This window comes from Leopardus geoffroyi, chromosome D3 (assembly GCF_018350155.1).
Source record: "Leopardus geoffroyi isolate Oge1 chromosome D3, O.geoffroyi_Oge1_pat1.0, whole genome shotgun sequence".
NCBI classification, from domain to species: Eukaryota; Metazoa; Chordata; class Mammalia; order Carnivora; family Felidae; genus Leopardus; species Leopardus geoffroyi.
The window spans coordinates 94,631,634-94,702,851 of NC_059339.1; the positions used below are offsets into that span (position 1 = coordinate 94,631,634).

General features: G+C 43.9%; 2 protein-coding genes and 1 long non-coding RNA gene across 9 annotated transcripts in view; 2 read left to right on the top strand and 1 right to left on the bottom strand.

Annotated features, from left to right (window-relative positions):
* Positions 1–2,613: 2,613 nt before the first annotated feature.
* On the top strand, positions 2,614–34,269 carry ADNP2 (ADNP homeobox 2). Of its 7 annotated transcripts, none has more exons than XM_045458083.1 (4): positions 2,614–2,744; positions 10,661–10,781; positions 24,808–24,897; positions 29,511–34,269. In XM_045458083.1, exons 2-4 carry the CDS (start codon positions 10,674–10,676, stop codon positions 32,784–32,786), a joined length of 3,474 nt encoding a protein of 1,157 aa, XP_045314039.1. In that variant the 5' UTR covers positions 2,614–2,744; positions 10,661–10,673; the 3' UTR covers positions 32,787–34,269. The 7 variants fall into 7 exon arrangements, with proteins under 7 accessions (XP_045314039.1, XP_045314042.1, XP_045314041.1 ...); XM_045458086.1 differs by lacking the exon at positions 10,661–10,781 and adding an exon at positions 28,683–28,833 and having other exon boundaries at positions 2,630–2,744; XM_045458085.1 differs by having other exon boundaries at positions 2,644–2,748.
* A 14,347-nt stretch (positions 34,270–48,616) lies between these two features.
* Positions 48,617–71,218, top strand: part of LOC123587958 — a 43,700-nt gene continuing 21,098 nt past the window's right edge. Inside the window, exon 1 of the long non-coding RNA XR_006707627.1 lies at positions 48,617–49,786. This is a non-coding gene — a long non-coding RNA (uncharacterized LOC123587958). The remainder of the gene's footprint in view (positions 49,787–71,218) is intronic.
* The window catches only part of PARD6G (par-6 family cell polarity regulator gamma), a 92,301-nt gene continuing 88,061 nt past the window's right edge, over positions 66,979–71,218 (bottom strand). Inside the window, exon 3 of the mRNA XM_045458087.1 lies at positions 66,979–69,616. Within this exon, the coding sequence (XP_045314043.1) occupies positions 68,820–69,616 (797 nt within the window). The 3' untranslated portion in view covers positions 66,979–68,819. The remainder of the gene's footprint in view (positions 69,617–71,218) is intronic.

Below are 71,218 nucleotides of genomic sequence, written 5' to 3' on the forward strand. Positions count from 1 at the left end.
AACGGAATGAAAATTAGCTCAGGCAGTGGGGAGTAAAGGAATTCTGTGAACAAACACTGTGTGGTGTTTTCAGGAGCAGATGGGCTGGGACTGGTCAAGCGTGGGGAGCTGTGTGCCCTGTTCCCCACTGGGCTTGATGCTGGGGGGGATGTGGAAGGATGAAGACAGGAAGAGGATGACAGGGCCCAGCTTTCCTCAGCTAGGTTGGTAGAATGGCTGACTAGAGAATATACCTGAGGACCCAAAGCTGGAGATAAGGTAGGTGCTTGTATTGGTGTTCGTCAGGAATGACGTGAGTTCCAAGGCTGCCAGCGAAAGAACCGGTTGGAGGAATGTTTAGGATGTAAAACGGGAGAACTGGAGATGGGAAAGTGAAGGACAGTTAAGCACACTGCTCACTGTCATTACGAGGAGGGCTGATGGGCTGTTTGGAACATTTTAAATCTGAGGTGCCTGTGGGAGACCCAAGTGGGGCTGCCAATTGGCAGCCAGAAAAATAAAAGTGAAGCTTAGGAAAGAGGTAGATATACTGATTGGGATTTGAAGTGGTGACATTTGAGTCTGCAATGGAGATGAAGAAGGGAGAGTATACAGAGAAATAAAATGAGAGGGGTGGGACTTCTGATACCTACTACAGTGCCTGGCACATAGGACCTGGGTAATGAACATGGGTTGAAAATGAATGAAAGTGGGCATAGTCCTGGAGAGCCACATTTAAGGATCAGCTGAGGAAGGGAAGCTGATGAAGACGTAAGAACAGCCCGTGAGCTTGGAGATGATAAAAGGGCACGTTTGGGAGTTGTCAGGGAGAGGAGAGTTTCAGGAAGGGAGAGTGATTACCAATGGAAGGTGAGGACTCACATCTGGTCTTGGGTCTGACAATTGCGAGGTCACGGGTGACCCAGGCGTTTCTGCAGTGGTAAGGGTTGCAGCGGGAGAACACGAAGACGTAGAGTCAAGGGAGCCCAGGCAATGTTGGGAGAAATGTGACCAAATGCTCTCTTTAGAGCACCTTTATCTGGATCAAGGGGGACTGGAAAGCTTTAACTTTGCTGTTCATTACACTCATGATTTCTCAATGGAATATATATAGGTATATCATACCCATTTACCACTGTGATTCATTATCATATTAAATCATAATTCATTAATACATGTAAGGAACAAACACTTCTTCAATTATGACTTGTATCCCTGCAGGGAATTCCTGTAAAGAAGCAAACTGTGGTTATGTAATATCAGCCCTGAATTTAACACAATTTTTAAATGAATTCAGACATTTATTTAGTGCCTGCTGTTTTTGGTCTCTGGGCTCTACTGAGTAGGAGGTACTGGTAAAGGGGAAAAAGCTGAAATTATGGGAGAGAATGGCCGAACATGAGGTGCTGGGCAGGGCAAACAAGGTCCCAGGAGTGACGGACTGGTTGTGAACAGGGGCAGACACATCCTGTGAAACTGACTCCCGGGTCGGGGTAGTTGTTGAGGAAATAGGTGTGCACGTAGCAGCTGGGAGATTGAGGCAGACAAAGTCTGATGGTCTTGGTGTTCTGGAAGGAGACATGGTCTTCTGCTGAAAATGAAGTCGAGGAAGGGCAGGTGTTGCCCAGAGAGGGTCAATGAGATGGGAAAGGGGTGGAATGGTCATTAAGGAGCAAGAATAGGACAAGGACCGGATAAGTAAAAGGAGGTGTTTGCATACACACCTGGCCTCTCATTAAAGTGCAAGATCCCTGAAGGCGGTGTGGTCCTTCTCTTCCCCCATGCAAGTCTGACTCAACGGATGAATACCCAAAGCTATTTTGAAAGCTCCTACTTCACGTGTTACCTCGTTTTGAGAAATATAATAGTATTGCTTCACAATTAAAATCTGGGCAAAAGTGAACTTTTAGGGCAGTTAAGAGTTTTTACAAATGTATGCAATTAACCTCTTCCCTACACAACATATAGTGTGACTCTAACTTAAAAATCAGAATTCTCAAGAAAAAGTGTGACAGTTTTCTCAGAAAAGAATGATGAGTTCAAGAGACCCCATCCAGCCAGTTCACCAAGATGTGTCAATTTCAAGGGCACACTTGTCGAAGTTCTGATAGCCCAAGTTCTGTTCTCCAATGGCAGGGCAAGATTGTCCTCACGCCCGGTTTCCTATTGGCTCTGAGATGTGGGCGGGGTCACCCATTCCTGCTACTGCCACTAGCTCCACCCCCATTCCATGCAAATGAAGTCAAAGCTCTGGTGAGCCCACGTGACCGGTCACGTGGTCGACGCCACCCTCGCTCCACCCCTCCTTTAATGACGTCATCACCTCCTCAAACTCTCTCGAGAGTTTGCAGAGATGCTAGTGAGGGGCTGGCAGGCCAGCCCACTGTGGCAGGAAGGGGGGGAGGGGCGGGGGCTCCAACAGGGGACCCCCACTCTCACTCCTGAGCCTCCAGTCCAGCTTTAGGCAGGGGCCCCAAGGGTCCTGTGGGGCAGTGTCCAGGGGTCCCAGGCACACTCTCCTCCCATTGGCTGGCTGTATTGGCATGCAAATGAGGGCACGCGTCACTTCCGGAGGCAAATCGAGCGCCATTTTCTCTTTCTGGCCGTGCTGGGAGGAGGGGACGGGGTCGCGCGGGGGTGGGCGCGCGCCGAGGCGGGGGTCCCGCCGCTCGGGGCGGAGGCGGGCGCGGGCGCGGGGCCCCGGCGGGCCGCGGCGGCGCGGCGAGAGGCGGCGGGGGACGCGGCGGCGCTCCTGGCGCCCAGCGGTAGGTACGACCCCGGCCCAGCCCCGCGGCGACGCCCCCGGCCCTGCCCGGCCCAGGCCCGCGAAGTCCCGACGGCGGCCGAGACCGCGGCCCCGCCCCGCCCCGCCCACAGCCCGCGGCCCGCGGCCCGCGGCCGCCTCACGAATCCCGCGACGTCCTCTGGGCGCGGGGTTCGCGGCCCGGACGGCGCCCGTCATCCCTCCGCGTCACGTGGGGGTCGGGGGTGGTCGGCGGGGGGCGGGCGGCGGGGGCGGGGGCGTGAGGGCCGGGCCGGGCGGAGCGGAGCCGAGGGACGCGCGGGCCGGGGCGAGGTGAGGGCGGTCTCCGCGGGGCGCGCCTCCCGCCGCGCCGAGCCCCCCGAGCTTCGCCCTGGAGCCTGTTCTCGGAGCAGCCGGGGGCGGCCGCTAACGTCGACCGGGCGGGCACGGCCGCCCCGAGGTTTGCCCGGGGGCGCTTGTCCTCCGGCGGAGAGGGACCGTTGGAGCAGCTCCGGACCGCGACAGCCACTCCGGAGCTGTTGACGTGAATGGCGACGATGGATATGCAGATGTTGACATTAAAATTGTAACTTTCCGTGTGCCTCCGCGGCCTGCGCGGGCAGAGATGGTGTTTGCGAGTTCCCTGCGAACATTGGGCTTTGGGACGTCAAAAACGCTACCTGCCAGTTCAAGTAGTGCGCAGTTGCCTGATGATAGTTAACTATTTGAAGTGTTTTCTCTGCGTTTGACTGGAAGGCTTGCTAGAATGCGGTTAACGCTGGTTCTGATGGAATCGAACGAGCGGCCCCGGGCCCTGGCGCCACGAGGCGCCCGCGGCGGGAGCTGGGCCGGTGGGCCACACAGGTCTGATGGGGGCTGCGCACGGCTGGGGGTGGGGGGGACCGCGAGTAAAAGTGGAGGTGACGAGAGCAGGCTCCCCTCTGGTCCGAGGTAAGTGATGGAGGCGTGACTGGCGGTTTTGTGAACGAACTTTGATAATTCGGTTGGAGCTGGGACCGCTGAGCCGCCGGTCTTTACGCGTGGCACCACGGATCTGTACGGGGAAGGGGAAGGGGTGCCGCTTGCGAGACGGCCAGGAGTGGGGGACCCGTTGACTTGTGTGACCGAGGGGGGGGGTGGCTGGATGTTGATTGGTTACGGGAGACGGAGGCCGACTTGTGGCCAGGCTGTCACCTGGAGCGGCCCCGGGGCACCTGTGAGCTTTGTGCGCGTGTGCTCTCGATGCGCGTGTGCGCGGCCGCATTTCTGCCCTGCCCTCCGCTGGCTGCCGCCCTGAGCCAGGCAGTGTGTCCCGGTGAGGAGGCGGCCGGGGGCCTGAGAATTGTGCTCTCACGTAGGGCACGGGCATTACGTGTTTCTTAAGTTGCTTGAAAAGCAAGTCCTGTATCGTTCCAGTGGCCGGGACGTTTCATTAGGATTTTGAAGTTAGATGATAGCAAGCACAGGGCTTGTGCCTTTCTTGTATTCACTCACTCATCCTCACCAACTGCTTCCGAGGTTGTGCGCTCCTGTTTTACGGTCACCTGAGGCCCTGGGATTAAGTAATTTGCCAGATTTTTACAGTTTATAAATTGTGGAGTTGATTTGAACCCAGGAAGTACGGTTAAAGAATATACGTGTGTTTTTAAATGTTTGTTTGTTTATTTTGGGAGAACAAGTGAGCAGGGGAGGGGCAGAGGGAGGGAGAGCAAGCGAATCCCACGCGGGCTGTACACCGTCAGCGCAGAGCCCGAGCGGGGCTCGGACCCATGGACGGTGAGATCGTGACCTGAGCTGAAATCCAGCCGGAGGCTTCCCTGACTCAGCCACCGGGTGCCCCCCAGTTCCAGAGTCTTTGCCGGCGAGACTAGTGTGTAGTGTTGCCTCTCATGTGAAACCCTTTTGGAACTTAGATTTCACAAGAACAAGGGTTCTCTGGCTTGAAAAGTTTCGTCTATTACCTGAACGGCTATTTTTTGAAGTGTTATTTTTTCCAGAATGGAATGTTTTTAAATGATCAAGATGCTAAAAAACAACAAAGGAAACCCTACAAATGCCCCTTTGGGAAATACTATTGTGCACATCAGTGGGATTTTTGGTGATCAGTGAACTGAGACTGATAGAGGAGTGCAGCTGCATCAGTCTCCTGTTTCGTGGTGGAGAAGGATGTAATGTACTTGTTTTGGGGGGGGGGACCGCCTTAGCAATGGTGTGGGAATGGGGGCACCTCTGTCTGAAAATAAAAAGTGCCTATTCTCCAGATTCAAGGAAGAAGACTGACAGTTCCTGGCCCTACTCCCAAGCCTTGAACAAGTAGCTATAGGGCCAGCTAACAGTCCGCAGCAGCCTCCAGGAAGCAGCCTGTGACAGTAGTCCAGCCCCTAAGCTAGTGCTGCTGAAAGGCCACCAATACCTGTACGCGGTGCTTGTGAAAGCCCTGTGAGACCAGTGCTTACTATGTAAAGCCATACTTCTTTGCAAGTGACAAAGTTAGCTTCCTTGTTTCAGGTACATGTGGGTGGTGGCTTTAATTCTTGGACACTTCTAACCAGCAGCTGGCTCTGGGCAAGAAGAGCCCCAAAGGCAGAGAGGGTGATGGAACTCTAGGGGGGAAACGAAAGCAAGTCTGGTGGAGTTGAGTGGAAAGCATCCAATGACTGTTGTTGAGCCTTGCTCTGGCCACAGGAGCCAGTGTGGGCTTGACAGTGACCTTGGGTTTAGTTTTTAGGGGCACCGTCATGAGGCTCCTGACAGCTCCTCTGTGAGGTGAGGCTTCTGAAAGCTAGAACCCAGTTCGGTGCATTTCATTTCCAATAATTTAATATTTTACTTTACTTCCTGTGACTTAATATCCTTCAGTTATAAAGTACTGCATGATCCTTCAGTGTCTCCTTTGGAGCCTGAGATACACTTCTGACCTAGATAATGGGGTTTGGAAAACTCATTTCAGGATAGCTTCTGAGGAACTTTGCGTTTCCTTTGTACCCACCCTGAGACTCTCCCTCTTACATGTTAACCCCTCTTCCCCCCAAACCCGCTCATTTGATTCTAGGCTGCCTTTTTGGTTTCACTTACCTTTTGCCAAATACATTGACTTTTCCTTTACCTCGATCGGTTTTTGATGCTGGTCTGTTCACTTAGACTGTCTTGGGCTCCAGCTCTAATCCTCCATAACCTTTTTGAACCTTTGTCTGCATGTCTTATGATTCTTAGCCTGTTTTATTTAATTTCTTGTTCATTTACTGTGAACACTTGCTGTATGTTACACTCAGTGATAGGCCCCAGACATGCCAATAAAACACGATTCCTACTCTGAAGAAGTTCAGTCTAGTAGGAGAAATGGGTATATAAATAGATAATTGCAACCTGGTGTGTGCAAGAAATGTGAACTTGGAGGGGCACCAGGTTTATGCTGGGGGAGGAGGGGTTACAAGAGGGGTGTGAAAGTGGAATTGCTGACTCATAGAAATTGTCATTTAAAATCTTTGGCTATATGGGCGCCTGGGTGGCTCAGTTGGTTGAGCGTCTGACTTCAGCTTGGGTCCCCGTTGGTGGGTTCGAGCCCCACATCGGGCTCTGTGCTGACACCTCAGAGCCTGGAACCTGCTTTGGATTCTGTGTCTCCCTCTCTGCCCCTCCCCTGCTCGCGCTCTCTCTCTCTCTCAAATAAATCAGTATAATAGCTGAATAAAACGTTAAAAAAATTTTTTTTTAATCTTGAGATATGGCCAAATTACCCTCTAAACATGTAGAAATTATGATTTGTGTACATACTTTCACTATCAATAGATATTATCAATCTTTAAAAGTTATTTTGATAAAAAATTGGCATTCATTATTTTACCTGGTGTTCTTTAACTTGAATTTGACTTTTTTAGCTTTGATAGCTTATACATTAAAAAAAAACCAACCTTTTTTTTAATTATTTTTTTTTAGGTTTGTTTATTTATTTATTTTTGAGCGACAGAGAGGGAGAGAGAATCCCAAGCAGTCTCTGCACTGTGAGTGCAGAGCTGGATGCAGGGCTTGATCTATAAACTGTGTGAGATCATGACCTGAACCAAAATCAAGAGTCTGATGCTTAACTGACTGAGCTACCCAGGCGCCACCAAAAAGCTTTTTGAAATAGTTGCAGATTTATACAAAGTTGCAAGTATAATACAAAGAACTTTTCCCCCTGAAATATTTGAAAGTAAGTTGCCAAACAAGATGCCACATTACCCCCAATGCTGTTTAGCACAAGAGAAGCATCCTGCATATCCAGAGTACAGCCATCAGAGTCAGGAAATAAATACATGATTACCATGGAACCTTCAGATCCCACGGAAGTCTTGCCAGCTCAATAACATTTCTAGTAAAAGAATCCAGTTAGACTGGCCCATTGTATTTACTTATTTTTAGTATCTTTCAGTGGGAACTGTTTTCAGTGGGAAATGGTCTTTAGTTTTTCTTCATGATTTTTTAAATTTTTATTTTTTATATAATTTATTGTCAAGTTGGTTTCTATACAACACCCAGTGCTCATCCCAACAGGTGCCCTCCTCGATGCCCATCACCCCCCACCCCCCCCCCCCCATCCTCTCATTTCTCAGTATTTAAGAGTCTCTTACATTTGCCTCCTTCCCTCTCTGTAACTTTTTTTTTTCTTCATGATCTTTTTTTTTTTTTAATTTTTTTTTTCAACGTTTATTTATTTCTGGGACAGAGAGAGACAGAGCATGAACGGGGAAGGGGCAGAGAGAGAGGGAGACACAGAATCGGAAACAGGCTCCAGGCTCCGAGCCATCAGCCCAGAGCCTGATGCGGGGCTCGAACTCACGGGCCGCGAGATCGTGACCTGGATGAAGTCGGACGCTTAACCGACTGCGCCACCCAGGCGCCCCCATGATCTTTTTTTATAAGTGTATAATTCATATAGAGTTGTATGACTATCACCACAGTCTAATGATACAACATTTCTGGCACACTCCAATAACCTGTTCCCACTCCCAGCTGACAGCTACCTACCTTCTATCTCTAGAGTTGTCTTGTAAATATTTCACGTAAATGGAGTCAGACAGTGAGGACTTTTGCGTCTGCCTTCTTTCATTTAGCATGTTTTTGAGATTCATTCCTGTTGTGACAAGCATCAGTGCCTAGTTTTTAATGCCAAGTAGCATTGTGTTGTATGGGTGTACCACGTTTTGTTTATCCATTTACCATTCCGTGGACACTTAAATTGTTTCCATCTTTTGGCTGTTATGAGTAGTGCTACCTTGTATGGTCTGGGCACTTGATAAATATAGGCTATTTTGTACAGGGTATCTTAATTTGGGCTAAGAAGTCTACCAGACTTCTGTGAGTTACTCTTGGTTATTATTAAGTAATGTTTAGGGAGCCGCTTGGAAATCATGTACATATCCCATTCCTGAGCAGAGTTTCAGTGTATTTGTTTAAATCACCATGGACTTAAATTTATGTTCTGGTGGATTATATTTTAGTCACTGTTGCTATATACCAAAGCACCTCAAAACTTCATAGAATAAAACATTTTCTGAAACTTAATTCTTTGAATCCAGAGTTCAGGCAGGAGCAGGGGAGATGACTTGTTTGATTCCTCCTCCGGGAAGACTCTAAGGCCGAGGTGACATGATAGGCAGGTGTCTAGAAGTGTCTTCGTTCACGTGTCTGGTGGTTGATGTCGGAGCATTTCCATGTAGGTCTCTCCACGTGGGCCAGTTAGGTTTCCTCACGATGTGGTGTCTGGATTTCAAGAGTGAAGGTTCCTAGACAGGCAGAAGTGTGTGGCATTTTGGTGCTCTAGTCTGGTAAGTCACGTGGCATTGCTTCTGCCATACTTCGTTGGTTGAGGCAGCCACAAAAGTTCTGCCCCAGGTCCAAGGGCATCTGTGCCCCACCTTTGAGGAGGCCTGTCGAGATCATGTTTTAAAACGGCACGTGGGATGGGAGATATTGTCGCGTTGTCTTTGGAAAATTCCTTGGCACAGGTTGTAATCTATTGGATGCCCAAATTGTCCCATGTTTGGGTTGTGGGAACTTCTTTAACCTGGCTTCTTTTGAGTCCTTTTGACATGTCTCTTCATTCTTTGAGCAACTTCCTTATTTTCTGGTACAGGACAATCTCAGCTCATCTTGTCTTTTCCATGATCCAGCCCTAGAATCAGCCATTTCTCTAAGGAGTCCTGGTTCTTTTTTTAATGGAAAGTTCTATTTAGAAAGTAAGATTTGGGCCTTAGGAGTGCTCACTGCTACTGGAGTGTGCAGCTGCTTCTAGGCCATCTTAGTGACAAAGCTATGGAATATATACACGCACATTTACGGTTGTACTTATTTTTTATTTAAGTATATATTAAAAACAATAAGGTCACACCTGTACCTCCTATTCTGGTCAAGTACCACAGGGTTTAGTTTAATTTTATGCCTTTTCAGATATTTTAAAAATAGCTTTATGGAGGGGTGCCTGGGTGGCTCAGTTGGTTAAGCGTCAACTTGTGAGTTCAAGCCCCGTGTTTTGGTCTCTGCTGTTAGCACAGAGCCTGCTTCAGATCCTCTTGTCCCCCCCCCCCTCCCCCGCCCCTCCCCTCTCATTCTCTCTCTCAAAAATAAAAAAATAAACATGAAAAAAACAGCTTTATGGAAATGTAATTTACATACCGTACAATTCACCTGTTTAAAGTGAATAATTCACCGTCCTCCAGTATATTCACAGAGTTGTGCATACATCGTCACATTTGATTTTTAGAACATTGGTGTTGCTCCTTAGCCATCACCGTAGAGTTCCTCTTCAGCCCTAGACAACTAATATGCTACTTTCTGTCTCTCTAAATTTGTTCTGGATGCTTGATAAGAATGGAATCTTAGAATATGTGGTCCTGCATATCTGGCTTCTTTTACTTAGCACAGTGTTCCTCAGGGCTAATCCACATCATAGCACGTGTCAGTACTTTATTTCTTTTTATGACCAAATATTTCAGTGTATGGATATACCACATTTTATTGATCCATTCATCAGTTGATGGACATGTGGGTTGTTTCCACTTTTTGGCTATTATGAATAATGCTGCTGTGAACATTTGTGAACAGGTTTTTGTTTGGATGCACGTTTTTAATTTCTCTTGAGTGGAATCAGTGGTTCATGTGATACTTATATATTCAATCTTTTGAGGAACTGCCAGACTATTTTCCAAACTGGTTGCACCATTTTACACGATTCCCTCCAGGTATGAGAGGTCCGGTCCAGTAGCTCCACATCCTTTCCAGCGCTGTTGTCTTTGTTTTCCTTTTTCTTTTTTTTTAAATTATAGCCATTTTAGTAGGTGTCAAGTTACATATTTCATTGTGGTTTTGAGTTTCATTTCCACAGCTGATGTTGTTTAGCGTCTTTTCCTGTGTTAATGGCTATTTGCATATTATCTTTGGAGAAATATTCAGATCTTTTGTCCATTTTTAAGTTGGGTTCTTTGTCTTTTAGTTATGAATTATGAGGTATTTTCTTAATATGTTCTGGATAGAAGTTCCTTCTCAGAAATACGATTTGCACATGTTTCCTCCCATTTTTGTGGATTCTCTTTTTACTTTTTTGATGGTTTTCTTTGAGGTGTAAAAGTATTTTATTTTGATGAAGTCCAACTCTTTCTTTAGTTGTTAGTGGTTTTTGGTGTCATATCTAAGGATCCGATGCCAAATCCAAGGTCACGAAGATTTATGCCTGTTTTCTTTTGAGATTTAAGGTTTAAGCTCTTAACACAGAGGTGTATGATACATTTTTGAGTTGATTTTTGTGTATGGTGGTAAGAAAGAGTCGAACTTCATTTTTTGGCATATGGATATGTAGTTGTCCTAGCATAATTTGTTGAAAATTACTCTGTTCTTAGTGTTTTACGAACTCTGTTAAAGATATAGATACAGGTACTCAGTTTTGTTTTCTTTCTTTTTAAGGAAAGATTCAAAAATGTTTCAAATTCCTGTGGAAAATCTTGACAACATCAGGAAGGTACGAAGAAAGGTGAAAGGCATTCTTGTGGATATTGGGCTTGACAGCTGCAAGGAGTTGCTGAAGGTAAGAGTGCATGAGGCAGATGGAGAGAGGACAGTGATGCTAGAGGCGCGAGGTTGGCTTATGGAGGCAAGATTTGAACGGGGAGTTTTTGAAGAATGGATAAGGTTCTTCAAGATGGAAATTGCTAATAATTCAAATGACTGCGTGAGAGCATCATTAGTTCTTTATGTCTTTCTGACTTAAAGTGAGCTACTTTAAGCTGTTCAAGTTTTTAAGGTTACTTTCAGGTGGGCCTTTTTATCATCATTAGTTATCAAATATATTGGTTTTTGATCCTTGAAGGGAGTGTATTGAATTATTTGTTATTTTAGCAAAAGAAGACCCTAACTTGATTTCCCGCTATTGTTGGAGTAATCACCAGATGGGAATTTGTACATGATGTGATAGGGGTTTTCTGATTTGTGAATTTGATATGTGCAGTCTTAACAAAAGTTTAAAAATTAAAGTCACAATCACATACTCTGATAAGTTGCGTTCTCGTATAATTTTTTCCTTTCTTATAACTTGAGAATATATGGCTGGCATATGTAGTAAAGAAATAAATATCGTTAAGGTCTGGTGTGTATCCTTGAAGCCATTGGTAATTGTATGCATGTTTTATTCATAACTAACAAAATAAGACCGTGTCCTCTTTGTTTTTTTTGGTGTTTAAACTCGTGAACAGTTTGAGTCACAGTATTGGCCTGAGAAGGGTTAAATCTCAGACTTTCAGCCAGATTGATTTTATTTATTAAAAGTTGGTGTAAAACTAATTACCAGGATCCTCGTTATGGCCAGAACTGGTTGTTGCTCTCAAGTAGACAAACACTAATTTCTGAAGGATTCCAGGTAATTCTCTGTTCAGACATTACTGTTGCAGAGAGATCTTTGTTCTCAAATGCTGCCTTCCCCTGCAAATATAAGGGTGGGGGAGATACTGAAGTCGAAGCTCTTGGGGAGATGCTACTGCTCAGCGGCAGTCTTAAAGTAAGAGGATTCTCAAGAGTTCTTTGCATCTGTGTTTATAAGTCATGTTTTATGCATGAGGAAGAAAGCAAGGTGATTATTTGGAGACAAGATTGAGAAGGCTGATAGTAGACATAGGCCGTTAGTAATAGAGAAGTCTTTTAAAGTTCCTAGACCCAATTCCAGGGTGCCTGGGTGGCTCATTGGTTGAATGTCCAACTGTTCATTTCATCTCAGGTCATGATCCCAGGGTCGTGGGATTGAGCCCTGCATCAGGCTCTGCACTGAGCATGGAGCCTGTTTAAAATTCTCCCTCTGCCTCTCCCCCATTCTCTCCCTCTCTCTTTCTCTGAAATTAAAAAAAAACAATAATAAAGTTCGCATACCCAGTTACAATGTGTGTGTGTAAGGGGGGTTCCCCCACCCTCATATAACAGAAGTGTTCTGGTTTCCCACGTGTGGAAGCTCCCCGAAGAGAGAAATAAAATTTTTATAGTCATGATTGATTAAGTCTTTGGTCTGTCCAACTTGCAGCCCCTCTCACCTGCCCAGAAGCTGGGGTGGTCATCCTGGAAACCAGCTGCACTTTTTGGCGGGGGTGGGGAGGGTGGGGGATGGGGGATGGTTCTGCCAGTCACCGTCATTAATAACAAAATACCATTGCACCCTTACAGCTTGCAAGCGTTTTCAGGAACTGTGAATGAAGACCAAATTTATCTGAGAAATACATGTTAGGTCATCTGAATAATCTTATCAATCATTTCTTATAACTTTCTTGTAAATCACTTTATCGCACTAAGTATGTGTATTTAATATTTGTGGAGAATATATCAGCTAAGAACACAAGTGTGTACATAATAGACACAGGATATTTCAAATGATAACATGCGGGAACCTCCTACAGTGGTGCCTGGCATGTGGCTGATGCTCAAAAAATGGCCCTGAAGGGTAGTAGCATCTTTCAGTAAATAGACTAAGAATGTTTTTGGATCATTGGGGAGATATAAAGAGATGCTTTTTATTTTAATCTTGGCTCTTAGCTAGTTATGTGACTTTGGGCAAATCAGTTAATCTTTGGACCTCAGCGTCCTTATTACAGTGAAGGAATATAGAGAATTAAGATACCAGGATCCTCACCCTTGTTAGAGAGGTGACAGTTTAGTAAGAGTCAAAAGACATAGTTAACAGTAATAGTGAGAAATAGGCAGAAAGATCACTTCTAGCTGGGGAGGCTAGTGTGGCCTTTATGGAGATGAGATTTGAAATGTTTTCTTTATTTTTAAAGAATGGGTAGGATTCCTCAGTGGGAAGAATTAGAAAGGGTATTCCAGGAACATGGAATTTAGAACCACAACCCAGTTGATTAACCCCCATCCAACCAGCAGAGTGAATTCAAGAACACATGACACTTGGGGCGCCTGGGTGGCGCAGTCGGTGAAGCGTCCGACTTCAGCCAGGTCACGATCTCGCGGTCCATGAGTTCGAGCCCCGCGTCAGGCTCTGGGCTGATGGGCTGATGGCTCAGAGCCTGGAACCGGTTTCCGATTCTGTGTCTCCCTCTCTCTCTGCCCCTCCCCCGTTCATGCTCTGTCTCTCTCTGTCCCAAAAATAAATAAACGTTGAAAAAAAAAAAAAATTAAAAAAAAAAAAAAAAAGAACACATGACACTTAAACCAACTTAACCAGTCATTCACAGTTTGCTTTAACATTTGCTCGTGTGTGTGTGTGTAGTACTTCAAATGTGTGTTTTCTAAGAATAAGGATAGTCTGACATTACCACAGGATGGTTATCAACTGAAGCAAACTGGTATTTTTATATCCTCTGATCCTTTATAGCACGTCCTCCTTGTCCATGATGGACCTAGTCTAGGGTCAGGCCTTTGGCTGTCATGTCTCTTTCGTGACCTTGAATGTGAATTCAGTTTATAAATGGAATTCTGTTCCAAAATTGGTTTTGTTTTATTCTTAGATAAAACACCAGTAACAACTAAAATTTTCATCCTGGTGTCCTTTGTTTTTGACATTGTGTAGAACAGCACACTAGCTTTTGCTTCCTTCGTCAGCCTAAGAATGTGTTTAGTCATCTGAATTTGTTCAAGACTTGTTTACTTTCTTGATTATGTGCATACAGATATGTACATACTTTATAAGGTGAAATTGAGAGATCTGAATGGTTTACAAGTATTCATTTAGATTAACTGTTGGGTTAAATGTTACTAATTCTTTTGAGGGAGAAGTTTTTTTGTTTTTTTTTTTTTAATTTGTAGCTGGTCCTATATTTTATAAAATTGTTTAAAATTCAGGGAATATAAAGTTCAGTTTAGAAAAATTAGAAAACATATGCAGAAACATAGATAAGAAAAGAAGACTCATTTGTAAGCCATTACCCCAAAATATCCGTTGTTAACATTGTGTATTTTTCTAGATGTGAGGGTGATCAACCTATATATGATAGTATACTAGCTCTGTTTTTGTCTTTCACTGAATTTTATATTAATAATTCTTTTCCATGTCAGATGCATTTATTCTTAATCCCCCATAGTATTTAGAATCTGGGTTTCAAGCAATAGAAACCAACACTGACCAGTTTGAGCCAAAGGGAATTTAGCGGAAGACTGGGAGGCTTGCAGAGTCTGCATCGGAAACTGGAGGAGCTAAGGAGCGGACACCTGTCATGATTCTTCCTTCTTCCTTACCCAGCATTTCAAGTTCAGTGAGATGTCATGCTACCTTCTCTGATTTCCAGAGTGTCTGGGACTGTACTTTCCCAAGAGTTAGGACTTCAGATTTTAGGCAACACAGTCTTGTTGAAAGCCTGTATGAGAAAAATGAACTTTAGTGAAGATAGACTTTTCCAAGAACCTCATCTTCTTTTCTAAAAGTAGATCTAAATCCTGCTACTCATTGGAGTCTCTTGATTTTTTTTTTTTTTTTTTTTTAACGTTTTATTTATTTTTGAGACAGAGAGAGACAGAGCATGAACGGGGGAGGGGCAGAGAGAGAGGGAGACACAGAATCGGAAGCAGGCTCCAGGCTCTGAGCCATCAGCCCAGAGCCCGACGCGGGGCTCGAACTCACGGACCGCGAGATCGTGACCTGAGCTGAAGTCGGACGCTTAACCGACTGAGCCACCCAGGCGCCCCTCTTGATTTTTTTTGAAAGTTAACATTTGATTGGTTAAAGTAGGGGCTGGCGATGTAACTTACGGGGCACTGTACAAAATAAAAAAGTGGGTTTGGGCTGGCCCATAGGCCTGTTGTCCCAACCCACAGCACGTGAGTAACTCCCAAGGGGTTGCAGCCTCTGTGCTTGTGGTACCTGGATCCAGGCAGGGGTCAAGGTCCCCACCTGAGCCCTCCCCTGCCTGAGTCTGTGCCAGGCTCCCACTGGAGGTGATGATGGAATGTGGACTTCCTAACAGCTTGGTCACTGCCCCAGGTGGTGTGGATGAGAGTGGGAATGACTGCAGGGTGAGGAGTGGAGAGCAGGCACAGACTCTTCCCCAGGAAAATTGGAGGTAGGACCATGTGCCCCATTGTCCTATCAGACTTGGTTTTACAAAACAAATTCAAAGATAAAATAATGATCAATTTCAAGATGGTAACAACAGAGCATTAAACCCCAGCACTGGCCTTTCTGAGCACAGGGCCCCATACAGCTGCACTAGTCCTGTGCCCTTGGAGTTGGCTCTCACTGGTATTTTCTAAGACCTCAGATTTTTTTTTTATATTTAATAATTTAGTTTACTTAACCTAATATATTCAAAATATTTCAGCATATAACCCATGTAAAGTAAGTAATGAAATATTTTGCCCTCTTTTTTCTCCTAAATCTTCCAAGGATATTTAAAGTTGTTTTTTATTATGGCAAAACATATATAACATAGAATTTGCCATTTTTCCCATTTTTACGTACACACTTCATTAGTATTAATAACATTTACACTGTTTTTGCAACTATCCACAGTATCTGCAGTTGACTCCTGAACTTTGTGGGGGTTGGGGGCACTGAGTTCCCTTCCTCTGCGTGGTCAAATCCGGGCATAACTTTTGACTCCCCCCAGACTTAACTACTAATAGTCCACTGTTGACCAGAATCAAAAGTCAACACCAACAGTTGTATGTTGAATGTATTATGTACTGTGTTCTTGTAATAAAGTAAGCTAGAGAAAAGAAAATGTTAAAAAAAATCATAAGAGAAAATACATTTACAGTACTATGTACATATTCATTGAAAAAAGTGTGTGTATAAGTGGACCTGTATGGTTCAAACCTGTGTTGTTTCACGGTCCACTGTGTTTCCAAAATTTTCATCACCTCAAACAGAAACTTTAATTATGAAACAGTAACTCTCCGTCCTCCCCAGCCCGGCCCCTGGTGACCTCTCATCTACCCTATCTCCATGGGTTTGCCTGTTATAGATGTGTCATGTAAGCGGAATTGTAATACTGGTCCCTTTGTGCCTGGTTTATCTCACTTAGGTAAATGTTTTGAAGCATAGTCCATGTTGTAGCATGTATCAAAATGTTGTTCCTTTTTATGGCTAAATCATATCCATTGTGTGAATACACCTTTTTTGTTTAGCAGTTCATCTCTTGGTAGACATTGGGTTGGTCCCATGTGTTAGCTGTTGTGAATGATGTTGCAGTGAACTTTGGCTTACAAGTATCTATTTGAGCGCCTGTTTTCAGTTTTTTGGGTATATACCTAGGAGTAGAATTATTAGATCATGTGATAATTTTATGTTGAGCTTTTTGAGGAATTGCCAAACTGTTCCCACAGAGGCTGTACCCTTTTACATTCCTACCAGCTGCGTATGAGATTTCCAGTTTATCCACGTCCTTGTCCTCTTTCTTTTTCTGTTCCTTTCTCTCTCTCCCTCCCTTACCATCCTAGTGGCTAACAAGGGTGAGCATCTTTCATGTGCTTTTTGGCCATTTGTATATCTTCTTTTTTTTAAAAAAAATTTTTATTTTTGGGAGAGCACAAGTAGGGGAGGGGCAGAGAGGTGGGGACAGAGGATCCAAAGTGGTCTCTACACAGACAGGCTGACAGCAGTGAGCCTGATGTGGGGCTTGAACTCACGAACCGCGAGATAATGACCTGAACTGAAATCGGACACTAGTCATTTGTAGATCTTCTTTAGAGATTTCTGTTTAAATCCTTTGCCCAGTTTTCAATTGGATTATTTGTCTTTCTCTTGTTGAATTGCAGTTCTTTATCCTGGTTGTTAAACTCTTATTAGATATGATCTGCAGGTACTTTCTCCCATTCTGTAGGTTTCTTTTTACTTTCTTGATAGTATCTTCCAATGCACAAAAGTTTTAAATTTTGATAAAGTTCAGTTTCTTTCTTTTTTTTCCTTTTTTTATTGTTGCTGGTGCTTTTTATGTAGTATCAGAGAATCCATTGCCAAATCCAGTCATGAAGATTCTTTTATATGTTTTCTTCTAAGAGGTTTATTGTTGTATTTCTTTCTGTTTAGATCATTGATTCATTGTGAATTAATTTTTGTATGTGGTGTGAAGTAGGAGTCCAACTTCATTCTTATGCCTGTGGAAATTCATTATCCTGGCACCATTTATCGAAGAGACTGTTTTTCCCTCATTGAATGGACTTGGCATCTTTGTCAAAAATCATTTGGCCATGGATGTTAGGGTTTTATTTCTGGGCTTTCAGTTCTGTTCCATTGGTCTATATGTCTGTCCTCATGCTGGTGCTACATGAGATCATGAATCATGCTCCACAGACTGAACCAGCCAGGTGCCCATATACTGTTCATTACTGTAGCTTTATGGTAAGTTTTGAAATCAGGAGGTATGAGCCTTCCAATGCCTGCCTGCCTGCCTGCTTTCCTTCCTTCCTTCCTTCCTTCCTTCCTTCCTTCCTTCCTTCCTTCCTTCCTTCCTTCCTACCTTCCTATATTGTTTTGGCTATTGGGTTCCCTTGCAGTTCCATATGAATTTGAAGATTGGGTTTCCATTTATGCAAAAGAGACTTGGAATTTCGATAAGGATTGTGTTGTAGATCACTTTGGGTAGTATTGACATCTTGACAGTATGCCTACCCATGAACATTGAATGTCTTTCTGTTTGTTTAGGTACTTATTCTTGGTTCTTCACTGCATCAAGTTTGTGCTGTTGTGTTCAGAGTAGCCATTTCTGTGGGTCAAGTCTTGGATTAAATTGACATTTAAACCAGTGTTACAGATTGTCATGTTGTGAGCCCACCCCTATACCAATCTTTAAGAGACCTATATATGTATAAGTAGATGTTTAAGAGCTTATTAACCTGTTGTTTCTATATCTTATCTATAAAAATATATTGGAATATTGTTAGTATCTATTTATTTCCTAATAACTGTTTTTTCTTTCTTACTAGCCGCCCCCCCCCCCCCCCCCACCTGGCATTGGAAAACACTTCCTTTAAACTCTCCTCCCATAAATACAAATCAAAGCCACACTGAGATACCACCTCACTCGGGTCAGAGTGGCTAAAATTAACAACTCAAGAAACAACAGATGCTGGTGAGGATGTGGAGAAACGGGAACCCTCTTGCACTGTTGGTGGGAATGCAAACTGGTGTAGCCGCTCTGGAAAACAGTGTGGAGGTTCCTCAAAAAATTAAAAATAGAACTACCCTCTGACCCAGCAATAGCACTACTAGGAATTTACCCAAGGAATACAGGAGTGCTGATGCATAGGGGCACATGTACCCCAATGTTTAGAGCAGTGCTTTCAACAGTAGCCAGATTATGGAAAGAGCCTAAATGTCCATCAACTGATAAATGGATAAAGAAGACGTGGTTTATATACACAAGGAATACTGCTCGGCAATGAGAAAGAATGAAATCCTGCCATTTGCAGCAATGTGGATGGAACTGGAGGGTATTATGCTAAGTGAAATAGTCAGAGAAAGACAGATACCATATGTTTTCATTCATATGTGGATCTTGAGAAACTTAACAGAAGACCATGGGGGAGGGGAAGGAAAGGGGCAAAAAAGGAGTTACAGAGGGAGGGAGGCAAACCATAAGAGACTCTCAAATGCAGAGAACAAACTGAGGGTTGATGCAGGGTGGGGGAGAGGGGAAAGTGGGTGATGGGCATTGAGGAGGGCACTTGTTGGGATGAGCACTGGGTATTGGATGGAAGCCAACTTGACAATAAATTATATTTAAAAAAATAATAAACTCTCCTCCCTTATCTCCTGTGACAAAACATTGCTGTTTCTTTCTTTTCCAGTGTTTTCTTATGAAAAATTTAAACCTACAGAGATGTTGAAAGGACTGTACAGTGAAAGCTCATCTACCTAAATTCTACAAAATTAATATATATATATATGTGTGTGTGTGTGCATATATAAAAATCATCATCTGTAAAACAATTATATTGTATGTATATGGGAATAACTCCATATATTAAACAATTATGTGTTTGTCTTTAGCCCATCATTCTTATTTTTTGATGCATTCCAAAGAATGTTGCAGCAACAGTACATTTTACCCTTAACACTCAGCTTACATGTCACTAGAGTTTAGTGTTTGTTACAGCATTTGGGGGGTGGGGAATTCATATGCTGTGAAATGCACTAAAGTGTCTTCAGATGATGATTTGTGACATGCATATCTTCATGAAATAACGAGTCTCCATCAAGATGTAGGACAATTCCTTCACTCTAGAAAGTTTCCTCCTGCCCTGTTTCGGTCAGTCCCTGCCCCACTCCACTGACTACCACTGTTCTGAAATTTTGTACTATAGATTAGATTTGCCTATTCTACAGTTTTGTGTAAATGAAATTATATGTGCTCCTGTGAGAGATTGTTCTGTGTGGTTGCAGTATTCCATTACCTAGATGGATTTTTGATCCTTGTTTATTGATCCTTTCTTCTGACGTTCGACACCTAGGCTCTTGTTAGTTTTTAGTTATTGTGAATAAGGTTCTTATGAATGTTCTTATAAAAGTATTTTTGTGGACATCTGTTTATGGGGTTGTTTGTTTAGTTTTATAGGAAACGGCCAGACCTTTATGTAGTGTGACTCCACACTCCTGTTAATAATAGTGTGTGAGGGGGGCACCTGGGTGGCTCAGTTGGTTAAGTGTCCGACTTCGGCTCAGGTCATGATCTCACGGTTCGTGAGCCCTGCATCGGGCTCTGGTCTGACAGCTCAGAGCCTGGAGCCTGCTTCAGGTTCTGTGTCTCCCTCTCTCTCTGCCCCTCCCCCACTCATGCTCTGTCTCCCTCTGTCTCAAAAATAAATCAACATTAAAAAAAAAAATAGCGTGTGAGGGTTTCAGTTGTATCCTTAACATTTGGTGGTATTGAATTAAAAAAAAAATTGAAATGAAGCTTAAAATAGCAGTAAGAATGTTCATTGTGTTACCATGCAGTGTGATTGTTAGCCCCATTATTTATTTATTTATTTTGCGGGGGGGAGGAATCCTAAGCAGGCTCGGCACTGTCTGCACGGAGTCCGATGTGGGGCTAGAACTCACGAACTGCGAGATCGTGACCTGAGCCACCCGGGAGCCTCACTTGGTTCTTTTTATATGTTGGATGGATTTGCAGAATTTTTCTTAAGGATTTTTCCATCTATGTTCATGAGTGACATGGTCTGTTGTTTTAATTTTGTAACATCTTTTGTCTGGTTTTGGTGTCAGGGTAATGCTGGCCTTGTGGAATGAACTGGGAATTGTTTCTTCCTCTTTAAGAACTTAGTGTAGAATTGATAATATTTTTTCTGTAAATGTTTAGAATTCCCAACGAAGCCATCGGGAGTTGGAGTTTTATTTGTGGGAAGGTTTTTAACTTTGAATTCAATTTCTTTTTTTTTTTTTTAATTTTTTTTTTCAACGTTTATTTATTTTTGGGGCAGAGAGAGACAGAGCATGAACGGGGGAGGGGCAGAGAGAGAGGGAGACACAGAATCGGAAACAGGCTCCAGGCTCTGAGCCATCAGCCCAGAGCCTGACGCGGGGCTCGAACTCACAGACCGCGAGATCGTGACCTGGCTGAAGTCGGACGCCCAACCGACTGCGCCACCCAGGCGCCCCTGAATTCAGTTTCTTGACTAGATATCAAGTTATCATCTCTTTCTCTTTCTGTCTCTCTTTTTTTTTTTTTTTTTTTGAACCAGCTTTGGTGGTCTTTTTTTAAGGAATTTATCCATTTCAACTTAAGTTGTCCTATTTATCGACATAAAGTTGTTCATATTATTTCTTATCTGTAGGAGCTGTAGTGATCTTGTTTTTTAGCCCTTTGTTTTCTTAGTACTTAACACCATAAATGTCCCTTGAGAGCATTGCAGAAATATCCTTCACATTTGATTTACCGTGTTTCTACTTTCATTCAGTTTTGAAATGCTGTCTAATTTTGTTCATGATTTCTTCTTTGATCCATGAATTAAAAGTGTGTTTAATTTCTAGAATTTGGGGATTTTCTAGATTATTTTTTGTTACAGATTTCTGTTAAATTTTGCTTTGTTTAGAGAATATACTTTATAATTATTCTAATTCTTTTAAATTTATTGAGACTTAGGGCTCTGCCCAAGCTCTGTCTTGGTAAGTGTTTCATGTGGATTTGCTGTTACTGGCTGGAGAGCTCTATTAGCGTTTGGTCAGGTGGTCAGGTGGTTGGTTGTGTTCAGTCCTGTGTATCCTTATCCTTCCTGATTTTTGTGGATTTGTTATATTCTCTCATTGAGAGAAGAGGGGGTGTTGACGTCTCTGACTGTATATTTGGATTTATTTCTCTTTTCAATTTAATCAGTTTTTGTCTCATGTACTTTTCTCTGAGTACATACACGTTTAGGATTGCTTTGTTCTGCTGATGAATTGTCCTGTTGTTACAAAGTGACCTTCTATCCATGTTAATATTTTCTCCCCCTGAAATCTGCTTTGTTTGATGGTAATGTGATTCCTCCAGCTTTCTTCTGATGAGTGATAGCATGACACCTCTCTTTCCATCTTTTTACCTTTAACCTGTCTGTCTTTGTATTTAAAGTGAAATTTTGGGGGCGCCTGAGTGGCTTAGTCAGTTAAGTGTACGACTCTTGATTTCGGCTCAGGTCATGATCTCCTGGTTTGTGAGTTTGAGGTTGAGCCCCAAGTTGGCTTGTTGCTGAAAGTGCGAAGTCTGCTGGAGATTCTCTGTCTCCGTCCCTCTCTGCCCCTCCCCCACTTGTTCTCTGTCAAAAATAAACATTTAAAAAAACGTTTAAAATGAAATTTGTGTAGATAGCATTTAATTGGATCTTGTTTTTATTTACCCAGTCTGATACTCTGTGCCTCTTAATTTAAGTATTTAGACCAGGGGTAGGCAAACTATGCTTCGTGGGCCAAATCTGGCTTGCTGTCTATTTTGTAAATAAACTGTCTTGGAACGTAGCCATGCTTGTTAGTGTTCATGGCTGCCTTTGTGTATGATGGTGGCACTGAGTAATTGTGTGAGAGCCTGCATGGCTGGCAGAGCCCTAAGTATTTGTTATCTGGCTTTTACTTTAGAAAAAGTTTCCAGCTCTTGTTCTTTAATGTGGTTATTGATATGGTTGGGTTTAAATTGCCCATGTCACTGTTTCTTTTTACTGTCTTTTCTGTGCTTTTTTATTCTTCTTCTGCTTTGTTTTGGATTGAACAGTTTTTATGATTCCATTTTATCTCCCATTATTGGCTTATTAGCTGTATGTTTTTGTTTACCTTTTTTTTTTTAAGTTTATTTATTTGTTTTTGAGAGAGAGTGAGAGCATGCGAGCATGAGCACAAGCAGGGGAGGGGCAGAGAGGGAGGGAGACAGAGAATCCCAAGCAGGCTCCGCACCGTTAGCATGGGGCCTGATGCAAGGCTTGAACTCACGAACTGTGAGATCGTGACCTGAGCTGAAATCAAGAGTCCGATGCCTAACCAACTGAGCCCCCACAGGCGCCCCTGTTTACCTTCTCATATAATACTGCTCCACATATAAGAACCTTACAGAGGGTGTCTGGCTGGCACAGTTGGTAGAAAATGCGACTCGATGTCAGGGTTGTGAGTTCTAGTCCCACATGGGGAATAGAGATTACTTAATAAATAAAGATTAAAAGAAAAAAACATCAATACTATGCTCTCATTTCCCATTCTAGCCTTTGTGTTATTGTTGTCATACGTTTTACTTGTACATATGTTATCACCTCAGAATACATCATTTCCAATTTAAATCTTTGTACGAATTTGCACTTTTCTCTAGTTCTGAATTGACTTGGTAAGCAGTGTATTAGCATAGGTACATTTGAAGACAGCTGTTATATTATTATCTGGCTTAACTAATTCTTTTTTGTATTACAAATAATCTTTAATCGTTGTAAAAACAGCAGTGTAAACTGGGAAAGTTAGAAAATGGAGGTAATCCTTTCTTTAGAAAATAAAATTTTAAATGCCACATTTCTGCCATTCAGAGATTACCGCTACTGACATCTTACTGTTTAGCCTTCTCTTTTTTTGTGCAAACACTTATGTGAGTAGGGTCTTTACCACAGTGAGCTCTTATTCTCTTACTGGTCATGCTTTTTCAGTTACCTGCATCTTTCGGTGTTGTTAACGCTTGTCTTTCTCATCTGATACCTAGTCCACATTCTGACTTCTCCAGTTTTCCTCCAGATACGTTTTGCACTTGGTTTATCTGACGCAGGATTCAGTGTGAACACTGTTGCATCTGGTTGCCCAGTTCTCACTATCCCCATCCCTCCCTCCGTCTCCTCACCCCCTTCTGTTGTGTTGGCCGCACCCTTGTCCACACTGTCCTCCCCATACTGACTCTGGTGTCCTTGGTCAGGCACACACTTGGAGCTCCTACTTGATACTCTCCCAGGAGCTTCCCAAGTGCTCACCCCTGACAGAAGACCGTGTTTGCTTATGGAGCTTCTCTTTTTTGAAAATTATGGGGTGGGGGGACGCCTGGGTGGCTCAGTCGGTTAAGTGTCCAACTTCGGCTCAGGTCATAATCTCAGGGTTCATGAGTTCGAGATCCTCCTTCCCCATCTCCCTCTGCCCCACCCATGTTTGCGCTGTCTCAAAATAAACTTAATAAAAATCATTAGTGGGAAATCTCATCTGTTTATTTCTTATAAAACTATAGTTTTTAACTACACTTTAAAACTTTAATTTTTAGGGGTGTTTGGGTGGCTCAGTCGATTAAGCGTCCAACTTGGGCTGAAGTCATAATCTTGCAGTTTGTGAGTTCGAGCCCCACCTCAGTCTCTGTGCTGACAGCTCGGAGCTCTGTGCTGACAGCTTCAGATTCTGTGTCTCCTCTCTCTCTGCCTCTTCCCTGCTCATTCTCTGTCTCTCTCAAAAATAAATGTTAAAAAAATTTTTCACCCTGTGACCCAGCAATTGCACTACTAGGTATTTATCCAAGGGACACAGGTATGCTGTTTCGAAGGGGCACGTGCATGCCAATGTTTACAGCAGCACTATCACCAATAGCCAAAGTATGGAAAGAGCCCAAATGTCCGTCACTGGATGAATGGATAAGAGATGTGGTATATATACACAATGGAGTATTACTCGGCAATCAAAAAGAATGGAATCTTGCCATTTGCAACTACGTGGATGGAATTAGAGGGTATTATGCTAAGCGAAATTAGAAAAAAACAAATATATGACTTCACTCATATGAGGACTTTAAGACACAGAACAGATGAACACAAGGGAAGGGAAACTAAAAACGGAAGGGGACAAAACATAAGAGACTCTTAAATATGGAGAACGAACAGGTTACTGGAGGGGTTGTGGGAGGGGCGATGGGCTAAATGGGGGAGGGGCATTAAGGAATCTACTGAAATCATTGCTGCACTGTGTGCTAACTAACTTGGATGTAAATTAAAAAAATAAAATATTTTTTTTCAAAAGATCTCTAAGACTTTCATATTTAATTGGATTATTTCAGCCTTTTCCTCTGTTCTTGTGCTTTATGGCTGCAGTTTGCTCATGGGCTACATTTCCATTTCACTTTCCCACGCGGATTTCTTAGGTGCTAAGTAATCCCTTCAGGTTATTTATCTTCTGAAATTGCTTAATGGTCTCTCTTTTTCTCCCTTTTTAAAAGGACCTTAAAGGCTTTGATCCAGGAGAGAAGTACTTTTTTAACACATCATGGGGAGATATTTCTCTCTGGGAACCTTCTGGAAAGAAAGTGGTATGTATATTTGTATTTGATTTTTATGTTTCCTCAGAAGCTGGGGGTAAGTTTCAGTTTACTTTTGAGGAACATCACATGTGTTGGGATTGCTGATGAGTGAGGGGGAGAGGTGTAAATGTAAACACTCAGGGAAGGAGCAGGAGAAAGTGAAATGCTTTATAATTTAGAATCATTGATGCTTTGAGAGGTTTCTGTACATAAAGTTGAAAAAGTGATGTAGTGAAACTGTTATTTGTCCTTGATCATAAGATGCTACTCATATAAGAAGGGCCTTGGTTTCTAACCATTCTGAGTAAAAAGAAATGCCATGACATTATGTGTGATGAAAGTGCATCCTGGTTTCAGAAATTTAAAGTTGAAAGCTTACAATTTAAAAATACAGATCTTTTAGTTGAGGAATACAATTTCTAATAATTTCAGACCAAACCCAAGCAGATTCAAGCTAAATTCTCCTTACTAAAGTGTTTTCTGGAAACCCTTTCCTACTATCCAGCCATCCATAACATTAGCATCTTCCTCACTGTCATGCTCAGCCTGTCCCAGCACAGAGCCCAGTGTGGGGCTCCAACCCACAGACCGCGAGATCATGACCTGAGCTGAAGTCGGACACTTTAACTGACTGAGCCACCCAGGCTCCCCAGGACTTTTGACTTTAAATAAACTTTTCCTATCACTAGTCAGTCATTGTTCTGTCACAATTTTCTGTATCAACATTTCTGTTGTCAGCTGTTCTCAGTTCCACTTTTCTGCCTGTCTTGTGTCACACCTGTTGGTCTCCTGCCCTCCTTGACCCAACACTTCCCTCTCTACCATCAGACACAAGATGCCTTGAAACCCCTTTGACTTGGTAATTCTCCTGCTTGGAACAGCATATGGCTGTTCAGATATGCCTTGCTTTGAAGACCTTGACTTCATGAATCTTTTCTTACCTCTCACTGATTTCTGTCTTCCAAATTCTCAGAAGATCCTATAACGCAACATGCACTGTAATATATAATTATATGCTTTTCATCAAGAAACACTTTTTGAAACCTGCTACAAAGTAGGTAAAACTTTCTGAGTGCCTAATACAAAGAGGTACAAGTTAGGTTTTTTCCTCAAGGTGTGTATGTTTTTGTTGGGGTGAATAGAGCCTGGGCATAACGTGTTAAATCAGTATGAAATAGTGGTGTTTGGATTTGTTGACTAGACACCATGTTCAGAAAAGCCACCAAAGCCTGGTGTGGCAGAGGCTGTGCTGTCTGCTAGCTCAGGGCCTTATTCCTGTTTGTTCCTAAGGTGGCAGACATGTGCAGTCATGCTGGATTGATTCTGTGGCTTGTGCTACAGTGAGGTCTTCAGGGGCTCAGAAAAAAGAGATTTGTTAAACATTCGGGTTTTGGGGAGAGAGACGTGCTAAGGTCCTGTCAGGTGACGGAGCTCAGTGCAAGACCTGAGGAAGCAGCCTGACAGGGAGACGGTGAACTGTCCAGGGCAGGGGTTTCTGCCAGCACCTAGATCCTCTGCATCTGTCCTTGGCCATTTTTCTTCCTCTGTTGCCAGTAGGGCCCAGGTCTCCACTCCCCGTGTTCCCCAGTGATATTCACCCCAGAGCTTCCGCAGGGGGCTGTTATGGGAACGTAGACTTTCATTTCTCTTGGATAAGTGCCTAGGCTTGAGATTGCTGGATTGTATATGATAAAGAAGTACATATTTATCTTTATGACAGATGCCACACTGTTTTCCAAAGTGGCTATACCATTTTGCTTTCCCTCTATGATTGGGGGGGGGGGGGGGTCTAGTTACTGTGCACGCAAGCTAGCCTCAATTCTGTCTGATTTATGGTGCTTAATGGTTTTATCCACTTATTTTCCATTCTAATAGGGTTGTAGTGGTACCTTTTCTGGTTTTAATTTGCATTTACCTAGTGACTAATGATGTTGAGCATCTTTTCATGTGTATATTTGGCAGCTGGATGCCCTCCGGTAGTGTAAAAGTCTTTTACCCATTTTCTAAAATTTGGGTTATTTTTTTCTTATTGGGACTTGAACATGTCTACAACATGTATTCTGGATATAAGTCCTTTATTAGGTGTGAGGTTTGCAAATATTGTCTCCTAGCCTGTGGCTTGTCTTCTTTCATTTCCTTCCTTCCTCCCTCCCTCCTTCCCTCCCTTCCACTTTTGAGAGGCAGAGAGAGAGGGAGACACAGAATCTGAAGTAGGCTCCAGGCTCTGAGCTGTCAGCACAGAGCCCAACGCAGGGCTTGAACTCACAAACCGAGAGATCATGACCTGAGCCAAAGTCGGACACTTAACTGACTGAGCCACCTAGGCACCCCAACAGTGTCTTTCACGGAGCAGAAGCTTTCTTACTTTGATGGAGTCCAGTTTATCAGTTTTTTTTTTTTTTTTTTATGGATTATGTTTTTGTTTTCATATTTAAGAAATCTTTCCCTAATCCAAAGATCTGTTCAACATTAATGTATAGTAACGTGCAGTTGTTAGTAATTTCTTTTGGCTCTTTCATTGAGTGTAATTTTCATTAACTGGTTTTTCACTACGCTATTTCATTAAGTATAAAACACACCATTTAAAAAATGTATTATTGGGGTTCCTGGCTGCCTCAGTTGGTAGACCATGAGGCTCTTGATCTCGTGGTTGTAAGTTTGAGCACCACATTGGGTGTGGAGGTTACTTAAAAATAAAAAATTCTAGGGCCACCTGGGTGGCTGTCAGTGGAGGGTCCAACTCTTTATTTTGGCTCAGGTCATTATCGCGGGGTTGTGGGATTGAGCCTGTGTGAGGCTCCAAGCTGAGCATGGCACCTGCTTGAGATTCTCTCTTTCTCTCCTGCCCCTCCCCCTGCTTGCACGTATGCGTGTTCTCTCTCTAAAATAAAATACATATATATATATATATATACACACATATATATACACACACACACATATATATAAAAGATAAAAATTAAAAATGCTAAAAAAATTGTACTAGTCAAGTATAGTTGATGTATAATGTTAATTTCAGATGTACACAGTGGTTCAACAACTGTGTACATTTCTCAGTGCTCCCCACGGTAAGTGTAGTCAGTTACCATACAATGTTATTACAAAATTATTGACTATGTTCTGAGACACACCATTTTTTAACGAACCACTAATAAAAAAAACCTAAAGCAACGCTTAAACTTTGTTGTGCTGTTGAACTGTTAGTTGTAAGGTGTATCCAGATTTCTGAGATAATAAAATATGAATCTGTGAAATACGGGTTGTTGTTTTTTTAGTTTTTGGTCCGGGGTTGGCTGTTGCCTTAGGTTTATTCTGCATGCTATCAGAATGGCAGAACCTGGGATATTGCTAATTGCTGAGAAGGCAGTTCCACATTGCTGAACATGTTTGGGTGACTTCTCTGACTTGTGACAAGAGGGAAACCTGTACAAATAGGAGAGAGAGGGTGACAGAAGCTACAGAATGTGTGTGGGGGCATGAGAACACAAGCTTAGGAAGGGTGGGGTGATCCGCTGTGGCAGCAAGAATCTGTGTCTTAGAGAGATCTACGACACAGCCCATCTCCCCTACAGCCGATGCTGGGACCCAGCATGAAGGTCCAGGTCTTACCTTCCTCCTCAGTGACACTAGGGCCAGGTGTTCTGTGGTTCAGCACCTCTAGGGTCTGGAGACTTGCGAGACCAAAGACTTCATGGCTGTCAGACCTTCACAAACCCAGCAAATTTTTGGATGTTAGAACATTGCATTGCTCCGTTGTCTTGCTCTTATACAGATGCCTGTTCTTCTGCCCCAAGCCTATTGGATTCCCCTATGTTTGCCCCGAAGAGAAGTTCTGCGTGGTTGGTCTGCGTTCTGGCCTGGAACTCGTTCAGGATTGTTGTAGCTCTTGAGGAACAGCCTCTTTCCTTACAACTTGTCACATAGCGTATTGGACACTTGCGTGTTGTAAGCACTGTCCATTTGGCTCCTACCTTCTCTAGGAGTGAGGGAAATAACAGTAATGACGGTTTAACAATTTGCATGTTAGGTTATTTGCAGGTAAATTCTAGAGGTTTTAGAATTTGAAGTACAAGCAACATTGGAACTAGGGGAAATGGGATGAGAAAGGGAGAAACTAACTTTCTGTAGCAGAGAACAGAGTTTCTTGTACTGGAGTGAGGAGATTCAGGTTTTAGTAGATGGCCTGGAAGGGGTCGGAGTGACGTGCTGTGGGCCAGGTCCTGTGAGCACCGTCTGCAGCTAGGAATCGCTGCTACATTTTTAGACGTTTGAGGCGAAAAATGAATACTGTTTTGTGATATGAAAATTCTTTGAAATTTGAACTAGTGTCTGTATAGTTTTGTTGGCACAAAGCCACGCTCATTGACTTGCATATTATCTACAGGCGCTTTTGTGTTACGATGGCTGCACCAAGTAGTTGGCATAGAGGCAGTATTTACTCTCTGGCCCTCTAAGAAAAAGCTTGCCCTGGCTCAGAAAAACACCATTCCCTGAGGGATGATAGTGTTACATTATCTGGCACATTAGAAGAAAAAGAATCCTATACTTGTGAACCATAGAAGGTGTAGGATCTGGTATTTTTATTGAAGTCTGTTTGACTTTCTTTTTTTTTTTTTTAACAGAGGTACCGAACAAAGCCATACTGTTGTAGCCTCTGTAAATACTCTACAAAAGTGCTTACTTCATTCAAAAATCATTTACATCGCTACCATGAAGACGAAATTGATCAAGAGCTGGTGATCCCTTGCCCAAACTGTGTATTTTCCTCTCAACCCAAAGTTGTGGGAAGGCACTTCAGAATGTTTCATGCACCTGTCCGGAAAGTCCAGAACTACACAGTGAATATTTTAGGCGAACCTAAGTCTTCTAGGAGTGATGTGATAAGTTTTACATGTTTAAAATGTAACTTTTCAAACACTTTGTACTACAGTATGAAGAAGCATGTGCTGGTAGCCCATTTTCACTACTTAATTAACTCCTACTTTGGCCTGCGAACTGAGGAAACGGGTGAGCAACCGAAAACCGACGAAAGTCTTTCTACTGAGAAGATGCCACCGTCTGACAAGTACTATTGTAAAAAGTGCAACGCCAATGCCAGCAGCCAGGATGCTTTAATGTACCATATTTTGACTTCAGATATACACAGGGATTTGGAAAATAAACTCAGATCTGTGATCTCAGAACATATTAAGAAGCCCGGCCTTTTGAAGCAGATGCACATTGCTCCAAAGCCAGTGGCACCCTTGGCCGTGCCCCCAAACGGCGGAGCTCCGGGCATCGCAGCCACATCTCCCTGCTTTCGTCTTGCCTTGCCACAGAACAGCCAAAGCCAGACCGTCGTGCAGCCAGTGCAGGGCGCAGTCCAGCCAGTGACTGTGGCCTCGGGCACTTCTGGAAGCCTCACCCACTCTCCGCCTGCTGTTGCCCAGTCCCACGTGACCCTGGTCTCCAGTCCTCTGCCGGTGGGCCAGAGCAACCTCCCTCTGCCGCCCTCAGCCCCGCAGCCTGTCTTTCTTTCTCATGGAGTCCCGCTTAATCAGTCTGCAAATCCTCCTGTGTTGCCCTTGAGTCAGCCAGTCGGACCTATCAATAAGTCTGTTGCAGCTGGTGTCCTCCCCTTAAACCAGACCATCCGCCCAGGGGCCGTATCCCTTAGCCAGCCGGTCGGGCCCATAAACAGACCAGTTGGGCCTGGAGTTCTTTCAGTAAACAGACCTGCTGGGCCTGGAGTTCTTCCTGTCAGTCCGTCCGTCACTCCAGGGGTTCTTCAGGCTGTCTCACCAGGGGTGATTTCTGTGAGCCGGACAGTCCCGTCAGGGGTGCTGCCTGCAGGCCAGATGACCCCTGCCGGGGTCATCCCTTCGGGACAGACGGCAACTTCTGGGGTGCTTCCTGCGGGCCAGATGGTCCAGTCAGGGGTTCTCCCCATTGGCCAGACGGCCCCATCGGGGGTTCTCCCCGCTGGGCTGACGGCCCCCTCGCGGGTTCTGTCTGCGGGCCAGACGGTCCCGCTGAGGGTTCTGCCTGCAGGCCAGGTCGTCCCACCGGGGCTCCTTTCTCCCAACCAGACGGTCTCGTCGGGTGTTCTCCCTGTGAACCAGGGTATTAATTCCGGTGTTCTGCAGCTCAGCCAGCCTGTCATGTCAGGAGTGCTGCCTGTGGGCCAGCCAGTGAGGCCTGGCGTCCTGCAACTGAATCAGCCTGTGAGCACCAACATCCTGCCTGCAGGTCAGCCAGTTAGACCTGGCGCTTCTCAGAACACCACTTTCCTCACGTCAGGCTCTATTCTCAGACAGCTGATACCTACAGGGAAACAGGTGAATGGGATTCCCACGTACACACTTGCCCCCGTATCTGTCACTCTGCCTGTGCCTCCAGGAGGTGTTGCAACTGTCCCCCCACCCCAGGTGCCCATCCAGCTCCTGCAGTCGGGCACAGCTGCGCAGATGGCCAGTTCCATGGCCAGCATGCCCTCTCCTCCAGTGGTGGTCAGTGCCACTCAGAATATGTTTGTTCAGGCGTCTCCATCTGTGGCAGAGGCCAGTCAGGCGCTCAAACAGGCGAAGCAGTGGAAAACCTGTCCGGTCTGTAATGAGCTCTTCCCTTCCAATGTCTACCAGGTTCATATGGAAGTGGCTCATAAGCATAGTGAGTCCAAATCTGCCGAAAAACTGGAGCCTGAAAAGCTGGCAGCGTGTGCGCCGTTTTTAAAGTGGATGAGAGAGAAAACCGTTCGCTGTCTCTCTTGTAAGTGCTTAGTGTCCGAGGAGGAGCTTATCCATCACTTGCTCATGCACGGCCTGGGGTGCTTGTTCTGTCCGTGCACTTTTCATGACATTAAAGGTCTTTCGGAGCACAGTAGGACTGTGCACCGAGGGAAGAAGAAGTTACCTGTGGATTATAGTAACAAAGGTTTTCAACTGGATATCGATGCTAACGGCAACCTGCTGTTTCCCCATCTTGACTTCATTACCATATTGCCAAAGGAGGAGCTTGGGGAGCGGGAAGTCTACTTGGCGATACTGGCGGGGATACACTCCAAGTCCCTGGTGCCTGTGTATATAAAGGTGAGGCCCCAGACGGAGGGCGCCTCTGGGAGCCCCAGCAAACAGGCTCTGACTTGCCCCTTTTGCTTTGGCACCTTTGTGACGACGGAGGCATACGAGCTGCATTTGAAGGAGAGGCACCACATCACGCCAACGGTCCACACCATCCTGAAGTCTCCGGCCTTCAAGTGCATCCACTGCTGTGGGGTCTACACGGGCAACATGACCCTGGCAGCCATCGCCATCCACCTGCTGCGCTGCAGGAGTGCCCCAAAGGACAGCAGCTCAGACCTCCAGATCCAGCCTAGTTTTATTGAGAACAGCGAGCTGCTCTTGGTGAATGGGGAGGTGATCCACGACTCCAGTTTTTCTGTGAAGAGGAAGCTGCCCGATGGCCACTTGGGGACAGAAGACCAGAGGGACGTGGAGGAGCGGCCCCTCGTCATAAACACTGACGCAGCCCCGGCTCCCGAAAAGGTGACGAGTGCGGTGCCTTTTAAAAGACAAAGGAACGAAATCAGGACAGAGGGACCGCTCATTAGTGAGGATGCCCTTCAGATTTTAGCATTGAATCCTAAAAAATATGAAGACCGTTCTTACGAGGAAAAAAAGCAATTTCTTAGAGATTATTTCCACAAGAGACCATATCCTAGTAAAAAGGAAATAGAACTTCTTTCCTCACTCTTGTGGGTGTGGAAGATTGATGTGGCTTCATTTTTTGGAAAAAGAAGATATATTTGCATGAAAGCAATAAAAAATCACAAGCCTTCTGTGCTTTTAGGCTTTGATATGTCTGAACTTAAAAACGTTAAACACAGGTTGAACTTTGAGTTTGAGCCACAAAACTTGTAAAAAAAAAAAAATAGGAAATCTGAAGTACTAGATATTTAGTAGTTTTTTCAATTGAGATTTAAAGAAATGTTATTTTCTTCACTGTATGTTGAACTAATCAATTTCAGTGGTCTTTATGCTGCTCTTTAGATTTATTTCAGGTGCTCAGAAAGACTTCTATATAAAAGAAGTGAATAGTTGTTTCAGATTTATTGTTTCCTGCAGTTGGATTTTGTAACAATTATTTTTAGTTCTTCCCTGTCATGTAAATTAAATCCTTGGCTCTTTCATGCACGTCTTGTTTCCTAGTAGTGTCAGTATCGTAGGATGAAAACTGAAATCTGTATGTTTGTGTTTTCATTTAAGGAAATTTCAGCTTGTTTCAGAATACTTGATTAACTGCATTGATCTCCCTCAGTTAGCTTCACGTGTAGCGGCAAACGGTAAGCGCCGCGGCTGACAGAAGTGAGTACACACCCCTGTGATGTGTGTGCTTCCCTCAGGATGCGCTGCGTTAACTTGCGCTGGTTTCTTCTCCTCAAGGTACTTGCTTTCTAGATTGTGATTCTGATTTACATTTTTTCAAGTTTGTCCTAGCTGCTGTCTTTTATTACAACTCGTAGAAAACCAAATGTTTTCCTTTGTTAAAAATATACTGAACCTGAAGCTTGCTATTTAGCTCGTTAAGAGTTATTTTCAAATAAAGCAGTTTTGTAGGTGCGGAAATCCTTTTTAGTGTGGACTTCTCCCCTTTTTGATATGGTGGTAAGTCATTTCCCCGTTCAAAAGTAAGACAATACATTTTTAGTGCCTTTAGAATAAATGCTGAACACACCCTCAGACTCTCCTCCCAGTCCAACTCTTCATAAACCAGTGAAAGGAAAGGACCATGTGACTCAGGAATAAAATTTTTACCCCTGAGTGTGGAAGGTAACTAGAGTGTAGACCTAGGTTTTCAGAGAACGAAGCGAAGTGAGTAGAGAAGAGCTGTATCCGTGTTGCTGTATTACATCTTTGACAGTTTTCTAGAGGTAAACGTACTTGTTCTGGGGAGATGGGCTTTCCTCTAGCCCAGTTGTCTGGGTTAATGGGATGGGGATTGCTGAAGAACTCCACTGTATTACTGTCCTTTGGACAGTTAAACCTCCAGGGTTTTTTTTCCACACACAGAATAACTAAAAGCACCAGAGCCAGCAATGGAGACCAGCCAGTTTTGACCTTAAATCGTATTCCTGGTGGTACACAGCAGAGGCACCTGTCCGACGTACTCAGAGGATATGACGGTCTCTGGGAAATAAGACAATGTTACTCTATGGATTTTAAAAAGTAGAATTCTTGCATGTAATTGCTATAATGTGCATTTTTGAGGCAATTGTGAAACTGGTCTGTGATTGTTGGTGTACTCTGTTGTAAATCCAAAAAGAGCTTGTTGAAGTTTATTTTTTTTTTAACCTATTGTTTCAGAGTGTCTATTTTGAATTAAAATTTGTTATACCACTGCAAACAGAACTGTTTAATTCTTTTAACAGATGTGTCACTGTGACTTAGTAATCATCTAAATGTAGAAATACATACCACATTTATTTGCCTGTCACTGTGAAAGTAGGTCAGGATGACCCCGAAGAGCTAGTTACCGGTGCCTCCACGGTAGATGTGGCTAAATCCTCGTGACGTGTCTGTGATGTTGGCCTCCACCGTCACATCGGATGTCAAGTAGCGTCGAACTCTCCTGTCCTGAGGCTGTGCTGGTGACTGTCCGTGTGGTGGAGGCCAGTCTGGAGGTGCTGACAGCAGCAGTTTACTGTGTGCAGCGGTGAGGGGAGCACCTGGCCCACCTTTGTTAAGTGATGTAAGTCAGGGTTTCTGTTAGCCTCTCGGGTGATAATTCTTTGTTGGGGGTGACTGCCCTGTTCGGTGCAGTGTTGGGCTGGCACCTGTGGCCTCAGCTGCTCCAGTCACGGCGCTGCCACCCCCCGCCCTCACCCTGTCATAACAACCAAAGATGTCATTGAATCTGCCCTGATGAGAACCACTGTGACAGAGGAATTCTGATTTCCAATTGTGTTGTAGCTGTCGGTCAGCCTTTGATGCCAAGTCTCTCTGTGAACGCTTTTCTTTGATCTGTCCTCCACCCACACCAGCATGCTGCTTCCAGAGTGGGCCACTGCCTTGCTAATGGAATGGAGGTTTCTAATGTGGTTGAGAGATCTGGATAAGTCCTCTTGGATTTCAGCCTCATGTTAAGGGTCATGAATGTTTTCTTTTCTTTCTTTCTTTCTTTCTTTTTTTTTTAAGTTATTTATTTTGAGAGAGAACAAATGAGCAGGGGAGGGGCAGAGAGAAAGGGAGAGAGAGAATCCCAAGCAAGCGCTATGCTATCAGCTCAGAGCCCAACGTGGGGCTCAGTCTTGCAGACTGTGATCATGACCTGAACCAAAATCAAGAGTGAGACACAACCGACTGAGCCACCCAGGGACCCTGTGAATGTCTTCTTTAAAAAGCTGCAGGTGAATGGTACAGGGCGGAGGCACGAGGTGGAAGCCAGCAGGAGGCCGGAGGGTGCTCCCACAGCGCTAACGGATGGCAGGTCTCCCAAGGCTGCAAGTGCAAATAGCACGGTGACTCCCAATAATAGCACGGTCACGGGAAAGATGTGCCTTTTGCCGCTTCTGTAACGTGGGCCAGAATCTGGATGGCAGACATCACCATGATGGAAGTGTGCAGGGTTGGGGCAGACAGGCCAGACAGAAGCAAAGGTGGCCATGTTCAAGGACAGTGCTGGATACAACAGCAGCATTGGTGCCTTAGTCCAAGAAGGGGAGCTGGCCCAGTGGCGTGGAGACCTGCGTAGCGCAGGTGGTTCCAGGGAGCTCTTCGGGTCAGCCACCCGTGTGCTGACTCTTCCGCCCTTCACCTCCATCAGTGAGACCGAACTGCAGTCAGCGACGAAGCCAGTCGGGAGCCAGAAGACCTTCATCCACACACCACAGATACCCACCAAAACGGAGACCCTGCACAGCTGCTGTGTCACCGCACTGGACGCGTATCTCTGGGCATAGATGTTTTTCCGGAGCTCTTTTAGAAAATGACCCACATAGTTATCAGGAAAGGGCTGTTGCTCATAAGAGACCTTTGGCCACCTGGCCTCCTTGGTGTTGGGTTGGGCTCATGTTACCCCTTCCCTCAAGCTCAGGTTGGTTTCATCTCCCTCATAAAAGTCCACATGGACAGTTCTTAGAAAGAACTCTCTGCCCTCGTTTCTTCATAAGTTTTGAAGTAAGAGCCCTGGAAATTCCCTGCTGTGCAGTGATACTTGACCGACCTTCCCTCGCTTTCAAAGGCAGCAGCCCTGGTGGAGCCTCCAGGACGAGAGTGTTCTCTGAGGCAGCCTGGCACACCAAGCTCCTTCTGCCGAGTTCCCAGGTGCGTGTGGGAGGACAGCTGCCCGCCTCTTCCAGCCTCATCCAGCTGCCCCTTTAATCTGATGAGTACCGTGCAGTTCTAGATTTCTTTAAAAACATTCTTTTTAAAGTTTATTTATCTGAGAGAGCACTTAGCACAAGTGGGCCGTGGGGGTGGGGTGCGGGTGGTGGTGGTGGGGAGGCAGGGAGGGAGGGAAAGAGGGAGCAGGGCTTGAACTCAGGAACCACAAGATCATAACCTGAGCTGAAGTTGAACACTTAACTGACTGAGCCACCCAGGCGCCCCCAGTTCTAGATTTCTTAAGAGCTCACTAAATGAAGCAACAAATAACCCTAAGAAAAAAAGAAGAAAAACTCAGCCTCAAACTCTAACCTAGTTTTTGCTTCAGCTTTTAAGCAGTGTTTCTAGACATTTATCAGCTGTTCACTGTTGCTAGGAAATGGGCTGAATACTTGAACAATAGTACTAGTGACAACGTCATGTGACACTGAGCGATCGCTGTGCTGTCTGCTAAAGGGCCATCTGCACTTTAACATTTGCTTAGATAGGTGATACTGTTCCATTTTACATAGATGGCACCTGATGCATAAAGCGGGCCCTTTTGTTGCCCAAGGTAGGGGGCTTGGAGAGCTTCATGCCCTTGATGGACGAGATACGGTGCCTCTTATTTCATAGATGGAGAAACGGGGTTAGAAGTGGAATGACCAGCTGTCCCAGTGTGCTGAGGACTTGAGGTATTTCTCTGGACTTTCCAGTGCCCAAACTGGGAACATCCAGGCAAGTAGGGACAAGTTGGTCACCCTACTCGACGTTAATTTACTCCAGGTGACCTGTCACTTAACGATGATGCAATACTGTCTCTAATACTACATCTACTCTCTCCATACATGTACTTAGTTCTTTGTGTATCAAGATATATAGTGCATCCTAATAGAAAGACCTCATAAAATAGATTAAGGTCAAACAAAATCTGTTGTGTCTGTCCACCATATAGTCATATCGAGAACAAACACTAATACCAGTCATTCATGCATTTGATCTGTCGACACATTTTGAGGGGAAATATTTCTAAGGTGGTAAGTAGTCGCTCAGGTGAGCTTTTCATAGCCTTTAAAGAGGTGCTCTTCTGACCACTTTTCTGTGTCCCACTCAAACTCATGAGCTATATGTTTATTTTTAAAGAAAAAATATATGGAGTCCTTTTCAGAAGGCAAGCTTTTCCAATAAAAATTTAGAACTTATATTAAGATTTAAATTATAAACCAAACTTCAGCAACCATATAGACATATTGACTACAAGATTGTGTGGTTCTACAAGTACAGATTCAGAATTAGTTGTCATAAATGCATATATTTTTTCAGAAATTGGTTTCTTACAGCTTACAAATCCATGATGTGGAAAGTTTAATGTAATGTTAAATAAGTTACCATTTACCTAGAAGTAGAAGTAAGCTAGAGAAAATTGAATGACTGATAGCAATGAATAATAAAGTTTTAACGGTTCAGTAGTTTTTCTTAAGACAACTTTTCTGTACAGATACATAGATATATCTCAAAATAATCTTGTTAGTTGAGTTGTAAAATCCATTAAAAAAAAAGTTTTTCCAGGGTTTACAGATAGGTTGACTCCTTTTGCTTCCCCAGCCCCCTACCAAGCAGCTGTCAGAAGACCAAAGGCATGGAAAACCCTGCGCTGTCTGTGAAATACTCACAGTGAGAAGAGCGGTGGAGAATAAGCAGAAAAGCACACGCTCTCAACACCACACACACGTTAATATGATCACATAGACCATAGGCCAGTGAGTGCTGGAAAGTGTTTTCATGTAGATTTCATTTAAGGTCTTCTCGTTACAAGGAAAGTGTCTTTGCCCTAAAAAGGACAGAAGGCGCCTCTACAGTTGGCGCTTCCGTGGGACAGGACTTGTGAAATCATGCGCTTTGTGGGGAAGGTAACTTGGGGTTATTTTAAAAAACTAGTCTAGATTTTATATGTGCTTTCAAATAACTAAATAGAGTGCGTGTGTAGGTCAGCGAGATAACTTACACAAAAGGAGGCACAGTAACTGAGGCAGGAATTTTTGAAATGCACAAGGAGACCCACACTCAGCCTCTGTCTGTGACTTGCTGTTCCACTCTGGTCACATGACCCCAAATACATCCACGAGGGCCTTTTAGCCACATTCAGTTCTGCTGTGCTTCTCTAACTTCGAAAATCAATAACATACGAACTGGATGTTGTATGACACTGGTTCTAGGTGCCCCTGCTTCCTAGTCACAGTCTGTTTCACTGTTCACTTCGTTTTTATTTGCAGGTGATGGTAGTGACCATTTTCATCCGGTAAGGTACTTAGAAGTAAGCAGAACACACATATATCAACACCCGGTACTGTACAATTTTCTAGCCATATTCTAGCTGTTGACATTGCTGATGCTTGGAGTCTACATAGGATTTTGTGTTAACTGATTTGGTGACTAAAGGTAAGATTGAGGTACCAAAAATAGATTCATTACTACTGAAATGTTAAACATGTTGATTCAGTATTTTAAAAACTAAAATGAAAAACTTGGTAAATTCAGTATGCGATCTATTCGGTAATAAATGGTCTAAGGACATTACCATGTCTATAAGTTCTAATCTATTTGGGTCCCACTTTAGAAAAGAATCCTTAAATATATGTTTAGGACTGCACACTGTTGTCCAAATGAAACCTATTTTGCTTCCAGGATCAAAATACTCACCATAATGTCTGAGGGATTTAGTATAATTTAAGCAGTATCTCCTATCTAATTTCTCAATACTTAAGAAGTTCTGAAAAAGAACTATTTAACCTTATTTGTTCTGAGAACGTATGCCAAGTTCTTGCCCCATATGCCTGTTTTTCCATTTACAAAATGGCGGGGGACGGTAAGTGTTTCCTTCTGTGTTTCATAAGAAACAGTCTCAGTATAATCATACATTTTATTTTCCATCCACTGGAAATAGAGAATGGGTCTTTGCCATTTCTTAGGCACTTAATCAGCAAGCTGCTTACTTGTAGTAGCCTGCATAAAGACAAATTAATGTCTATAACTTGCTTTCCCACAGGGTTGCCAATGTCTACACAAAAAAGACTAGACAGGCAGATTCAAAGAGTTTGGAACACGGTATATTCTCGAGGCTAACCATAACAGTCTTTTTTTTTTTTAAAGTAGGCGCCATGCCCAACATGGGTCTTGAACTCACAATCCTGAGTTCAAGAGGTACATGTTCTACCAAACTGAGCCAGCCAACTGCCCCCCCACCCCGTAACAGTGTTTTTGCTTTCCAACATAAAGTCTACCTCAATCCCAGTCATTTGGTTGCATCACATAACTCAGACTACTTAGATTAGCATAAAAGTCTCGAGAGGTTCCTTTCTTTACACCTGCACCCTCAATAGTCAGGTCCCTTTGGCTGTGATGATAAGCCATGTGCAGGAAGAGAGTGTCAGTGATTTGTTTTCTTTTTAAAATTTAATACTTATTTAAAAAATTAAGCAGCTACCCTTCATTTGGTAATGTTATATTCTAATAGTGTTTTCTCACTATTAAAGCTCTATTTGTGGGCATCCTCTAAGATTATCAGCAACAATCCAGTATTTTATAAATATTTCACTATGGGTGTAATAATGCAACTCTTTCTTCCTCAACAATGAAGTGTTTTTGGACCCGGTTTCCCTGAGTCTATGCTATATACATGTGTCTGCCCCTCAAAGATATGTCAATTTAGATGATGTGTCTGGTAGTAGAAAGATGGTAACAAAAATACAAAGGCAGCTTGAGACCAAATAAAACAAGATGAAGTGCTTCAGCTATTGAACACATTGCTTGTGAGTTTTCCATTTGAGCCTTTAAGAATGTCTTACATCAAAGTTCTCTATATCCGCCTCATTTCAAGATGTGCAGTTACTGCAAGTCCAAAATCTAAAAAGAGTAAGTTAAGTTCCTCTGACTTCATAAGTTTAGATTAGCATGGTCTTCACTACTATATTACATACTCTAGGTTTCTAAAATCAAAGTCAGTAACGTTGCACCAGAAGAGTTCTAGTGACCCCATCCCTCATCACTGGAGGCTCCTGGAGATTTATCTTCTAACATTTGACTCTTTGCCAAGTGCTAATAGCCTGAAATGAAAAGAAAGTAAATAGATCAAATAGCTTTCTTTTATCTGTTGCAAATTCAGTTGGAATCTAAATATTCAGCTAGCTTAAAATCCAAATCGTTTTAATTTAAATATACAACTACATCTTAGTGTTTAAATCACAGCAGTGTTTGAGATCTAACCTAAACACAGCATGTCTCACACACCCACAAGCTCATCAATTCTATAGATCTTCCAGACTCCTATCAAAGGCTTTGGTCTGTGATAAATATTACTTTAGGATGAACTAAATTTGTACATTTAATTTATGAATGGAATTGTTAAAAAGTTTTTAATGACTGTACAAAGAACAGCATTGGTTATTAGCTTGGTAGTTTGAATAGCAAAACTTTTCACATGGAATGCTTATGTTTTTAAGTTGATAGAAGTTGCTTCATAGAAGTAGCCATTAATTCAATTTGACTAACTTCTTTTTTCTTGTTTCCATTACCGCCATTTGTATGCCCGACAGGGAGAGTGGAGCAAGGGCTGTACTTTCCAACATGTAGTAAAGTGTAATTTAAGTGTACAGACTGAAAACATCTTTATCGTATGCTGTGGTGCCATGCCAAATGTGTGATGCAGTTACTGACAGTGGCGACTAGAGTAGTTGTGGACGGGCACATATGGCCATCCAAGTATCTCTCCCTGTGGTCGTCCCATCGTTCCCGACAACTTAAATAATGGCGGCAGAGGGAGCATGCCCAGGTGGACACACCTCACCACTGCCTGCATCATAACCTGAGCTAGAATTGAATACCTATTCCCTGTTGACTGGCTAAGAAACCTACCTTCCTAAGCTTGTCTTTCTGGGTGGTAGGGAGAGCATTTTTATTACTTATACTGTATGGTGATTAGGGAGACTACTTTAAAGGCAACTTTCTGGAATTCCGGTGAGGAATGGGTGTGATTTTTTTTTTTTTTTATTTCAATAGACTATGGTTCCTGAGAGTATATATTCTGCATTTGTATAGCACCTGCAGTCTGTGCCCATCTGAGTGTTGTCAATCCTGTGCAAGAGGCACATTAGGCTTTTCTTTGTACAAATGAGCAAAGTGGCCCAGAGGATTAAGTGACTTTTCTTAGGTCGTATGGGACAGTGGGTGGTAGAGCCAGATTTAAATTGGAACTATTGCCTTGTTTCCTAGCATAAGCTATGTCATAATGATGACAGGTCTTTAAAAAACAATGTTTTAGCCTGGTAACAAATGAACTAAAGGAGAAATGGGGAGAAGCTGAGGCTGCCAAGGTGCTGCTGCATGAGCTCACTGATTCCCCTGCTGGAAGGAGCCTGAGGGAGGGGTTAAGTCACACCTGAACACTGTTCCTGGTGTAGGAATAACATGGCCTGTTGCTTTAAATCGGTATGATTTCTCCGGATGAAGGAAACCAGGCAAGTGAGTCAACCTGTGTTGGCTTTCATGCCCTCTAAGGATGTTGTCCCCCCAGGGAGGGTAGGAAACTATAGGAGAGAAGGTCACAGAAAGATAAGGAAAGAGAGAAAGAGATCCTTCCAAAGCCGGGGCAATCTGGAAGTCTAACAAATCACAACAGCCTGTTGAAGCTGTTGCAAATGTGACTGCAGAATCCCTGCCTGTAATCCCGACATCAGCAAATGTTCCTGATGGATACAGGATCCTGTATTGTCCCCAGCTCAGGACATACTTGAAAAAGTGTGCAGAGGTGTGCAGAGCTCAGGACTCAGTCGTGTCTTGAGGATACAAACCAGGGCCGGTACACAGCCCAGGCCTGCCTGCTTTCACGTCGGGGCCTCACCTCATTTCAGGTTCAGAGGAAGTTCACACACGCAGCCCCCTTCGGAGAGAACCTCCATACGGGCATTGCCCTGTGTGGCAGGAGAGAACCTCGGGGCGGCTGGGGCACCTTTCCTGTGATGCCGTGACCACTCTTCCAAGGTAGGTGGACCCCGCTGAGCTTGTGCTGAGGCGCAGAGCAAGAGTCCCCGCTTTTACAGCCTTTAGAATATAAGTGGTGCAAAGGTTCTGTCTTTGCTGGAAGGGGTGGTGTTCATTCTGTGCTCCTCCTTTGGGTACCGAAGTTCGTATCCAGTTAGAAAGCAACATATTCAAGTTATTGCTTGCCCCCTTTCCCACTGGAAACACTCCAAACCATGCTTACATCAGCTAGTCATTTTTGTTTCTTGCAAGTAAGGACCAGCCTGATACATTGCCAAGAAATTAGTGTAATTGGGATATGTTCAAAAAACTGTCATGTGGCCTATAAGGTCCATTCAAAAACAGACTCCTAAAGGATTTATTAAATTTTTTTTAACGTTTATTTATTTTTGAGACAGAGAGAGACAGAGCACGAATGGGGGAGGGTCAGAGAGAGAGGGAGACACAGAATCTGAAACAGGCTCCAGGCTCTGAGTTGTCAGCACAGAGCCTGATGCGGGGCTCAAACTCACAGACCGCGAGATCATGACCTGAGCTGAAGTCGGACACTTAACCAAATGAGTCACCCAGGCGCCCCCCAAAGGATTTATTGCTCCACATACTCTTGGTCCTCAAGTGTCATCAGGCCATAGGGAAACAGGACAGGTGTGCTCAAAAGAATGGTTGCACACAGGCATTCTAAACAGAGCCTCGACAGACACGTCAGTTAAGAATCCACAGTGTAGGAGCGCCTGGGTGGCGCAGTCGGTTAAGCGTCCGACTTCAGCCAGGTCACGATCTCGCGGTCCGTGAGTTCGAGCCCCGCGTCAGGCCCTGGGCTGAGGGCTCAGAGCCTGGAGCCTGTTTCCGATTCTGTGTCTCCCTCTCTCTCTGCCCCTCCCCCGTTCATGCTCTGTCTCTCTCTGTCCCCAAAATAAATAAACTTTGAAAAAAAAAAAAAAAAAAGAATCCACAGTGTATTTCTAGAGTGCTTACAGCCAGAAGTTTGTATTCCTTTGCTTTTTTCTTATTCAAGTTTTAATTTAAATTCCAGTTAACATATGGTGCAATTATTGATTTCAGGAGCAGAATTCAGTGATTCATCACTTACATACAGCACCCAGTGCTCATCCCAGTAAGTGTCCTTTTTAATCCCCCCCATCCAGCCCATCCCCCACCAACCTCCCTCCATCAGCCCCCAGTTTGTTCTCTATTGTTAAAGTCTGTTTTATGATTTGCCTCTCTCTCTTTTCTTCCCCCCATGTTCGTCTGTTTTGTTTCTTAAATTCTACATAAAAGTGAAATCATGTGGTATTTGTCTTTCTCTGACTGACTTATTTCGTTTAGCATAATACTCTCTAGCTCCACATTATTGCAAAGGGCAAGATTTCATTCTTTTTGATGGCTGAGTAATATTCCATTGTGTGTGTATATGTGTATATGTGTGTGTGTGTATACATACACACACATATGTATATTGTGTTCATTGGGGTGCATGTACCCCTTCGAATCTGTATTTTTGTATCCTTTAGGTCAGTACCTAGTAGTGCAGTTGCTGGGTTGTAGGGTAGTTCTATTTTTTTTTTTTTTTTAATTTTTTTTCAACGTTTGTTTATTTTTGGGACAGAGAGAGACAGAGCATGAACGGGGGAGGGGCAGAGAGAGAGGGAGACACAGAATCGGAAACTGGCTCCAGGCTCCGAGCCATCAGCCCAGAGCCTGACGCGGGGCTCGAACTCACGGACCGCGAGATCGTGACCTGGCTGAAGTCGGACGCTTAACCGACTGCGCCACCCAGGCGCCCCGGGTAGTTCTATTTTTAACCTTTTGAGGAAACTCCATACTGTTCTCCAGGGCGGCTGCACCAGTTTGCATTCCCACCAGCAGTGCAAGAGGGTTCCCCTTTCTCTGCATCCTTGCCAATGTCTGTTGTTGCCTGAGTTGTTAATGTTAGCCATTCTGACAGGTGTGAGGTGGTATCTCATGGTGGTTTTGATTTGTATTTCCCTAATTGTGAGCGATGTTGAACGTCTTTTCATATGTCTGTTAGCCATCTGGATGTCTTCTTTGGAAAAATGTCTATTCATGTCTTTGCCCATTTTTTAACTGGGTTGTTTTTTGGGCATTGAGTTTGGTAAGCTCTTTATAGATTTTGGATACTAACCCTTTATCAGATAGGTCGTTTGCAAATATCTTCTCCCAGTCTGTAGGCTGCCTTTTAGTTTTGTTAATGTTTACTTCATGGAGATAAAAAGCTCTTGTGCAGAAGCTTTTTATCTCTACGAAGTCCCAATAGTTCATTTTTGCTTTTTTTCCCTTGTCTCAGGAGACATACCTAGTAAGAGGTTGCTATGGCCAATGTCAAAGAGATTATTGCCTATGTTCTCCCCTAGGATTTTGATAGTTTCCTGTCTCACGTTTAGGTCTTTCATCCATTTTGAATTTACTCTTGTGTCTGGTGTAAGAAAGTGGTACAGTTTCATTCTTCTGCACGTCGCTGTCCAGTTTTCCCAACACCATTTGTTGAAGAGACTTTTTTTTTTCCAATTGGATATTCTTTCCTGTTTTGTAAAAGATTAGTTGACTGTATGGTTGTGGGTCCATTTCTGGGCTTTCTATTCTGTTCCATTGATCTATGTATCTGCTTTTGTGCCAATACCATACTGCCTTGATAACTTGAAGTCAAGAATTCTGATGCCTCCAGCTTTGCCTTTCTTTTTTAAGATTGCTTTGGCTATTTGAGCTTTTGTATGGTTCCATACAAATTTTAGGATTGTTTGTTGTAGATCTGTGAAAAATGCTGGTGGTATTTTTATAGAGATTACATTAAATGTGTGGATTGCTTTGGGTGGGATAGACATTTTAACAATATTTGTTCTTTCAGTATGCATGGTATGATCTCAGTCTTTTTGTACTTTTTTGAGGGCTGATTTGTGACCCAGTGTGTGATCTATTCTGGAGAATGTTCCATGTGCACTTGAAAGGAATGTGTACTCTGCTGTTTTAGGATGGAATGTTCTGAATATACCTGTGAGGCCCATCTGGTCCTGCGTGTCATTCAAGTACATTGTTTTATTTTCTGCTTAGATGGTCTGTCCATTGATGTAAGTGGGGTGTTAAAGTCCCCTACTATTATTGTATTATTAATGAGTTTCTTTATGTTTATTATTGTTTTTACATATTTGGGTGTTCTCAAGTTGGGGGCATAAGTCTTCTTGTTGGATAGATCCCTTTATTATGATACGGTGCCCTTCTTCATGTCTTGTTACAGTCTTTGGTTTAAAATCTGGTTTGTCTGATATAAGTATTGCTATTCCAGCTTTCTTTTGACATCCATTAGCATGATAAATGTTTTTCCATCCCCTCACTTTCAATCTGCAGGTGTCTTTAGGTCTAAAATGAGTCTCTTGTAGGTAGCATATACAGGGATTTTTTTTTTTTTAATCCATTATGATACCCTATGTCTTTTGATTGGAGCATTTTGTCCATTTACGTTCAGAGTGATTATTGATAGATATGAATGTAGTGCCATTGTATTACTTGTTTTATCATTGTTTCTGGAGATTTTCTCTGTTTCTTTCTAGTCTCTGTTGCTTTTGGTCTTTCTTTCCCATTCAAAGAGTCCCCTTTAATATTTCCTGCAGGGCTGGTTTAGTGGTCACAGACTCCTTTAGTTTTTGTTTGGGAAACTCTTTATCTCTCCTTCTATTCTGAATGACAGTCTTGCTTGATAGAGTATTCTTGGCTGCATATTCTTCCCATTCAGCATGCTGAATATATCATGCCACTCCCTTCTGGCCTGTCAAATATCTTTGGAGAGATCTGCTGCTAATCTTACTTGTCTTCCCTTGTATGATAGGGACTTCTTTTGTCTTGCTGATGGTTTTTCTTTCTCTCTATATTTTAAAAATTTAACTATGATATATCTTGGTGTTAGCCTGATTTTGATGGGAGTTCTCTGTACCTTCTGAATTTGGACATCTATTTTCTTCCCTAGATTAGGGAATATTTCAACTATAATTTCATCAAATAAACCTGCCTCTTTTCCTTTCTCTTCTGGGGCTCCTATGGTATGAATGTTACTAGACTTTATGGAGCCACTGAGTTCCCTAAGTCTACATTTGTGATCCAATATTTTTCTTTCCCTCTTGTTTTCAGTTTTATTATTTCCCATAATTTTACGTCTATAGCACTTATTCATTCCTTTGCTTCTTCCATCCTTCTTGTGAGTATATACAGTTGGTTTTGCATCTTGGTTATAGCATTTTTTGATTTTGGCCTGACTAGTTTTTAGATCTTTTATGTCTGTGGTAAGGGACTTCCTGGTGTCTTCCATGCTTTTCCTGAGACCAGCTAGTATCCTCATGCTTATTTTTTTTTAATTCTGGATCAAGCATATTACTTATATTTGTTTCGAGAAGATCCCTGGTTGTGACCTTTTCTTGCTCTTTCTTTTGGGATGAGTTCCTCCATCTTGGCCTTCTTCTTTGTGTTAGGAAAGCCTGTTATAATTCCTGCTCCTGAGAGTAGTGGCTTTATAAATAAGAGGTCATATACTGTCCATGGCCTTGTGCTTCAGGGTGTGTCTCTGATGTGTGCTGCATGCACTCTGCTGCTATGTTTTGGCTGTTCCTTCCCTCAGGTGAGTCCATGTAGAGTTTCTCCTTGCCTGCAGTGGGGAGTTTTTGGACCTTATCTGGAGTGTGGCAAGTTTTAACTTGGTGTGCTTTGGTCTGCATGTTAAAAGAGACCTGATGCTATTTCCACTAGAGCTGAAACTTTGCAGCACTCTGTGGTCAGTAGACTTTGTGTGTTCGGTGGTTCTGTGCTGGTCTTCTGGGGAAGGGTCTGCTGCTCTGGTTCTTAGACAAGTGTGAGCCAAAAAGCAGTACCTGCAGAACATGGGGCAGGACTTGGTGTAAGCAATTTAGGCTGCCACTGTTGGCATTGTGCTGCTTACTGAAATTAGTTTACACTGAGGGGCAGGGGAGAGAAATGGTGCAATCCCTCTCCCTCATCCTGGAGAGGGAAGTTTGCACCTGCTGCTGTCTGGGAAGCCCTCCCAGAAGAGCAGACTATCTCTTCTCCTGTGTCCTGGGCATCCCTCAGATCCCTGCCTTCACCCTGACTGTGTCTGGGCTGTCTGCCCGCCTGGAAGCTCAGCACACCTGTGTTCTATCCCAGGAAGGCTGGCTGAGTTTTAAAACTCCAAGCTTTAGGGACCTGGTATGGCAGAGATCCACGATGGTCCACTGGGGGAGGGTTTTACTATGTTAGGACTGACGCAGGTTTGTCTCAGAAGGGCAGTTGCACCAAAGTGCAGGAGCACTGGTTTTGGAGTAAAGTGCAACAAAGAGCCAGTGTTCAGGTTAGCTAGTCTCAGCAGGTGTCTCTACACCTATGCTGAGGAGCAGGGGATGGTAATGGTGCCTGCCAGCTCTTTTGTCCCTGGAGAGGCAATGCCACCTTGCCCAGATGTGCTCCAGGAAGGGGGAACCATCTCTCTTGTGCATCCCAAGGGATCCTTAGATCATACCTTGTGCTCCCGAGCTTCTGCCCTCTTTCTCCACAGGAGCACTGTAATGCCCTCAGGGCTCCACGCCGAGCATCACATGGACCTCTAAAAGTCCAGTCTTTGAGCCCCATTGGTTGTAAAAATTCACAAAAAAACAGTCCCTTTCAGTTTCCTGGTCAATGGCTTTGGAGAAGTGTTTTCCCTCTCCCACTCCCTCTTCCTCCTCCTCCCCTTCCTCCTGCCTCTGCCCCTTCCCTTCCCTCCCCCACCTCTCCATGGCCAAGGCCTTCTGTAGCACCTGTGATCCTTTTCTCCCCCAAATCACATCTCCGTACCTCCTGCTTTCTATGGTGTGGCTTCTTCTCTCTCTCTAGTTGTGCAATGTGTTCTGTCAGTCCCCAGATCAATTTTTGGTTGTTCAGAATGATTTGGTATTTATCCAGCTGTGTTCAGGGAAGAGGCAAGCCTAGCACCCTCTTACTACTCTGCCATCTTAGCTCCTCTCTCCTCCCAATTATTTTAATTGTGGTAGAGTACACATAAAAACTACCATCTTAACAATTTTTTTTTATTTATTTTTATTTTTTTTATTTATTTAAAAAAAAAATTTTTTTTTTCAACGTTTATTTATTTTTGGGACAGAGAGAGACAGAGCATGAACGGGGGAGGGGCAGAGAGAGAGGGAGACACAGAATCGGAAACAGGCTCCAGGCTCTGAGCCATCAGCCCAGAGCCTGACGCGGGGCTGGAACTCACGGACCGCGAGATCGTGACCTGGCTGAAGTCGGACGCTTAACCGACTGCGCCACCCAGGCGCCCCAACAATTTTTAATTGTACAGCTCAGTGATATTAAATTAGTCTAGGTGATATTAAAGGCTAGGCTCAGTAATATTAAATTAGTTAGGCTACTTCCATGATTTCGCTATTGTGCATCATGCTACCATGAACATGGGTATACAAATATTGTACTTAATCGCTTTAATTAACACTGAATGTACAGGTCCAGTATGGCTCAACTATGAAGTAAAAGGGTCATCAGTGAATGATGTGCAATAAAACCCTAGCCACACCTGGGTGGTGAGCCTAGCTTTTTTGTATTTTTTCATTTTATAAATTTTCTAGAATGTACATTTATCTAGTTCTCAAAATATAAGTGGTGTGCCATCTAACAGCATTACCAATTGAGAAAAAGTGAGTCCCTTTGCCCCATTAAACCATTGTACATGGAGTTGTTGCTGTCAGTGTTGAAGTAAGGTGCTCCTAGATGATGCAGAAGTTTCAAAACTTGAAGTTCAAGAATCAAAAAAGTAGGTCACCTGGTTGGTTGCTGATAACCCCCGACAGTGAAGTTCTAGGATAAACAATTACTTCACTGTTTTTACTACCTATGAAACTTGAGTTGAAGGAGCAACACATCCCGCCACCACCAGCCTCATGAAAGTCTTCTTGAAACGTATCTCTTTCCCTCACTGCTTACATTTATTGAGCAGAAAAAACTGCAGGTGTAAACCCCACACAGTAACTTGAGGTCAGAGAGATGGAGACACCCCCATGGCCTGTCCCTGTCCCCACTGGCCCCCAGGTGGAGATTGCACTGGGACAGGTAAGGGGCCAGAAGACAGCAAACAGACAGTTTTGTCTAGACACATACTTAATAATTCTTGAATAAAGGAACCTCTCAGCACCACATCTAGCAACTTTGAATGTAACTGGCTGCTGGCTGCAGTCCCGCTTGCTAAGCTGCCTGCAGAGATGGGATGGTGACTCATGATGTCTCCTGCCTCTTTCCTGAAATGTTGCAGCCATCGCTTATTTATTCTCCGTCTATACCCACTGGGTCCTATTACGTGCATGTCCCTAATGGCTGGTGGGGATAAAAAGTGAATGAAATGGGGTTTGTGCCCTCCTGGAGCTCTCCACTCTGAGCCCTAACGCTGTGGTCTGTCTCTATTGCAGGAGCAAGGAGAGGGAAGACTGGAATGGGAATGGCAGACAAGGCTTCCCAGAGGAGGAGGGAAACAGGAGGAGGTAAGGAGGGGTCTGCCTCAAGCGAGGAGTGGCGTGCAGTGGCTTTGGAGGAATGGCTGTGTGGGAGACCCACTGGGAAGCTCAGCGGTGGAGAATCGACTTCAGGATGTGGGGTCAGAGTCTGACAAGCTGAGAGATTCTTTCTGTAATTTTGGTAAGTAAATAAATTTGGTAACAGCAATATGGCAGTATATATGTATGCATGTATCTAGAACTTCAAACAGCCTTCCTCTTCCCCTTTCCTTCCCTCTTAGTCCTAAACTGTGGCAGGACTCAGCCCAGCTCCACATGGGTGGGGGAAGCAGGGGCTGCATGCCTGGAGCAGGGCAAGAAAGGAACGCATGAAGGGGGGCGGGCAGGACGTGAGAACGGTCATTGTCAGTGCAAGCAGGGTGATGGGAGGTCAGTACCTGGAAAGCCCAAGCTGGGTAAGAGGGGATGGAGGGGCGTGAAGCCCACATCAGCAGAGGGTGGCAATGTGTGGGAACGGGGATGGTGACAGTGGCTTGGCATGGGCTGTCAAGCCTGTGTGTAGAGGGGAAGCTCTCTTTGCTCACGTGTACACACATGCAGTAACCCCCAGTTCTGTCCTGGGAGGCCTGATAGTGGCACCCCAGGGCAGTAAGCACACCTACAGCCCAGATCTTGGCTTTTAAACACCATTCTCCACAGAAGAAATCAGAATGCCTTGGGGGCTGGGGGTGGGGAGAGGTTGGCTTCAGGTCTGAGGCAGGAAAAAGAGGAAATGAAATGAAACATCTAGTTGAACCAGAAAGCAAGAATATGCTTCAAGAATAATGAGGAAATGTAAAAAAGACACAGAAGCCAGTTTGAAGAGACTCCCACTAGCCAAATCTGAGGCATTCTGACACCAAAATAATGACAGTAAAGACTTACAATGAATTGAATAAAATAGGCGTCTGTACTAATATAAACAAACAGATTACTTGGAAATTTGATGAGGAATGCAGTGTTCCATAGTCTCAAAGTACCTCCTTACAAAATAATAATTACAAAGGACGAAAGAAAGCTTCACAGTGGGGAAGCCCTGAAGATGCCACTGGGATGAAGTGGTCAGAGGGAATGGACATCATCTGTGGTGGACAGACAAGTGGGGTGCTGCCTGCTGGAATGTTCCATGAGCACAGCATTGCTTCTGTGATTACTCCTGCCAAAGGGCCGTTGCCTGAAACTAGCTGTGAGGTTTTTTCAGACAAAACCAAATTACAAAATAACTGGCTTGTGGCCTGCAGAGGCGTCAAGGTCATGAAAATCAAGGAAGGACTGAGAACCGTGTCACAGTGAGGGAGAGTGAAGACAACTGACTGGATTCTGAACTCGCGCTTTTAAAAAAATTTTTTAGCGTCTATTTATTTTTGAGGTGGGGAGGGGCAGAGAGAGAGGGAGACACAGAATCTGAAGCAGGCTCCAGGCTCTGAGCTGTCAGCACAGAGACCCATGTGGGGCTCAGACTCACGAGCCGCAAGATCATGACCTGAGCTGAAATCGGGCGCTTGACCAACTGAACCACCCAGGTGCCCCTGAAGTGGTGCTTTTATTGTAAAGGGGCATTATCAAGGCAATTGACAAAGCAGGAGTGGGGTCAAGGGTTAGATGATAGTGTATCAACATACAGATTTTTTTTTTTTTTTTTTTGGTTCTCATAGGAGATTTTATTAATTAATGGAAAAATCCAGGGAGCCAGGATATCTGTATTCTCATTTACTTTCTATTTATTTATTTTTAAAATTGAGGGCATAATGGACATGTAACATTAGTTTCAGGTGCACAACATTATGATTCAATATTTGCATATATTGTGAAATGATCACAAAAATAAATCTAGTTAACATCTCTCACCCCACATAGTCACAATTTTTTCTTCTTGTGATAAGAATTTTTAAGATCTACTCTCTTAGCAACTTTCAAATATACAAATATGGTATTATTAACTATAGTCCTCTTGGTGTATATCACCATCACAATTATTTTATAACTGGGATTTTTTTATAATAAATTATAATTCTTTTATAACTGGAACTTTTTACCTTTGAACCCCCTTTACCCATTTTTCCCGTTCTTCACCCCTGCAGCCACCAGTCTGTTCTCTGTATCAAAGAGCTTGGTTTTTATTGTTGTTTTTAATTCCACATATAAGTGAGATCATACCGTATTTGTCTTTCCCTGACTTATTTCACTTAATATAATGCCGTCAAGATCCATCCATGTTGTTTCAAATGGCTGAATGATATTACATTGTGTGTGTATACTGTGTATTCTTTTCTTTTTTTAATCTCATCTCTCTCTTTTTATTTTAATCCCAATATGGTTAACATACAGTGGTATATTAGTTTCAGATGTACAATGTAGTGATCCAACAACTCCATATATCAGTGCTCATCACAGTAAGTGTTCTCTTAATCCCCTTCACCCATTTCACCCACCCTCTTCCCCTCTGGTAACCATCAGTTTGTTCTCTATATTAAAGAGAGATATATGCTATTGTTCTCTCTATGGTCTGTCTTTGGTTTGTTTCTTTTCTGTTTGGTTTCTTAAATTCCACGTATGTGAAATCGTATGGTATTTGTCTTTCTCTGACTTACTTCACTTAGGTTTATACTGTCTACATCCATCCAAGTTGTTGCAAATGGCAAGATTAATTCTTTTTTATGGCTGAGTAATATTCCATTACACACATGCACACACACACACATACGCACCCTATCTTCTTCTATCAATGGACATTTGGGCTGCTTCTGTAATTTGGCTGTTGTAAATAATGCTGCAATCAACATAGGGGTGCAAATGCCTTTTCTAATTAGTGTTTTGTTTTCTTTGGGTAAATACCCAGTAGTGGAATTACTAGGTTGTATGGTGATTCACTTTTAATATTTTGAGGAACCTGTATATTCCACAGTGGCTGGACCAGTTTGCATTCCCACCAACAGTGCATGAGGGTTCCAATTTTTCCACATCCTCGCTAACACTTGTTGTTTCTTGTCTTCTTGATTTTAGCCATTCTGACAGGTGTGGGGTAATATCTCACTGTGGTTTTGATTTGCATTTTCCTGATGATGAGTGACGTTGATCATCTTTTTATGTATCTGTTGTCCATCTGTATGTCTTCTTTGGAGAAACGTCTGTTCATGGCTGAATTTTTTTTTTTTTTTTTTTTTTTTTTTTTGAGAGAGAATGTGAGTGGGGGAGAGGCAGAGAAAGAGGCAGAATCTCAAGCAGGCTCCATGCTGTCAGAACAGAGCCCATGCAGGGCTTGAACTCATGAAACTGTGAGATCATGACCTGAACCGAAATCAAGAGTTGGACGCTTAACCAACTGAGCCATCCAGGTACCCCCATATCTTCTTATTTTTAAATTGGATTATTTTTTGGGTGTTGAGTTTTATATAAGTTATACTTTGGATACTAACCCTTTATTGGATATGTCATTTGCAAGTGTCTTCTGTTCACTAGGCTTTTAGTTTTGTTGGCTGTTTCCTTTGCTGTGCAGAAGCTTTTTGTTTTTATGTAGTCCCAATAGTTTATTTTTGCTTTTGTTTCCCTTGCTTCAGGAGATCTATCTAGAAAAATGTTGCTATGGCCAATGTCAGAGAAATTACTGCCTGTGCTCTCTTCTCCCTCCCTCCCTCCTCTCTTTTTAAGGTTTCAGGTCTCACATTTAGGTCTTCAATTCATTTTGAGTTTATTTTTGTGTATGGTGCAAAAAAAGTGGTCCAGTTTCATTCTTTTACATGTAGCCATCTAGTTTTCCCAACACTATTTGTTGAAGAGACTTTTTCCCATTGCATATTCTTCTTTGTTGAAGGTTAATTGACCATATAAATGTGGGTGTATTTCTGGGCTTTCTATTCATTTCTGTTGATCTATGTGTTTATCTTTGTGCCAGTACCATACTGTTCTAATTACTACAGCTTTGTAGTATATCTTGATATCTGGGATTGTGATACTTTTGGTTTTATTCTTCTTTTTCAAGATTGCTTTGGCTATTCAGGTTCTTTGTGGTTCCACACAAATTTTAGGATTATTTGCTCTAGTTCTGTGTAAAATGCTGTTAGTATTTTGATAGGGTATACCACATTTTCCTTATCCATTTATTCATCAATGGGCACTGAGATTGTTTCCATATCTTGGCTATTGAAAATAATGCTGCAATGAACATGGTAATGCATATATCTTTTTGAACTAGTGTTTTCATTTTCTTTGGATAAATACCCAGAAGTGGAATTACTGGGTCATATGGTAGTTATATTTAAAATTTTTTAAGGACCCTCCATACCGTTTCCGTAGTGGCTGCACCAATTTACATTCCTTCCAAAAGTTCATGAGGTTTCCCTTTTTCTCACATCCTCACCGACACTTGTTTATTTTATTTTTGATAATAGTTATTCTAACAGGTGTGAACTGATATTTAATTATGGTTTTGATTTGCATTTTCCTGATGATGAGTGATGTTGAGCATCTTTTCATGTACCTCTTGGCCATCTCTGTGTCTTCTTTGGAAAAATGTCTATGTAGATCCTCTGCCCAGTTTTAAATAAGATTTTTTTTTAATTTAAATTTTTTTTTAATATGGGGCACCTGAGTGGCTCAGTCGGTTGAGTGACCGACTTCGGTTCAGGTCGTGATCTCAAGGTTTGTGAGTTTGGGCCCTGCGTCGGGCTCTGTGCTGACAGCTCAGAGCCTGGAGCCTGCTTCAGATTCTGTGTCTCCTCTCTCTCTGCCCCTCCCCCACTCATGCTCTGTCTCTCTCTGTCTCAGAAATAAATAAATATTTAAAAAAATTAAAAATTTAAAATATAATCAGATTTTTTTTGCCATTGATCAAGCTGTGTGTGTTATCTATCTCAGTTATTAATCCCTTGTCAGATATATGATTTACAAATATATTCTTCCGTTCAGTAAGTTGCCTTTTGGTTTTGTTGATGATTTTTTTTGCCGTGCGGAAGCTTTTTAGTTTGATGTAGTCCCACTTGTTTATTTTTGTTTTTGTTGCCTTTTCTTTTGGAGTCAGATCCAAAAACTCATAACCAAGACTGATGTCAGAGAGCTTATCATTTGGAGTTAATTTTTGTGTATGGTATAAAATAGCAGTCTAGTTTCATCCTTTTGCATATGGCTGTACAGTTTTCATGGCTTATTTATTGAAGAGTATCTTTTCCCAGTATATATTCTTTCTCTTTTGTCATAAATAATTGACTATATATGTGTGGATTTATTTCTGGGCTCTCTATTCTATTCTATTGGTCTATATGTCTATTCTAATGCCAATACCATTAAGTTTTGTTTACTATAGCTTTGTAATCTAGTTTGAAATCAGGGAGCATGATACCTCCAGCTTTGTTCTTTCTCAAGATTGCTTTGGCTATTTGGGGTCTTTTATGGTTCCATAAATTTTAGGGTTCGTTGTTCTATTTCTGTGAAAAATGCCATTGGCATTTTGATAGAGATTTCAGTGAATCTGTAGATTGCTTTAGATAATATGGACATTTTAACAATATTAATTCTTCCGGTCAGTGAGCATGGAATACCTTTCCATTTATTTGTTCTTCAATTTCTTTCATCAATGTCTTATAGTTTTCAATTCATAGATTTTTCACTTCCTTGGTTAAACATGGAGTTGTTTTATTAATTTTCCTTTTTGCTAGTGTGTTATTAGTGTATACAAACACAATAGATTTCTGCATATTGATTTTGTATCCTACAACTTTACTGAATTCATTTATTAGTTCTAACAGTTTCTTTCTGTGTGTGGAGTCTTTAGGGTTTTCTATTTTTTTTTTTTTTTTTAAATTTTTTTAACGTTTATTTATTTTTGAGACAGAGAGAGACAGAGCATGAACGGGGGAGAGTCAGAGAGAGGGAGACACAGAATCTGAAACAGGCTCCAGGCTCTGAGCTGTCAGCACAGAGCCCGATGTGGGGCTCGAACTCACGGACTGTGAAATCATGGCCTGAGCCGAAGTCGGCCGCTTAACCAACTGAGCCACCCAGGCGCCCCTAGGGTTTTCTATATATAATATAATGTCATCTGCAAATAGTGACAGCTTTACATTTGTTCTTTCCAATTTGCATACCTTTTATTTTTCTTGCCTTATCGTTGTGGGTAGGACTTCTGATACTACATTGAATAAAAGTGGTGAGGGTGGGCATCCATCCTGTTCCTGATCTTAGAGGAAAAGCTTTTAGTTTTTCATTGTTGAGTATGATGCTAGTTGTGGGCTTGTCATGTATGGTTTTTAAAAAAATGTTGAGTCACATTCCCTTCTTATCTACTTTGTTAGGTTTTTAATCATAAATGGATGTTAAATTTTGTTGAGTGCATTTTCTGCATTATTAATACAATCATATAATTTTTATCCTTCATTTTGTTAATGTGATGTATCACATTGATTGATTCGAAGATGTTGAACTCCCCTTGCATCCTTGGAATAAATCCCACTTGATCATGGTGTATGATCCTTTTAATGTATTGTTGAATTCAGTTTGCTAATATTTTGCTGAGGATTTTTACATCTATCTTCATCAGTGATATTGGCTTGGGGCGCCTGGGTGGCGCAGTCGGTTAAGCGTCCGACTTCAGCCAGGTCACGATCTCGCGGTCCGTGAGTTCCAGCCCCGCGTCAGGCTCTGGGCTGATGGCTCAGAGCCTGGAGCCTGTTTCTGATTCTGTGTCTCCCTCTCTCTCTGCCCCTCCCCCGTTCATGCTCTGTCTCTCTCTGTCCCAAAAATAAATAAACGTTGAAAAAAAAATTTTTTCAATCTCTTTACTAGTAACTGGACTATTTGGATTTTTCATTTCTTCTTCGTTAAGTCTTGGAAAATTGCATATTTCTAGGAACTTATTCATTTCTTCTAGGTTGTCCCATTTGTTTGCATATAATTTTTCATAGTCATCTCTTTGATCCTTTGTATTTCTGTGGTATCAGTTTTAACATCTCTTGTTATTTCTGATTTCATTTACTTGAGCCCTCTTTTTCTTGGGGAGTCTAGCTAAAGGTTTGCCAATTTTGTTTACTTTTTCAAATATCCAGTTCTGTTTCATTGATCTTTTCTATTGTCCTTTTAATATATTTCATTTACGTTTGCACTGATCTTTATAATTTCCTTCATTCTACTCACTTCAGGTTTTGTTCTTTTTCTAGTTCCTTGAGGTATAAAGTTGGGTTGTTGAGATTTTCCTTGTTTTTTTTTTTTTTTTGAGGTAGGCATGTATTGCTATGAACTTTCCTCTTGGAACTGCTTTGCTGCATCCCATAAATTTTGGTATGTTGTATTTCCATTTTCATTTATCTCAAGTTGTTGATTTCTTCATTGACTGGTTTTTCAGTAGCATTTGTGAATTTTATAGTTTCCTCTCGTGATTGATTACTAGTTTTGTACCGGTGTGGTCAGAAAAGATGTTTGATATGATTTCAGTCTTCTCACATTTATTCAGATTTGTTTTGTGGCCTAACATGTGGTCTATCCTGGAGAATGTTTCCTGAGCACTTGAGAAGAATGTGTATTTTGCTGCCTTCAGATGGAATGCTTTGTATATATCTGGTCTAATGTTCCATCTAAGACTGATGTTTCCTTATTGATTTTCTAACTGGATGATATATTCATTGATTAAAATTTGGTATTAGATATTTCTACTATTATTGTATTGCTGTCTATTTCTCCCTTTAAGTCTGTTAATGTTTGTGGTATATGTTTAGGAGCCTCTATGTTGGGTGCATAAGTATTTACAAACGTTATACCTTTTTATTGGCTTGACCCCTTTATCATTATGTAATGCTCGTCTTTGTCTCTTATTACAGTGTGCTTTAAAGTCTATTTTTTTCTGATCAAGGTATAGCTACCACAGCTTTCTTTTGGTTTTCATTTGCATTATTCCATCCCGTCATATTCAATCTCTGTGTGTCCTTATATCTAATGTGAATCTCTTGTAGGCAGCATATAGATGGGTCCTGGATTTTTTTTAACCATTAAAATGATTTTTTATCTGTTTATTGAAATATAACACAAATACAAAAAAGCACACAAACCACAAATGCACAGTGCAATAAATTTTTACAAAATGAATATGCCAAACACAAGAAAGAGAATGTGACCAGATCCCCAGAAGTCCTCGTGCTGCCTCTCAGACACCCCCCTGCCCTGCTCCTCAGTGATAATTACTGTCAATTAGTACTTGATGACCTTTACATAAATGAAATAATTCAGTATGTTTCTTTGTGTTTAGCTTTTTTGGTTCAACATTATGCTTGGACATTCATTTATGTTGCAGTACATAGCTGTGGTTTGTTTTTATTCCTGCAAATATTCCATCATAAGAATACTTATTATTTATTTGTCCATTATTTATTTGGGCATTTTGTGCTTTTGGTTTTGGACTATTAGCAATTACTGCTACAAACATTCTTGTACATGACTTGTGTTGCACTTGGGCCCATACTTCTGTCAAGTGAATTTTTTTTTTTTAAATTTAGCCACTCTATGTCTTTTGATTGGAGAATTTAGTCCATTTACATTTAATGTAATATTTAATGTAATTATCTATAGGTGTGTATTTACCGCTATTTTGTTAATTGTTTCGTGGCTGTTTTGTTGTTCCTCTGTTTCCTCTTCTCTTTCTCTCTTACTTTGTGGTTTGATGACTTTTCTGTAGTGGAGTGTTTAGATTTCTTTATCTTTTCTGTATCTACTACAGGTTTTTGCTTTGTGGTTATTATGAGGCTTACATATAACAATCTATATTTATAACAGTTTAAGTTGAAAGTAATTTAAGTATGCACACATTCTAAAGCTGTACATTTTTACTCCCTACCACATTTTGAGGTCACATTTTACTTCTTTTTATCTTGTGTATTCCTTAGCTAATTATGTCATTATAGTTATTTTTTTAATGTTGACTTATTTTTGAGAGATAGAGTGCAAGTGAAGGGGGTAGAGGGGACAGAGGATCTGAAGCAGGTTCTGTGCTGACAGCAGAAAGCCCGACCCAGGGATTGAACTCCAGAACCGTGAGATCATGACTTGAACCAAAGTTGGAAGTAGACGCTTAACAGACTGAGCCACCCAGCCGCCCCTGTCGTTATAGTTATTTTTACAACTTTTGTCTTTTAACCTTCATACCAGCTATAAGTAATTAACTACCATTACCATATATTTACCTTTACCAATGAGATTTATGCTTTCATGTGTTTTGTTACTAATTAGCACCCTTTCTTTTCAGCTTAAAAACATCCCTTTAACATTTCATGTAAGTCTGGTTTAGTGGTAATGAACTCTTTTAGCTTTTGCTGTCTGGAAAACTCTCTCTTTCCCTCAATTCTGAATGATAACTCTGCTGGGTAGAGTAATCTTGATTGGAAGTTCTTGATTGGAAGCGTTTTGAATGTTTTGTGTTACTCCCTTTTGACCTACAGAGTTTCTGCTACAAAATCTGCTGAGTCTTGTGGGCATTCCCTTGTACCGAACAAGTTGTTTTACTTGCTGCTTTGAAGATTCTCTGTCTTTAACTTTTGACATTTTAATTATAATGCATCTCAGTGGGTCTCTTTGGGTTCATCTTATTTGGAACTCTCTAGGCTCTCTTGGATCTGGATGTGCTTCTTTCCCCAGTTAGGAAAGCTTTCAGTCACTATTTCTTCAAATAATTTTCTGCCCCTTTCTCTCTCTCTTCTCCTTCTGGGAGTCCTATCATGTGGGTGTTAGTCCGTTTGATGTTGTCCTATAACCCCTTAAGCTATCTTTACTTTTTTTTTTTTTCATTCTTTTTTCTTTTTGCTGCTCTGATTGGGTGAGTTCCACTGCCCTGTACTTGAGTTCATTGATTCTTTCTTTGCTTCATTTAGTCTATTGTTGAACCCCTCTAATGTATTTTTTGTGTTTATTTATTTATTTTGAGAGAGAGAGGGAGAGAGAGAGAGAATGAGCATGAGTAGGGGAGAGGCATACAGAGAAGGAGAGAGAGAATCCCAAGCAAGCTTGGTGCTATTAGTGTGGAGCCTGATGAGGGCTTGATCTCATGAACTGTGAGATCATGACCTGAGCTGAAATCAAGAGTCAGACGCTTAACCAACTGAGCCACCCAAATACCCCACCTCTAATGTATTTTTAAGTTCAGTTATTGTATTCTTCATCCAGTGACTTCTGTTTGGTACTTATATTTTCTATCTCTTTATTGAACTTCTCACTGTATTCATCCATGCTTCTCTCAAGTTTGGAGAGCATCTTTGTGACCATTACTTTGAATTCTTCGTGAGGTAAACTACTTATCTCCATTTCATTGAGGTTATTTTCTGAGGTTTTATGTTGTTCTTTTGTTTGGAATATATTCCTGTTTCCTCATTTTGCTTGTTTCTCTCTTTGTGTTTCTATGGATTAGCTGAAACAGCCATCTTTTCCAGTTTTGAAGGAATCGTCTTGTGTAGATGAACCTTACTGCTTAAACTTACGGTAGCTCTTGGTTGTCTCTCAAACCTTTGTGATCGTGCAAGCAGCCCATTTTAATATCTCCCAGTTGTTGAGTGTGCAAGGCCTGTTAGTGTCCCAGTGGGTGGAGTCTCAGTCAGCATGTAGATTCGGGCTGGTTGGAAGCTATACACTCAGGTAGCAGATTTTAAAGTATGCAAATATATACAGTCCTGAGGGACCACGAGCATAAGCCCTTTTGGCCACAGAACAGGTGATCTGGAGGTCCCCAGGCCTGTGTTCCCTGAGAGCATCTCTGTAGCTTCTAGATGTGTGCCAAACCTGAAGCTTGCCCATGAGGCTGAAGTTCCAGGACAAGCAAATAGGCCTGTTTTACAGGGAGACTAGGGATGTGTTCCAGTCTGTGGTGCCATGGGGGTGGCAGCCTTCCAAGAACTAGCTGCCTTTTATAGTCCCATGGGACCCAGGAACGCAAGCCTCCTGGCCACCAGAGTCATTCAAGGAGGTGTTCTGGGGTGGCAGCCACAAAGACTAGGACACCCGATGTGAGAACTAGGGCACCAGGCATGTGTAAGAGCTCCCCTCTGAGGGATGCTGGCAGCCTGGAGCATGGCAGAGGGATGAAGGTAAAACCACCTTCCAAGGGCTCTGGAAGGCTTTCCAGTCAAGCCTTAGATGTGTGTTTAATCAGAAGCCTGCTCCTCGGGCTGCAGGATCGATGACAGCTTACAGCCCTCTTTCTCCAAAGAACTGAACTCCTGGCTCTGTTGTCTCTTGCTCTGGCCTGGGAGTGGTGGCTGTTTGAGAACCCTTTCTGCACTGGTTACAGGCCTAGGGGACCCATGAGCACAAAGCCCCACTACTTAGCACAAAGCCAGGTGATGTAGAGGTGGTCCCTGGCAGCAAGTGCAAAACTTGGGGTGCCAGAAAGGTGTAAGCTCATTCCCGGGAGACCCCAGTGAGGGACAGAGGTAGAGGGGGAGCAAAAGGGTGGTGTCCCCTGGCCTGTGCTCCCTGAGAGCACCTCCATGGCCTCTAGGTGTGTGCCACACTGGTCTGCCACTTTCTCAGAGACGGACGTATGTTTCAGGCTGCCGTCTGTGTGGTGACCTCAGGACAGTATTCTGCCAACAAGTGTCTCTCTGATTGTTACAGTCCCGTGGGACCCCAGAACACAAGCCCCCTGGCCTCCAGAACCAGAATTTTGAGGGGTGTTCCTTGGCTGCAGCGGCAAAAACCGGGGCACCAGATGCCTGTAAAAGCTTTCTGTGGGAGGTGCTGTTCTTGTGGAGAGTGGAAGAGGGAGAGCATAAAAATGGCGCCTGCCAGGGCCTCTGTCCTTGGGAAATACGCCAACAGGCCGGGCTCCTGGGGCCGATGCTTTCAGATTAGTAAATGGACCTCTGACATAAAGTCTGGCCACTTTTCAAACAGCTGCTTCTGCACTGGCCCTGGGGTGGGGAGTCTATGCAAGCCTTTTAAGAGGTATTTCTCAGGCTGCTACAGCCCTCTGGGTCTCCCGGTTACCTGCTCCATTGCTTTTCGAGGCCGGATGTTTTGAGGGCTTGTTCCTCAGGTGCAGGTCTTAAAAGTTGGGGTGTCTGATGTGGGGTAGAACCCTTTGCTGCTCCGGGAGAAGGTCTGGGTTTGTGAGTTCCCTCCCGATTGTGGGTTGCTGTGCCGGGGGTGGATTTACAGTGAAACCAAGTCTTAGCCTCTGCCACCCACCATGATGTGGCTCTTTTCTTGTTTCTGGATATGCAGCAGCTGCTCAGCTGGTTGTCAGAGGAGAGGAACCTGGTCCGTATGTAGCTGTGGGTCCGGCGTGTCCATGGGAGGGGTGAGTCAGAATCTGGGTTTTGATGGCTGTACTGGGGCAGGAGATGTCCTTGTTTGTAGGACGTTGTCACTGACAGTCCTGGGGCATGCCTTTGGTAGCACACTCCAGCTCTTTTGGCTGTATTTGTAACTTTTCTGTGAGATTCTTGTTGTTTTTTTTTCTTTTTTTTTTTTTTTAACGTTTATTTATTTTTGAGACAGAGAGAGACAGAGCATGAACGGGGAAGGGGCAGAGAGAGAGGGAGACACAGAATCGGAAACAGGCTCCAGGCTCTGAGCTATCAGCCCAGAGCCCGACGCGGGGCTCGAACTCACGGACCGCGAGATCGTGACCTGGCTGAAGTCGGACGCTTAACCGACTGTGCCACCCAGGCGCCCCGAGATTCTTGTTGTTTTTTTTGAAACTCCGAGGGTATTCATACCCTTTGCTACAGTGATTTCATTTCTGGCAATCTGTCCTAGGGAAATAATCAGAAACCTAAGCTAAGATTTATGTATATAGCTCCCGTACTTTTTTGTAATATGAACTGTAAATAACCCGGTATCTGTCAGGAAAATGGCCAACTTAATTTAGATATATTTCCTATTTTGCAGCAAGTAAAAACACTGTTTTGGAACAATTGATTGCCGTAGGAAAATTCTTGTGCTATGTTACCTGAGAAAGATGCACATTGCTGGGCAGTATCTCAAGTATTTATCCAGCATCTCTTGAGTTATAGCTGATGACTGCCATGGAAGCACTGAAACGTCAACACCGTTTGCTGGGATTCCTGTGGGTAGTTTTCTTCCTTATACACATGCTATTTTTCAGAATTTCCAGCATGAGCATATATAATTTTCATAATCAGAACAAAAAGTTTTAAAAAACCAGCACATAATCCCACGGTCTCTCGGGAAACGTTCAGAGGCTTCAAAGGAGTCAGGACACTCGGGGTCCTTTGAGCACGTGGCAGTCCCAGGGTGGGGTCCCAGGTTTGTCTCTGTTACCCTCATTTGCTCCATTTACTTTTTAATTTTTTTAAGTGAGAGAATTTATATATTTTTTCGACTTCAGAATGGATTGCTTGCATTTTTCTGAAAAGCTCAAGACGTCAGAAAGGAAGCGCGTGCCACCTCATTCCCAGACAACTGGTTTTGGCTCATAGTATGTGTGCTTTTGTGTGTCCACGCCGGACATTCTGTTTCTGCGCTGACCCATGTAGGTGTCCTCGCAGCTGTCTTTCCACAGGGGGTGTGTTTCTGTGACTCGCACTTTCTGGAGCGCCTTGGGGATGGTTCTGCCCGGTCCACTTGAAGACAAGGGCACAAGAGGAGGCTCTGAGGGTAGAGACTTCGGTTCGGTATATGAAGATAGCTGGTGTGAACCTTCCGTAAAAGCTTCAGAGGTCTCGTGGCATTCCCGGGCTCCCGCCTGAACGCCTAAGGAGGTGCTGGGAAAGTCAGGTGCAGGGGGACTGTGTCTACGGCACTACATCCGTGCCACTCGGGTGCAGTGCAGGAGCATGAACTTGGCCACGTGCGACCGAGTGCCCGGACTTAGCACGGAACGAGGGCATGTTTCCCACTTTCCTTGGAGGTGTTATGAGGGTCCGTGTAGGGCCACATGGTCAACTCGGGACTTGTGGCAGTGCACAGCATTATGAATAAAAATGAAGCATCTGTAGAGAGGAAAAAACAACCGCAGCTTGAAAGCAAAGGTCACCATCCTGGGATGACAGACATTTGCTCCCTCCGGCAGTGCTGGCTGCACAGTCCCTCCCTCCCCTGGCAGATTAGCTTGAGGTCAAGAGGGTTCAGGTCAAGAAATAATGTGTTCACTTTCAAAGCTCTCTGGGGAAGGCTTTGGAAGATGGCACTTGTTTCCTGGGCTGGAGAGACCAACGTTGAATCATTTTGTTTTGTGTTAACATAATGAGTTTATTCCATTCCTTGGAAACGTGGTTCAGTAATGAAAAGTTCTCAATCCCCCAAAGTTCTCTTTTTATGAAGATAAAGGAGAAGAAAACAAGGTGAGGACGGGAAAAAGAACTTGCATATTGACGGGGGTGTCTTCAGGGATAAGGAGCACCCAGGAATCCAACATTAGAGGCAGGAAAAGCAGGTACACGGGTATGGCACCAGAGTGGTGGGGAATGGACGGTGATGCACAGGAAGTGGTTCTGCACGTCAGGAAGTATGGGTGCAGGTTACCTGGTGTTACATGAGGGTCTCAGCGCCAGCATGTACCAGAGGAAGATCCTGATGCTTGTTGGATGGGCCTTGGTCATTAAGGTCATTTGCTTTGAGGCACATCCTGTCACTCTCTAGGCAGTCATTTTTTGGGGTATTAGCCAGTGGTTCTCAAGGTGTGACTCCTGGACTGGCAGGTTCCATATTACCCGGGAACTTGTTAGAAATGAAAAATTTCAAGCCCTACCCACAGATGTCCTGAATTCAGGCCTCTGTGGCAGGGGTGGGGGGCAGTCAACTCTGGCTGATTCTGACACACCACTGCAATCGATGCTCGAGATGTGGGAGAGCCCTCCAGCCTGTGTCAAATGGGAAGTCCTTAAGTTTACACCGTGTACCTTATCTTCCTACAAGTTGGAAATCAGCTGAGCAGGTTCATATTTGCAATAGGAACAATACGTATTAATTTTTTTTTCAAGTTTTTATTTAAATTGCAGTTACGATAGAGTGTAATATTAGTTTCAGGTGTAGAAGTTAGGGATTCATTAAATATTTTTGTGTTTTGAGGAACTGGCTGCTAGTTCAGCCTCATTATGTAATTTTAAGTTGAACTTTCAGAGCATGTGACTGATGTTTAGTGTTGCTACGAAACCTCAGCACACGAATTCCTGTTATGAGTACGTTTTCTCCAGCAAAATAGCCTGGTACCACCCATCCTCGTGCCTATTTCTTTTCATGCAAGGACTACCAGGGATGTTCCCACCATATTTGGCTCATCCTTGCACCAGCGCTTTCGTTCATTCATTCGTTTATATATTTTTAAAGGACAATCTCCATTTTACTTTTTCCAGAGACAGTTTTTCTTCAGTCCTTAAGGACTTAGCTCCTGACACAGGCTTTGGTGGGGGTCCTGGGGCAGCACCTGAGGGCCTGAATCAGGGTGGGGGAGTTCTGTCCTCGGTGCCTCAGGAGCTCCCGGGTCCCTTGCCATGAATGGCAAGCTCACAATGTAACGTAGTTTCACATGCGCTCGGAACCACGCAGGCGTCAAAGACTCACTTCCAAAATGTCCCTGGTGGCGATGGCCTCTACCGTGTTCCAAGTAATGAACTTTTTTTTTTTTTAAATGTTTATTTTGAGAGAGAGCATACGCAGAGCCAGGGAGGGGCAGAGAGATGCGGGGGTCGGGGGAGAGAATCCCAAGCAGGCTCTGCACTGTCAGGGTGGCGCCCCATGTGGGGCTTGATCTCACAAAGTGTGAGATCATGACCTGAGCTGAAACCAAGAGTCGGGCGCCTAAGGACTGAGCCACCCAGGCGCCCCTGAGTAATTAACTTCTTAATGGCTTTGTCCTGGGCCTGCGACGGGCACAGCTGGAGCAGCGGATATGCTACATGCAGCCGTGGGCCTTTCGGCCATGACTGTTACTCCTTTCCTCGGTCATCTTGGAGACGAGGGCCCGAGAGATGCATCAGAACTTCTAAGAGCATTTGACGGAGACGTGAGAATAACTTATGGCCTTCTGTTGGAAGACTTACCTCAGATTTTAGCTAAACTGGATTTAAAAAAAATTTTTAATGTTTATTTTTGAGAGAACAAGCACGCACAAGCGGGGGAGGGGCAGAAGGAGACACCGAATCTGAAGCAGGCTCCAAGGCTCTGAGCTGTCAGCACAGAGCCCAACGTTGGGCTCAAACCCACGGGAGCTGCGAGATTGTGACCTGAGCCCAAGTCAGACGCTTAAGCGACTGGGCCACCCAGGCGCCCCTGGATTTTTTGACTATCAGCATTTTTCAACTTGCCATGACACCCACTCCCCATGTGTGATCACTTTGTATAATACTGCAAAATGCTACATAAGCTCTGATTCACTGGACCGTCTCATCACCTGCTGAAAGGCTGACTCCTCTGAGCACCATACGTCCTGGGCTTGGTGTGGATGGATGATCGGTCAGGCAGATGTGCACCAGCTGCACAGCCAGGCGTGTGCACCTGCCTCTCCACCTCCGTGACCAGCTTAGCCCCGTCTCTTCTGACTGTGGGGGTGACCGTCCAGAGTTTCCTCAACTATGAACTGGGACAGGGTTGCCACAGCTCCGTGTCATTGAAAGGGTTATGTTGATGAAGGCTTGTAGAAAGCACATTTCTTCCGGGAATTCTCGGTGCCTGCTGCTATCACCGTGATATCTGTGATGGCTGAGTGCGCAGATCACGTTCCTATGCACTATGCTTAGCAATGTCAGAATGAAGGAGCATTAATGGCAATTTTGCAAACCTGGGTATATTTAAGAAACGCTGTATAGTAAGCATTTGGAAAATCTTTTTTTCAAAAGGACTTAAAGAGAAGTTTCTAGACCTAAAACACATCTGTCTCCTATCAACTACAACTTGGTTATCTGCAATGACCCACAACCTGCTTGAGCTTCAGCCCATTTTGTCATCTGTAAAAGGGATAATGTTACTCGCCTCATGGAACACGTATGAAGATTAATGGAACATGGAACATGTACAGATTCATGGAACATGTATGAAGATTAAGTGAAAAAATATGGCACAAGATATGCACTGGGTTCATACTGGAGGTGCTCCATTCTGAGGTAAGCATCTCTCTGCTCAGCATTAACTGGTCGTTTCTCCAATATTTAGAACACAAGTGAAAAGTATCATTAATTGCAGAGAAAAAGTTTTTATTCTTTGATATATAAAACCAACAAAACTTTAATGTGTAATACAACATAGTTTTTTTGTTTGTTTAAGAAGAAAATGGCAGAAGTAAAGATCTGGGTACAAAAATACACTCAAGCAGCTGTTCCAAGAAATTCAGAACTCCTAATATTATAAACAACAGCATACAAATCTCGGAGTGGTAGGTTTTTTTTCTTCTTTCCCTAAAAAATTATTCACATTTGCTTAATTTAAAACACGTTAAGAAATATAACTTTCCTTCTTGGTGACCAGTTACTCAACAAGATATTAAAAAACCAGCAATAACTCAGCAAAAGAACATTTCATTTGTGATAGTAACTAGCATTAGACTTTTGGTTCTATAATACTTATCGTAGTAAAAAAAAACCCACTTCTGACTGCTTGGATGCCAGAAAAGATGCTCATACAGCTCACTGGAGCCCATAAATTTGGATGTATTTGGACTCTCACCCTCTACCTCAACGGGAGAGCATCTCTGGTCTTCCCTGTGCTTAGGAACACAACCTACAGTGATCCTGGCACACAAATAACAAAATCAAACATAGCTGCAGGAAACCACAACTTCTCAATAAAAGCCATTTCTGCCTAATAAATAGTTTCCAAAGGAAAAATTATTTGCTTTTACACTTAATGAAGAAAAATGAAGATGTTGAGACACTGTTTTCAATCTGTTAGCAGCCTGACATCCATGAAGTCAGGACAGTTCTGTGGCTGACCAGCAGGGGGTGCTGGACCACAGGAGAAGCAGCCGTATACTCTCCCAAGAAAGGCGTCCTAAAAAAATATTTTTACTTGTATTTATATGAAAGCTTTATTTGGTCAAAGTTTAGTTCTCAGAGTATGAGTGTAACATTTTCTCCTCCACATTGGATTCAAACAAAATACACTTCATATAATATTGGATCAAACATGAATAAACCTATAAAATTACTAGATATATAAATATTGCTGGAAGATCAAAGGGAAGTGATAATGAATTTAATCTGTGTTAAAAATCAGTAAGTTCCACGTGACTTGTGAATTTAAAACAAAGATAACAGAAACTACACATCCAAATGGCTGTGAGCTTTCAGAGGCCTGCCAGGGGTGTGTGGTGGGCTTATCCATCATTTCCACTGAAAATATTTCAAAAATTGCCCTCAGACTCAAACCCCAGGAAAAGACTAGTTTTTATCTCAGAGTTAATGATGGCTTTTGGTCACGAGAGTATTGCTGAGACTTACCTTCCAGTACCTTCCAACCCCGCAGGGCTAAGTTTGCCCCGCCCAGAGGCTGAGCCCCCGCAGGTACCGTGATCCACGTGAGCTTTTCCCCTGGGATGTGTGGGGGTCCGGCACCCGCTTGGCTGTCTGAAATTCATTGTCACTGGTCATACCTGTTACAGGCTTGGGCGCATTGACTCTTCAAAGCCAGGCTCTGGCTGCCACCTTCCTCCCTCATTCCTGCCGGCGAGCGGAGCCTGCAGGGCAGCCGGGGCGCGCGCTCACAACAGTGCTGACGTCACAGGTTGTTTTTGCACGGGTCACATTAAAGACACGAATCTATGTTTCAAAAGGAATTTTAAAGCTTCATTTATAAAAGTATTTTCAAAACGAAGTATTTTCTGCACCTGGTCAGACCCTCTCTGCCACTTTATTTACGAAAGTGCTGGGACCTGCCCCCGGCTGAGCACTGACTGCACACGTGTGCATTTTCTGTTCCGTGGAGAAGTCTATAAAAATAGTATCTGTATTTTCTATCCGTCAGCTGGAACACACGCGGGGTGTGGGCCAAGAGGGTGGGATAAATAAAAACAACCACAAGGGGCCCGAAGCGCACAGTGCCTGTCCCCACTCGCACCCGGGACCCGCGGTTACCAGCGCCTCCAGGGGGCGCGGCGGCCCTACAGCGTCACGGCCGGGCCGTGCTCCTCCACGGCGCCAGGGGGCAGCGGCAGGGCCAGGCTGTGGCGAGGGTCGGCGCGCAGGGAGCTGAGCAGCCTGTGCGCCGGGCCCGCGCCGTTGACCCGCGCCTGGCTGCCCGGGGGCGGCGGCCTGGGCGCGGGCCGCGGCTCCAGCACGCCCTCGAGCACCACGTCGGGCTCGTCGTCGCTGTCCGCGTCGTCGGGCTGCAGGTGCAGCAGCGCGGGCGCGGCGGGCAGGCTGTGGCGGCTGGCCGCGCTGTCCGAGGAGCGGCCCGAGCTGCCCGACGCGCGGCTGCCGCGCACCACGTTGTTCCTCTGGTTGGCCGGCTTGACCGTGACGATGAGGTTGTGGCTGTTGGCGATCATCATGTCCGTGACCTGGTCCAGCGTCTTCCCGGCCACCTCGATGCCGTTCACCTCCAGGACCTCGTCGTCCACGGCCAGCAGCCCGGTGCTCTCGGCCAGGCCGCCGGGCACCATGCGCGAGATGAAGATGCCCGGCACCTTCTCCAGGCCCTGCGGGGCCACGCGCACGCTCGTGCCGTCGCGGATGTAGAAGCCCAGCGGCTTCTGGCAGCCGTGCCTGTACAGCCTCACGCGGCGGTGCGTCTCGGGCAGGATGTCCACGTCGATGATGGAGGACACGGGGCGGAAGTCGTGCGGCAGGCCGATGTGCAGGTGTGCGCGCCGGCGGGGGCCGTCCTCGCGCAGCGCCAGCGCCTTCCTCCGGCGGGATAGAGAGCCACCGGCCCCGAAGCTGCAGTGCTCGGCCTCCTCTGAAACAGCAGAGGGGGTGGCGGTCAGGATGGGGGGAGGTACTGGTCAGGATGGGGGCGGCACCGGGAGGGGGAGGCACTGGAGAGGGTGGCTGGTCAGGACAGGGGGCACTGGGAGGGGGAGGCGGTCAGGACGGGGGTGGGGAGAGAGGGGGCACCGGGAGGGGGAGGCGGTCAGGAGGGGGGCGGGGCATGGGAGGGGGAGGCACCGGACAGCACGGTGACGCCTGAGGGCTGGGGCTGCCCGTGGGGTCCGGCTCTCTGCCGCTTACCTGTGGGCTGCTCCTCGGATGTGCCCTGGGACCCCACAGAACTCTAAGGCAGTGGGCACCACCATCACATCACATCTTTCAGCTAATTGCCTACAAGTCTCGCCCATATGTATAGGACTTCACTTTTCTGGAAAGTCTCAACCTCTAGGATGATACGCGGGAGTAACTTGCAGAGCCCACAGCCATCTGGCATCAGTTGGGCTGGCCATACCGTTAAGTCCAATCGCGTCCCTACAGTTAGCTCTCTGGAACTCTCCAAAACCACCCCCACACAACCAACATGACTGCAAGGTGAAGAGGCAGGAATGAGACTACAATAAAGAGAATTAACAATGGATGGAAGGCTTAAAAGTGCCTGATTACATTATGGGAAGAGGGCAGAGCAGGGGCCCCGGGCATCTCTCCCCCCCCAGGTGACAACAGCAGGGGCGGAACCTGTGTGACGGGACTGCTTTGGAACTCTGGACTCTGCCCGAGGCCTGCCACGTGTCCGGGAGAAGTAGTCGATTTTGGTCCATTCCAGCTCGTAGCACAGCAGCACCTACCCGTCCCGCGCCCCAGCCGTGTGGCAGGCAGCCGGGCACGTGTTTCTGGAGCAGCCCGCACAAGCCAGGTGGACGAAAAGGACCCTGTCCCCCAAACGGCAGGAGGCCACGCCCTGACCACACAGGTGCGGACTCAGAGGCTGGCGGCCATTGCTGTCACCCCTCCAGCTCCAGCTCGAGTGACTTCAAGGGGATAAGTGCCCTCTTATCCCCCTTTTGTTTTCCCCTTTTCCCCTTTGGGGAGCCACACGTTACAGACTAGGACACTGAAAAACAGCTGCCTATTGGGGGGAAGTTAGGAAGTGACAGCACATGTCCAAGGAAAGGCTCAGAAAAGACCGGGGAAGACATTAAATGGACACCTCAGGCTGACCCCCGGCACAGAGCCTGTAACCACGAAAAGAACGACGACAACAAAACAGCAAACCCTGGGGAAGGGGGAGAATCTGATTTCCAGAGTAACCGCATCATGAGATTCGAATGTCCAGCGCTCAGCAAATCACAAGGCACACAAAGAAACAGGGGACTTCGGCCCATCGAAAGGAAGAAGATAATTCAACAGAATCTGTCCCTAAAAAGGACCCGGTGTCAGATCTACTAGAGAGACTTTAGCACAATTGCCTTGAGACCATGGGGAAGATGGTGGAATAGGAGGATTCTGAGCTCACCTCCTCCCACAGACACACTGAATACACCCAGGCACCCCCTCCATATAATGCAACTCAATCTGAGAACAGCCTGAAGCTAGTACAGTGGCTCTTCCACAGCCAAGGACAGAAAGAAAA

What these genes read in the sequence shown, in the direction of transcription:
- ADNP2 (XM_045458080.1), top strand. Translation starts at nt 3,489, where the DNA reads ATGCGGTTAACGCTGGTTCTGATGGAATCGAACGAGCGGCCCCGGGCC. An exon ending in GCTGCAAGGAGTTGCTGAAG is followed by an intron (nt 10,782 to 24,807) that starts GTAAGAGTGCAT and finishes CCTTTTTAAAAG; the next exon opens with GACCTTAAAGGCTTTGATCC. An exon ending in AACCTTCTGGAAAGAAAGTG is followed by an intron (nt 24,898 to 29,510) that starts GTATGTATATTT and finishes TTTTTTTAACAG; the next exon opens with AGGTACCGAACAAAGCCATA.